Source organism: Notolepis coatsorum (assembly GCF_963971535.1).
Source record: "Notolepis coatsorum genome assembly, chromosome: 3".
Taxonomy (NCBI): domain Eukaryota; kingdom Metazoa; phylum Chordata; class Actinopteri; order Aulopiformes; family Paralepididae; genus Notolepis; species Notolepis coatsorum.
The window spans coordinates 199,270,937-199,343,025 of NC_140167.1; the positions used below are offsets into that span (position 1 = coordinate 199,270,937).

The 72,089-nt window shown below is 41.9% G+C and overlaps 1 protein-coding gene across 1 annotated transcript; it reads right to left on the reverse strand.

Moving 5' to 3' along the window:
* Positions 1-506: 506 nt before the first annotated feature.
* On the reverse strand, positions 507-43,315 carry tsn (translin). Its single transcript, XM_084311002.1, has 6 exons — positions 43,179-43,315; positions 38,427-38,520; positions 37,077-37,173; positions 22,126-22,241; positions 18,825-18,904; positions 507-4,248 (listed from the first exon to the last, which is right to left on the reverse strand). The coding sequence occupies exons 1-6, from the start codon at positions 43,242-43,244 to the stop codon at positions 4,009-4,011; spliced, it is 693 nt and encodes a 230-aa protein (XP_084167128.1). The 5' UTR covers positions 43,245-43,315; the 3' UTR covers positions 507-4,008.
* Positions 43,316-72,089: the final 28,774 nt, after the last annotated feature.

A 72,089-nucleotide genomic window follows, 5' to 3' on the forward strand; every position in this document is an offset into this window, starting at 1 on the left:
AGAGGCATCCAATAGTGAGGGAAGAGGGGGCTGAGTCTCTCTCAAACCCATTTAATTTAAAATATATTGATAGCTCAGCAGCTGTAACAGAATAATTGTATTATCTATGTTTCAAGTGTTTAAATTATAATGAATTAAAGAATTGTATAAAGAATTTTCCATGTTCTGTCATCTAATAATATATTCCATTACCTTTCCCATCTGTATCCAAGTCAAAATGTTGATATCGTGACAACACTACAACATACAAAAGCAGCTCGACAACCGATATCCTTTGCGTCTAGTAGGCAATGGACCAATGTGTGATTTTGGTGGTATGTGCTATTTGCACAGATGTTTGGCCCTTAGTATGCACACACACGCATGTAATAAATAGTTTGTTAATAAACTCTGTTACTTGAACATTTTTCACTGTGCTCCTAATTTCTTTTCATTTAGGAGCACATGTTAGAGCCCTGACCAGTACTTTGTTTCAGTTTCAAAAGTTTGTTTTGAAATTTGAAATGTACAATGTAGAAATATTTATTTGTTTGTAACATTTTAGAGCAACTGATCAAAAAAAAAAAAAAAAAACACAAAGTACATAAATCATATACACATAACGGCACATGTAAAAATCAGTTGGAATAATTATTTTAGCAGTTAACAAAACTTCCAGAACACTCATTTCAGGAAACAAAGAGCACAGGTTTGGCGAGCAAAAAGTACCGTATTTCTATCAAATACAATTCACCTACGTTGTACAAGCGGAAAAAGAGTTGCCATAGGAAATGTATCAAAATCAAATTCAAGACAGGATATTGGCTGGAGTGTAAAACTATGCTTTACTCTCTTTTGCCAAAGAGAAGAGGCCTAGAACATGCAGTGCGTGAAAGGGTTTGAAGGAGCGACTATTGCTAAATAATATACAATTCTGCCTTTAGACAGTGTCGCTCAAAAAATAGCACAACAGGCATTAGCTCTATCAACTAGCTGTGTATCTGTATACTGTATGTAGCTCTATCGACTAGGTGTGTATGTATATACTGTATGTAGCTCTATCGACTAGCTGTATATACTGTATGTAGCTCTCTCGACTAGCTGTGTATGTATATACTGTATGTAGCCCTATAGACTAGCTGCTACCTGAGGGTTGTATCGTGATTTCGAAGGGATCGACGGAAAGCTCCGAGTCGCTATGAAGGCTGCTGGGGTGGAAACACAAGCTGCTGCTGCTGAAATACAGCATCAAATTACCCCTTTCTCTCCGAAGTCTCCTTTCAAATCCTCCAGTGGACCAACGCTCGGTGCTGCCACCACTGGTCACCAATAAGATCAACACATTGACTTGTCAAGTTAAGTTAAAGTGCATCATGAAACGGCTAGCAGAATGCTATTCGACTCCACATAATGTATGCGTTTCCTGTAAAAAACAGGAAGCTAGGGAGGGACTTGATTGGCATTTATAGTAGACATTAGACAATAGTGCTTAATGTGCATTACGGTCGACCCATTAGCTAGCAAGCTAATGTTAGCAACATTAGTAACGTTAGCTAGCAAGCTAATGTTAGCAACATTAACATAGTAAGTAACAAGCTAAAATTGAACATTTGTTAAATTTAGTTAAAGGGGCAGAGTGCTAGCTCAGTTACAATGTGCTGTAAATGTCATTCTAGAAAGCATTTCATTGGATGCAAAATTAGTATATACGCTCCCGTGTGCTGGATGACTCAACATTATTTTTTAGTTTTCTAGGAAATTACAAACATCCATTTTGATAAAATATTTGTGTTCAAAGTTAGCGAGAAGTATTGGTATACTGGGCAAGACTAGATATATCCTGAATCAGAAAACTCTATACATTATATTGCACACTCATTGTACCATATCTATCATATTGTGTTGAAATCTGGGGAAACACTTATAAAAGCAACTTACAAAAGATATGCACACTGCAAAAAAGAGCCATACGGATAGTACATCATGGTAGATATTTTAGATCACACAAATAGTCTGTTTGTAAGGAGTCAAACATTAAAATTCATGGACTTAATAAAATTCAAATCTGCACAAATTATGTTTCTGGCAATAAAAAACAAATTACCAAGCAACATTCAAAATTTCACGGCTAAAGAGTTTTTAATTTTAGAGGGCCATTAGCTTCAAAGCAACCAACGGTACGTACAACTCTTAAAAGTATGTGCATTGCAGTTTGTGGGGTATCACTCTGGACTGGTCTGGAGGTGAATATAAAATTAAGCAAAAATATCAATACATTTAAAGGTAGCTATAAACAAGCACGTATGGACACATAAGAGAGAGGAGCTTGAGCAGTAATGTGACTGCCTATTCTTTTTTCTCATTTGGATATTTGATTATATAAAAAACTGTACTTTTATTTTATTTGTTATATATATTTTTTTTTAATTAAATTATAATGTCAAATATTGTAAGGAAGGGGCAGGGCTTGATAAGTTGTTTTACTTCCCCCTGTTCCTTCTCGAACACTTATTTTATGTTTCTATGTTCGAGACAAATAAAAATCAAATCAAATTTCACGCCTTCTGTGAAATCAAAATGGATGTTTGTAATTTCCTAGAAAACTATTACTGGTTTCAAAGGAGACTTCAAGAAAAGGGTAATTCTATAGAGTATTTCAGCAGCAGCTTGTGTTTTCATCGGACCGGCCTTTGTCGAGACAACGTTTTTCTGATCCCTTCGAAAACACAATGCAAACTTGCAATAATTAGTTAGGACTGCGGTGGTTCGTTATAGAGCTTTGTATGTAATGCATACACAGTTAGTCACTAGAGCTAAACAGGCACATGGATCGACACAGTGTTGTTTAAGGGTTAAAGCGGCTCTAAGTGGTATTTTTTGTGTTAAGTAGCTCTACATTCTGACAGCAATTATCACTGATAGTGTCTGGTCAGTAACATGGGTCTCCCAGTCCCTCCACTCTGCAGTAAACAGCCATCACTGATATAGTGTCTGGTCAGTAAGATGGTTCTCCCAGTCCCTCCACTCTGCAGTAAACAGCCATCAGTGATATAGTGTCTGGTCAGTAACATGGGTCTCCCAGTCCCTCCACTCTGCAGTAAACAGAATACATTTCCTGGTATCCCTTCCTACTTATCCAATCAGGAGAGAGAACCCAAGATATTTGTACTTATTTCAAGAAATCTTGCAAATTTGCTCACTGCACTGGTCAATTATTTTACTTGTTTTAAGCCCATATTTGCTTAAAACTAGTTTTTATTTCCCATTTTTGCAGTGAGAGTTCTCTCTCCTGATTGGATGAAGTAGGAAGGGATACCAGAAAATGTATTTCCTGTTTATATATCAGTGAAGGCTGTCGGAGTGTAGAGCTATTATTTTAACATACAAAAAAATACCACTAAAAGCACCTTTAATAACACCACACGTCAAGCAGTTTCATCCTATTAAGTGCACCAATGCTTCTTCTTTGGCTTTGCATCTCCCAGGCTCTCCGTTAGTACACATCTCAAGGTCTCCACCCTCGACGTTCAAAAACCTAAGAAATATCACCACCATCTTGCTTTTTATCCGACAGCTTAAAACACATTTTCACTATTTGTTGCCGCACGTTAAAACACAAGTAAACAGAATTACGCTAGACGCTTGGCTCTTTTCTTCAGCGCGGCCGCCGCCTCCCCTGGATGAAATAAACACAGATCTCAAAAGACGAGGTATCGGCCGTCGCAAAGTGAAATTGCAAAACGTAGTAAATGAAATGAGAACAGGTGAACTGGACGAGGCTGCTGGACTCAAACTAACATTTTCTAACCCCGACGTCAAAGTCAAAATCACTCCCATCTTACCCCTCAAATCAACCTCTTGGTTCTACCGATGACTTTAAACCCCCGTCCGTTAGAACCGTCTTCCACCTGAAAGCACCTCGCGTGGCACATGTGCAATCACACGACCACGCGGTCCGTCCCAGGCCGCTGGCACCTTGGGGAGGGGGAGGGGAGCCTTCCCTCTCCCGCAGCGCTCTCTGTCCCGGCTCTACTCTCCTCCCCCGGACGCCTCGGCGGCGGGCTCCTTGGCCAGGCCGCGGATGGACAGGTCGTACACCACCTCCTCGATCTTCTTCACGTCGTACTTGAGGCCATCGTAGCGCTTGCGCAGCGGGTCGTTCTTCAGGTTCAGCAGGCGGAAGCCGGAGTCCAGCTCGTTGATGAAGTTGGAGATGCGCAGGGGGCGTCCATAGTCCCCCGCCGTCACGCTGTTCACCGCTAGCCGCGACTGGGGGACACACACACACACACACACAGGGGGGTTCAAATGTCTGCTGCTTTATTGATCACCAAGAACCTCATTTGGACTAGGAATTGGTAACCCCCCCCCCACGTTAACATACACATTTTTACTTAATAGCAAACGTGAGATTCAGATTCCTTTAATAAGCTGTATGTGTGTAAACAGATTGGTAATTGTTTCGGCAATTACAGTTAGGGTTGGGCATCGTTTGGATTTGAACGATTCCGGTTCCGATTCTCCATTTTGATTCCGGTTCTAAACTATTCTCGAATCCGAATCCTATTAGAACCGGTTCTCGGTGCCCAACCCTAATTACAGTGTATGCATTTTTCCATAAATCTTTTGTTCCCTCACATAACAGCAACAACAGACACAGGACAAAGACAGTGCAGTGAAGGATTACTCATTTGAATAAATATATATATATAAAGTGAATAAAGCGTAAAGTAAAGTGCAGAGTTCCAGGTCAGTCCCAGTGCAGTATTTTTGCCAGTGTCACTTGGGGGGGGGGGGGGGGGGCCTGAGGCATTGATCAGATAATCAAATAAGCGAGCTAGCCGGCTGCTGTCATTGCTAACAGCTAGATATTTGCGAGTCGCAGCAGGCTAACATGATTTCCAATATCAAAGGATTCATTCTGAAAGTTACATTATTGATGCTTGAAATGTCTGAGCTTCCATGTTAACGTATGGTTGTTTTTACTTAACCCTTTCACTGCTGCATACTTTTTGCGATTTTTTTATCAAACGTTTTCAAGTATTAACATCACTAACATGTCACAAAAGCATGTAGAATGTATATTATCATCAATACGTTAGTTTAGCAATAGGTTAAAAGTGCCATTAGATAGTTTTAACTTCTCGATTTGCTGAAGTCTATTGCAAGACGGCGACCATTTTGGACATTTTTAATCATGGGAATTGTAGTTTTGTGGCCATTTTGTCGAGGGCATGCATAGCTGTGGATCAGCGTTAGAATTATTCCGAACTACACTTCCTGTCAGATTCTGGGGGGTTCAAAGTTCAGCGTTCTGAATGAATTATTTCAATAACTGTTCGGGATAATAAGCCACAAAAGGTAAAGTTTTTGACAAATATTGAAACGCAGTTAGTTTCTCCTCCCTATTGTTAGCATGTAGCAACAATTAGATCTGAAATTAGTTTCAAAATGGTTGCACTGTGGTGAGAATAAAAAGGTACAGTAAATTACAGTAGATATCATTATCTGTTCTTATGCACGCCTGGTGATACTAAATCCAAATTGAACTCGGGCATTTGAAAGATAATATATGTATATAAATGTGCGAATTGGCTATAATAAGGTAATTTATAAGCATCATATTCTATATTCTATAATAATATTTCAACTTGCATTGGTCCGGATGGGAGAATTCAGTACTGTATCTACAGAACCTTCGGTTTAATCATCTTCCCTTTATTAATTTCCTTCGATTTTTTCTTTTTTTTACACATGATCTCAAGATGGTACTGCACGAGATAAGTGGCAGTTTTTTAAGTTTGGTCATTATTATCATGGTGTTATTCACTGTCAAAGATGCAAAGAGAAATCATAATTCATATTCTCCTTTGTTTCATCACAATTTAAGCAAGCCTAGTAATAGACACAATTAGGGCTGTCTTAAATACTTCGAAGCTTCGTTCGATGGCACAAGCTTCAAACATTAAAAAAAAAATCGAAGTTTAAAAAAAAAGAAAAACTTCGGTGTGTGTGCGCGTGTGCATGGGGCCATTGGGTGGAGCCGGGGGACAAATACACTGGAGGAAAGGAACGCAGCTCAGCACTGCCCAAATTATATCATCACTATTGCCTGTTTGAAGGATATCATCCTAAAACACATATGTGACCAGGTATGGACTTCAGGGTCATGTTGAGGGATCTTCATTTTTTTTTTTTTTACATATTATGAAAGTACAGATTCATACCTTCAAAATAAGCCATCACTTGAACATTTTGGTGGGATACTTTGCAAGCTACTTCCTATGATTCATGGTGATTATCACAAAACGTATTCAGAGATAATAGCCTTCAAGAGACGAGCAGGCTATTCGGTGACAATAGTGAAACAACTACAACACTACCCAGAAGTCATTGTAATCCATGGCTCCCCTCTCTCTAGGGCAATTAACACCTGGCAGCTTTCCAGTCTGAGGCTCTTTGTTATTACAATGAGTCTGGTGACTGCAAACACAACACCCAGAGGAAAAAGGAAAAGACTCATGATAGTTTATTAAAAAATTAGTGTGGTAGTGAAAGGTTAACCTTCTGTAGTGTGGTAGTGAAAGGGTTAACCTTCTGTAGTGTGGTAGTGAAAGGTTAACCTTCTGTAGTGTGGTAGTGAAAGGCTTAACCTTCTGTAGTGTGGTAGTGAAAGGTTAACCTTCTGTAGTGTGGTAGTGAAAGGTTAACCTTCTGTAGTGTGGTAGTGAAAGGTTAACCTTCTGTAGTGTGGTAGTGAAAGGTTAACCTTCTGTGGTGTTGTAGTGAAAGGTTAACCTTCTGTAGTGTGGTAGTGAAATGGTTAACCTTCTGTAGTGTGGTAGTGAAAGTTTAACCTTCTGTAGTGTGGTAGTGAAAGGTTAACCTTCTGTAGTGTGGTAGTGAAAGGTTAACCTTCGGTAGTGTGGTAGTGAAAGGTTAACCTTCTGTAGTGTGGTAGTGAAAGGGTTAACCTTCTGTAGTGTGGTAGTGAAAGGTTAACCTTCTGTAGTGTGGTAGTGAAAGGGTTAACCTTCTGTAGTGTGGTAGTGAAAGGTTAACCTTCTGTAGTGTGGTAGTGAAAGGTTAACCTTCTGTAGTGTGGTAGTGAAAGGTTAACCTTCTGTAGTGTGGTAGTGAAAGGTTAACCTTCTGTAGTGTGGTAGTGAAAGGGTTAACCTTCTGTAGTGTGGTAGTGAAAGGTTAACCTTCTGTAGTGTGGTAGTGAAAGGTTAACCTTCTGTAGTGTGGTAGTGAAAGGTTAACCTTCGGTAGTGTGGTAGTGAAAGGTTAACCTTCTGTAGTGTGGTAGTGAAAGGGTTAACCTTCTGTAGTGTGGTAGTGAAAGGTTAACCTTCTGTAGTGTGGTAGTGAAAGGGTTAACCTTCTGTAGTGTGGTAGTGAAAGGTTAACCTTCTGTAGTGTGGTAGTGAAAGGTTAACCTTCTGTAGTGTGGTAGTGAAAGGTTAACCTTCTGTAGTGTGGTAGTGAAAGGTTAACCTTCTGTAGTGTGGTAGTGAAAGGGTTAACCTTCTGTAGTGTGGTAGTGAAAGGGACCCTGATAATAAACAAGAGACAAATCAAGTTTCAAGATTTTATTAGCATTTAAAATAACACGAGATAAAAATAGACATGCTAAAGTCAATGTTCAATGTTCTGATGGCCTCTCCAGATGATCACTGTGGTCTTTTTGAACCGCCGCTGGATATTTTGGCTGGTGGTGCTGGGCATGTTATGTCCTGGGCTTCCTCATCACAGAACTCTCTGATCTTGTGGAACAGATAGTGTTGTCTTGCAGAGTCCAGTCCCGGTGGTGACACCACCTACACGCCTATTCTCAGTCCTTGCCCCACAATGGTGGAATGAACTACCCACCCCAGTTAGGACAGCCGAATCCCGTCCAATCTTTCGCCGTCAAATAAAGACTCACTTCTTCAACCATTATCTGAAATAAAATTTAAAAAATAAAATAAAATAAATCTAACCCTAACTAACCTTACTGTCATGCACTTGTCCTAATAAACTAACCTACACTGTAACACGCAACACTTTGATGAATATTGTTACTCAGCTGATAGAGTTGTATCCTTCCTGATGACCTGTCGTACAGAACTTGTAAGTTGCTTTGGATAAAAGCGTCAGCTAAATGACTAAATGTAAATGTGAATGTAAATGCCTTGTAGAATTCCACACATAAGAAAGAAAGATACTGGGATGAATAAACAAAATAGGAAATAAAATTTAGAAATGCATGCAATACATAAATAAATATGAATCTCCATATATGAAATAGAACATTTAGATAAGGTGCTACTGAGATGTTTTGGTGAGTTCTTTGTTTTTTTGTGGAAGTAGCCCTTCTTAAAAATGCATGAACATTCACTGATAATTGGTCTGTAGTGGAGTCTACAAGGTCTACATTGCCGGACCATGTAGAATCCGGACCTTGTAGACTGACATAATTCTGTGCATAGTTTAGTCTACACAGGCCATATTTCAAATAATCAAAATCTTACTTCATTCATCTTAAACATTCTTGATTTGGGGGATTGGTAGTTCCCATGAAATCTGAAGTTGTTCAAACGAGAACAGCGATCCACCTTGAATTAAATCACACAGCCGTGTTGGCTGCGTACAGTCACGAAAGGGGCTACTTAATTCATTAATCCAATCCACTTTATTTATAGAGCACATTTAAAAACAACAAAGTTTACCAAAGTGCTGTACAAGTCCCACAACATAAGATAAAAAAAAAATTATAAAAAAATAATAAAAAAAAATAAAAAAATATTAATTAATTAAAAAAAAATTATTCGAAGCTTCGAATTAAAATTGAAGCTCGGCCCCGAAGCTTCGATTGCCAAAAAAAATTCGAAGGTCAGCCCTAGACACAATATTTCTGACACTGAATACATTCCCTGAGGTCCATAGATGTACCTAGATACCAAGAATATGCAAATAGACCTTGTAGAAGTGGAGCAATATTCCATTTACCTAGGTATATATTTTAGGCGAAAATATTCCACGGGTGGAACAGGTTAACCCTTTCACTGTGACAATACAGAAGGTTAGCCCTTTACTATCACACAACCGACGGCGATGCTCCATCATTAGCATCATTAGCTCCGCGGATGTGGAGCTAATGATGCTAATGATGGAGCATCGCCGTCGGTTGTGTGATAGTAAAGGGCTAACCTTCTAACCTTCTGTCGTGTGGCAGTGAAAGGGTTAATAGCGAACGGGAGAAAGTTAGCTAGCTGGCTGCTGTCGATGCTAACAGCTAACACTAGTGGACCAGGCTGCGTGAATATTAAAGGCAACCAACTTGTGTTCAGCGTTTCTCTGATTGGCCACACGGCCACGTGACCGCGCGGCAGAGAGTTGCGCCGCTTGTGGCAGCGGCCGTCTTCGCCGCGCGGCAGAGTTGCGCCGCCTGCGGCAGCGGCCGTCTTCCGTTGGCCGTCGCAATGACTTGTTTTGTTTACATCAGGGTGAACGCTGTTGTATTCGCAAATATGAGAGCCAGCAATACGTCATAAACGAACTACCAGCCTCCACACTGATGTACAGTGACTGACATTAAAAACGCGAAATAACATATAACGTTACAATGTACAGTTTCTAGTTACAGTAGTGACGCGTGAATCGAGATAGTCCTAACTGTTTATTAGTAAGAGTCAGATAGTCCTAACAGTGTTTATTATTAAGAGTCAGATAGTCCTAACAGTGTTTATTATTAAGAGTCAGATAGTCCTAACAGTGTTTATTAGTGTTTATTAGTAAGAGTCAGATAGTCCTAACAGTGTTTATTATTAAGAGTCAGATAGTCCTAACAGTGTTTATTATTAAGAGTCCTAACAGTGTTTATTATTAATTAACGTCATAAACGAACTACCAGATTTATTTTGCACCAGGGAACTTGAAGGTTCCTGGGGACGGGCTAGCGGCGGGGGTCGTGGCCAATCAGAGAAAAGCTGAACACAAGTTGGTTGCCTTTAATATTCACGCGACCAGGTCGCGTAGCGTGTTTCCGGGAATAAAAACATTAATTCTGAACGTTCACTGATGCTTGAAATGGGTGACTTAGGTTCCCACGCTTGCCTTGACATTTTTTTCCATACTACCTCCTGATTTTCCATGTACCATATTAAGTGATGATCTATAGGCCCCTGAAGTTTTCCGCCCCCATCCGCGCCCCCCTCCCCTCACACACACACACAACCCCCTAGGACACCTGACTACTTACTTGATTTAAAAGATGTGCCAGTCAAGTCTACATTGTAAATGCTTAGAGATTATGTCTTATTGATAATATCAATGCATAAAATAATGCAACAAGCTGTAGATGAACAACAATTTATTGAACTGGAACACATGAGCACTGGGATTGATATAATATATCATCACATATTATGTTCTCTCTTCCACTCCTCTCCTCTCATCCTGTCCTCTTCTCTCCACACCTCCCCTCGTGTCCGCTCCCGTCTTCTCTTCCTACTCTTCTCAACTCCTCTCCACTGTTCTCCCTTTTCCTCTGTCATCCTCCTCTTCCATCTTCGCGGCCTCTTCTCTTCCTCCTCCCTCTTTCCTTCTGTGGCCTCCCGGCTCCTGCCCCTCTCCACTCCTCTTACTCCTCCTCTCTACAGTCTGAATATCTGAAACAGAATGTTATTTTGAGTTAAAATTGGTCATCTCCATAACCTGAAATGGTGTTATAAATGTCTTTATGTGACCAATAAATATTACAATCTTTCATACATCCATAAAGGCTATTGCACATACCTCATTGCTTTAACTTATTGACAGACTCTTGCAGCTCTTTCAGGGCTTTGTCTAGAGCTGCCATCTCTTCCTTTTTATCAGCAACCCCTTTCCGATAGGCATTTGATTTTGACAGCAGTGTAAAATCGTGCTTCTTCTCTGCCATGTCTGCCATTTCATGTGCTTCTTTCTCCATTGTTTCAGCACTAGTCATTACTTTTTGCCGCTTTGTTTTCACCTTCTGGATTTCCTGGCAGAGCTCCTTTCTTTTCTTCTCTTCGGTGGTTTGCTCTCTCAACTTCTTCTGGTCTTCCAGATACATCTCATATCTTGTCCTTGCTCCTCTGCAGTGTTGCTTGAGGTCTTTTGGAAGAGCTTCATCTGTGTGCCCAGCCATTGCATCGTGGACCAAGCGCATTGCTATTAGCGTCTTCTCCTGTAGGTTTTCAACAAGCATATCCTTGTTAACAGAGTACCCCCTTTCTACTGCAGCTTGTCCATGAGACAGAGTGAAGAGACATTTCATGATGTTCCACAGTTCTGCATACTCGTCTTTGCCACTGAGATATCTTCCGAAGAATTCATCAAGTCTGCAGCTGTAAACAAATTCTTGGAACTCTGCTTTGTGGTTTGTGTTGACATCGAGTGAGAATGCTTTATACTGAGAAAGGACTTTGTCACACTCTGTGGCAGGGCACCATCCAGCATTGAGGAGAACCTGAAGGAGTTTCTCAAACATTGCTGTTGTACTTTCGGTTTCTGTCACAATCATCACAGGGTCAATGGACCTCATATGCCGCACAGCTGGATACATGAGAGGACTTCTCTCCATAATTTTCTTGCAGGTCATTGCGAGTAAGGAGACGCATTCTTTTTTGAACTCCACGATTTTCACTGGATTTTCCTGGAGCTTCTCAGATGCCTTCTGCAAAGCCTGCTTGGTTGAAAATCCTATGTCCAGGTGTTTGAGAGGGACATGGATTTGCTTCTCTTGGGGGTCCAGTTTAGTGAGCTGGAGAGGTGTCTTGATCTTTGCCAGCTCTTCTCTCTTGATAAAGCATGACAGCAGACCTGTCAGGGTGCTTTGGAGCTCCTTTGCCAAGAATGGCACCATTGGGGCATCTGTCTGAAATACCTCCAAAAAAGGCTTCAGCTGTCTTGCAACAAAAGCGAAAAACTCAAGTTTAGCCAGGAGAAGAGGGTCTTTGGTTGCCTTCTTGACTGTCAAGTAGGACGCAGATGTTGGCACTTTACTCTTCGGAAGTTTCTTGTGGCTGTGGATGTACGCCATCACAGCTGGCCACACTTCGATTGCCCGCTCAGCAACTTGCAAGTCTTCAACCCATCGAGTGGCACAGAACTTCAGAGGAAATCTTGCAGTTTTACTCAGCTGACTGAAATCCTCTCGCCTTGCTGGCGAGTCATGGAACACCTGCCAAAGCGCTCTCAGCACATCTTCGATTTTCCAACCTGTTTCCCTCTCTCCGGTCTGGAAACTTCCATGCTTTGGTGCATCTGGGTCCTCTTTGCTCTTGTCCTCTTGGAATATTCTTAAGAACTTCCAATTCACTGTAGGGCCGTCCATCGATATTTGCAGGAGCTTCTTGGGGTCCAGAGGTGACAGGGATCTGTTGATACCCTCCAAGAGCTTCTCTGCCTGAGTGTGTCCTAGGAACTCTGAAGTGAAGTAACGCACAGCTACTTTCCCTTCGCGTTCACTCCAGTAGCGCAGAATGATATCCATCTGTTCTGTTTGTGTCACTTTGTTAAGGCATTCGTCAAAAGACACTACATGACACTTTGCTTTTCTTACATCTTCGATCAGCTGCTCTTTAAAATGAGGATACAAGCCAAAACATATAAGGTAAGCCGATTTTGTTGCGCCACATGTAAATTGTTTGGCAATTTCGCTATCTGGGAACATCTGAGCAAAAGTGTTTGAAATGTCAGAGTTGGAGTTGAATGAGAAGTGTGACCTGACCATCTTCATGACCCAGCGAATCTCTGCTTCAAATACAGCTTGGCTTGAAAAAAAAAAATTCCCCTGAGCTCTAGAGCCTTTTTCCATAGGCTGTTCACTGCTGGTACTGGGCACCTGACTGTCACTTTCGATATCCTGGCTTGTTGGGCCGCTTCTTCCCTCTCCTGTTTTTGTAGCCAAGAAATCTGTCATTCTTCTTTCACTATTTAGCTGTCCAGCTAACTTGGTGTGGGTTTGTCCTTTTGAATGGCTCTTGAGGGAAGAGATCCCCATATTGCTGATGTCAAATGACTTGCGGCAAAACTTGCAATAAGCCTTGTGGACATCTCCTGGTACCTCTCTAATCCAGTCCTTGTATTGAGTCATATTTCCAATATGACTTGAAACTGCCGCGTGTCATTGTCACTCACTCCTGTAATGCATCACACATTTGAGATTATGAGTCTTATGTAGAAGGGGTAGTATGCCTACTCTTTAGGGGTGTAACGATGCATCGATTAATCAAAATGCATCGATTCTAATTGTGACAATTCAACAGGTGATAAACAGGTACTAAATACTACAATCAACAATATAGATTATACTCAATAGGCTAGATCAGGGGTGCCTAACCTTTTTTGAACCAAGATCTACTTTTTAATTTACCACTTAGCCGAGAGCTACCAGCCAAAATTGTATATTGTAAGCCGTCATTTGAGGCTTTATAAAAGCAGCATAATGAACACAAATCTGTCAGTGCCGAGTCCAACCTCATCTTAAATAACAAACAGCATTGCTTGTTGTAGTTAACAAGGAGAGGCAACGTTGATTTAGCAAACATTTTATTAATCAAGATCTACTTGAAATCAGCCCGCGATCTACCTGTCGATCTACCTGCAGAACAGCACCCCACTGTCTTAAGCATCCAGCTGCAAAACAGGGGAGCATGTCTGCATCAAATTCCAACATCCAATATACCATATAGGATGCCAAGAGCATGCTCTACAACATGGGATCATCCATTTCTATCTACAGTAAAAGCTGTTCACATGTAAAGGGTTTTTATAAACTCATGTTAATTCTGTGCTCAATAGTTAAATTTTATTACACATCATCCAATACAAATTTCCAGGACAACTGTTTCTATTTCCATGTAATTGGTCACTTTTGCTCAGTTTCCATGCCTTTCCATACCTGGAAAATGAATCCCATGTTTTCCAAGTCCGTGGGAACCTTACATGTCAAACGTACAAAACGTTGCTACCATGTAACATCTCCGGTCTCACTCTCTTCATCTTTCTTTTCTGTTCTCCCAGACTGTTGTGCTACCTGGCTGCGTCTATGCTTTTACCAAACGGTTCGTGTTTCCGCGTTCCTGTTTTGCGCTCCGATTGGCCACGCACGTTTCTGGTCATGTGACATGTGTGCCCAATCGCATGACGAGCAGTGTCTTAGCCCATTTCCGTGTCGAACAGCCTGCAAACGACCTAACGCCTAGTTTATCACTGGTTAAGCTTAGGCGACTCTTTCGCAGTTGGTTAAGGTTAGAGTTTGGAATCAGGGCAGGCATTCTATCGCCCTGCTCTAAGACAAACTCTAACATTAACCAACTTCGAAAGAGCGCCTAAGTTTAACCGTCCAAATATCTTGCCGTCACACGATTGGGCGTGACCAGAAACGTGCGTGGCCAATCAGAGCGCAAAACGGGAACGCGGAAACACGAACAGTTTGGTAAAAGCAATGAGGCTACCTGGCTAGCTAACAAGCTGTACCCAGCATGCCAATCAGCGGTGTAACAGTTAATAGGACTATTCGAAGAGCAATGCCACTTCCCTAGTTCCTTGGTTAAATGTTTTTTCCAAGTATCATCTTGCATCCAATCCATGGTTTTGCCCTAAAATGAACAGGACTAGCATAATGCGGCATGGCTGTAAAGATACCTTGAGGTGAAAGGTCAAGGGACCACTTTGCCACCATGCCTCAAAATCTTGCTTCAACTTTGGAGCAATATTTAGCCCCTTTACCGGCAAGCTGGTTACTTGATATTTAGCCCCATTACCGGCAAGCTGGTTACTTGATATTTAGCCCCTTTACAGGAAAGCTGGTTACTTGATATTTAGCCCCTTTACAGGAAAGCGGGTTACTTGATATTTAGCCCCATTGCCGGCAAGCTGGTTACTTGATATTTAGCCCCATTACCGGCAAGCTGGTTACTTGATATTTAGCCCGTTTACCGGAAAGCTGGTTACTTGATATTTAGCCCCATTACCGGCAAGCTGGTTACTTGATATTTAGCCCCATTACCGGCAAGCTGGTTACTTGATATTTAGCTCCTTTACCGGAAAGCTGGTTACTTGATATTTAGCCCCATTACCGGCAAGCTGGTTACTTGATATTTAGCCCCATTACCGGCAAGCTGGTTACTTGATATTTAGCCCGTTTACCGGAAAGCTGGTTACTTGATATTTAGCCCCATTACCGGCAAGCTGGTTACTTGATATTTAGCCCGTTTACCGGAAAGCTGGTTACTTGATATTTAGCCCCTTACCGGCAAGCTGGTTACTTGATATTTAGCCCCATTACCGGCAAGCTGGTTACTTGATATTTAGCCCCATTACCGGCAAGCTGGTTACTTGATATTTAGGCCGTTTACCGGAAAGCTGGTTACTTGATATTTAGCCCCATTACCGGCAAGCTGGTTACTTGATATTTAGCCCCTTTGCCGGCAAGCTGGTTACTTGATATTTAGCCCCTTTACCGGCAAGCTGGTTACTTGATATTTAGCCCCATTACCGGCAAGCTGGTTACTTGATATTTAGCCCCATTACCGGCAAGCTGGTTACTTGATATTTAGCCCCATTACCGGCAAGCTGGTTACTTGATATTTAGCCCCTTTACCGGAAAGCTGGTTACTTGATATTTAGCCCCATTACCGGCAAGCTGGTTACTTGATATTTAGCCCCATTACCGGCAAGCTGGTTACTTGATATTTAGCCTGTTTACCGGAAAGCTGGTTACTTGATATTTAGCCCCATTACCGGAAAGCTGGTTACTTGATATTTAGCCTCATTACCGGCAAGCTGGTTACTTGATATTAAGCCCCATTACCGGCAAGCTGGTTACTTGATATTTAGCCCCTTTACCGGAAAGCTGGTTACTTGATATTTAGCCCCATTACCGGCAAGCTGGTTACTTGATATTTAGCCCCATTACCGGCAAGCTGGTTACTTGATATTTAGCCCCATTACCGGCAAGCTGGTTACTTGATATTTAGCCTGTTTACCGGAAAGCTGGTTACTTGATATTTAGCCCCTTTACCGGAAAGCTGGTTACTTGATATTTAGCCCCATTACCGGCAAGCTGGTTACTTGATATTTAGCCCCATTACCGGCAAGCTGGTTACTTGATATTTAGCCTGTTTACCGGAAAGCTGGTTACTTGATATTTAGCCCCATTACCGGAAAGCTGGTTACTTGATATTTAGCCTCATTACCGGCAAGCTGGTTACTTGATATTTAGCCCCATTACCGGCAAGCTGGTTACTTGATATTTAGCCCCTTTACCGGAAAGCTGGTTACTTGATATTTAGCCCCATTACCGGCAAGCTGGTTACTTGATATTTAGCCCCATTACCGGCAAGCTGGTTACTTGATATTTAGCCCGTTTACCCAGGGGTGTACAGTGCGACATATATATCACACGTGCTACAGCAACAGCTGTCTGTGCGATGGATGGATTTACTTCAGTAGCACTGGTGCGATAGGGATTCGGTTCATATAGATACTCTTATTTTGAAAATCCTGTAGCGGGTCTCATTTCTGCCCACGCGCAGCTCCAGCTAGGCTCCGAAAGCTAGCAACGTTCAGGTGCATATGATACTCTTATTTTGAAAAAACTCTTGTGACAACTCGACGAGTCGTATCGGCCCTATGATATCCGTGCTTCTGCAAGGAGCAGCGCGTTGGTCGGTTGGTGCGCACTGCTGCGTTAACACAGCAGTGCGCCTACACGTCCCGAAATAAGTCCGTGGTGTTTTTTCTTTCTCGCAACGGGTCAAATGCATCTACATGCTTTGCACCGTCACCATTCCTTTATGCGCACATCGCCCGAAATTAACGTGTATGTACCATTACAATCACACTACAACGTTAGCAAGCTAATCCTGATCAGAGGCGCAGAGCCAGCAGACACAGTGTGGAAAGGGAAATGGGGGGGCACTCTCTCCCCTTCCCTGTGTGCGTGCGTGCGTTTGGAAAGACGATGAAGTCACTAGTCAGGACTCAGGACAGGAGTATATTATAGTAAACTGAGGATGGACAGATAATGATGATATTCAAATATAAACAAGTTTCGAGAGGAGTGGAAGTTTGAAGACAGACTAGACTACAATATGATGCGGGGGTGGTGAGTTGAAACAGTGTGTGTGAATGAAATGAAAACTTTATTTAACAGATTGCAGAATGGGTACAGTACGGCTCAATACACACAATTGTTAAGGGGATGCAGACCAGAGAAAGACGTTTGTCTTGTTTACATCAGGGTCCCCCATTGTGTGTGTGTGTGTGTCCCAACCGACCCCACTTCTATGTTTCAATAAATTATTTGCATTTAAAACTATTAACGCTGACTCATTCCTTCAGTCCACTCAAAATTATGCTAATATTCCTTATGTTGTTTATGATATTAATTGAAAATAGCATATGAGAGTATCATAGTAATAACAACACATGGCGATATACTAAATGACAGCCAAACATGGCACTGCAACTAAATAACACAAATACAATAGGCACATTTGTGACTGTTACAAATATAACACGTTTTATACTTGTGCTACAAGATTTTGGCCTGTGCTACAAAACTATCAACCTCTGTAGCACCAGTGCTATGTGCAAAAAAAGTTAACGTACAGCCCTGCGTTTACCGGAAAGCTGGTTACTTGATATTTAGCCCCATTACCGGAAAGCTGGTTACTTGATATTTAGCCCCATTACCGGCAAGCTGGTTACTTGATATTTAGCCCGTTTACCGGAAAGCTTAGCCCGTTTACCGGAAAGCTGGTTACTTGATATTTAGCCCCTTTACCGGCAAGCTGGTTACTTGATATTTAGCCCCATTACCGGCAAGCTGGTTACTTGATATTTAGCCCCATTACCGGCAAGCTGGTTACTTGATATTTAGCCCGTTTACCGGAAAGCTGGTTACTTGATATTTAGCCCCATTACCGGCAAGCTGGTTACTTGATATTTAGCCCCTTTACCGGCAAGCTGGTTACTTGATATTTAGCCCCATTACCGGCAAGCTGGTTACTTGATATTTAGCCCCTTTACCGGCAAGCTGGTTACTTGATATTTAGCCCCTTTACCGGCAAGCTGGTTACTTGATATTTAGCCCCTTTACAGGCAAGCTGGTTACTTGATATTTAGCCCCTTTACAGGCAAGCTGGTTACTTGATATTTAGCCCCATTACCGGCAAGCTGGTTACTTGCGGATTCCCTCAAGGTCGCTAACGGAACGTAGACCAATCTCAGTCACTCTTATTGTCTGGGACCAAATTCGGTCAGGCCCCATTCCCAGTAAAAAGTGGGAATCTCTAGAATGTGTTTTGAGCTACGGTGTTTACGGAAGTGCGAGGGTAGCCTCTCAAGTTGACGATACACAACACTTTCTGTTGTCAGTAGATGGCAGCATTGGTTTAAAATTAAAAGGTGAAAATGTTGAAAACCACAACATGAATACATTTCCCAAGACCTTTAGCACAGGTCACTGGGACGCGTCTATTCTTTGACGCAATCTGAACAGCGGTAAACTATTAATGCGACCTCAGTACAGGTAAACTAATTATCTTAACAAAAGTGCATCATTAGCATTATGTTTGTTGTCTAAAGGGAAACAAAATGGTACAATTTAAGATTTTAAATGTTATCCGCATATAAAGGACAAATAAAACATCGTTAATTTGTAAGAAACCTCAATGAAAACGGCGCAGGGTAAGTAATATTCGCTATTGTTATGAAAATGTGATAGAATCCTATAAAAATGTGGACGCATTTGGTCACCGTGACGTTAGTTTCATAGGGTCCCACTAGCATCACTCTGGAGCTGCGGCCTCTGAAAGACTTACCAGCTCACTGGCCATGATCAGCACTCCTGCCAGGTAATCCTCCACATCCAGGTGGAAGCCCTTCTCTCTGACCACTTCAACTGGAGAGAGGGGGGGGGGGGGGAAGAGAGAGAGAGAGAGAGAGAGAGAGAGAGAGAGAGAGAGAGAGAGAGCGAGAGAGCAGAGAGAGAGAGAGCGAGAGCAGAGAGAGAGCAGAGAGACAGCGAGAGCAGAGAGCGAGAGCAGAGAGAGAGCAGAGAGAGAGAGCAGAGAGAGCGAAAGAGAGCAGAGAGAGAGAGAGAGCAGAGAGAGAGCAGAGGGCGATAGCAGAGAGAGAGAGAGCGAGAGAGAGCAGAGAGAGAGAGCGAGAGAGAGCAGAGAAAGCGAGAGCAGAGAGAGCGAGAGCAGAGAGAGCGAGAGAGCAGAGAGAGCGAGCGAGAGCAGAGAGAGCAAGAGAGAGCAGAGAGAGCAAGAGAGAGCAGAGAGAGAGCAGAGAGAGCGAGAGAGAGAGATAGCAGAGCGAGAGCAGAGAGAGGGAGAGAGCAGAGAGAGCAGAGAGCACAGAGAGAGAGCAGAGAGAGAGAGCAGAGAGAGGAGAGAGGAGAGAGCAGAGAGAGCAGAGCAGAGAGAGAGAAGAGAAGGCGTGTGAGCAAACCATCCCGGTGTTTGGGGTCCAGCGTGTGTTATGTAAGCGGTACCTACTGGTTTGGGGTCCAGCGTGTGTTATGTAAGCGGTACCTACTGGTTTGGGGTCCAGCGTGTGTTATGTAAGCGGTACCTACTGGTTTGGGGTCCAGCGTGTGTTATGTAAGCGGTACCTACTGGTTTGGGGTCCAGCGTGTGTTATGTAAGCGGTACCTACTGGTTTGGGGTCCAGCGTGTGTTATGTAAGCGGTACCTACTGGTTTGGGGTCCAGCGTGTGTTATGTAAGCGGTACTTACTGGTTTGGGGTCCAGCGTGTGTTATGTAAGCGGTACTTACTGGTTTGGGGTCCAGCGTGTGTTATGTATAGGGATGGGTATCGTTAGGATTTTATCGATACTACTACTCTTATCGATACTGCTTAACGGTTCGGTACTTTATCGATACTCTTATCGGTTCTTTTTGATTTAGCAAAAAAATTATTAAGAACAGAATCGACATTGCTTTATTATTCTTTTATATAACTATATTACTGCACATGGCTACTTTTTTTATCAATTAATACAAGCAGTCAGATAAATTAACTATTTTGGGACTTTCTATTTTATTTAGTAGTAGTGGTCCTGAGTTAAGCTGGTCCACCCATCCGATGTAAAGGCTAACTTTGGCACATCTTTAAGCTCTGTGATAACATTGGCCTTTTCAACATTATACCAGGCAGGAATCAGTGTGTTACTGAGGACATTCCTGCAGGGAGGGGTATATTTGCAGTTGAGAGCATTGGTCATCTCCCTACAGTAAAGATTAGAAATGATTGAATTATTGTAAATTTGTGTGGAGTGGTGGGAATAGCTGCTTCAATAATAACTTATAACAACAACAACAACAACAACAACAACAACAACAACAACAGACAAGTTAGACAACTATGTATACAAAAAAAACGATATACACTGAATGATTAGTTGTTACCTAAAGCCCTTGGACTCCACTGTAGAGAAGGGGTGCAGGCCTTTGACAACAAACTGGGTCACAGCCCTGTGACACTCGTTCACCCTATCCTCTGTCATCCTTCCTAGCTGCTAGGGAGAAGGGACTTTGGGTGGTGGAGGGAGGATGTGTGGTGGCCCTGGGCTCACTGGCCTGGGACACATTGGTGGCTGACGCCTCAGCTTGACGATCTATAAAAAGTTTTTAGATTGTAGTATTTGTAGCTAAACAATTATTTTGTTTATTAGCCTATTTGTAATAATTCGTTATTAGCCTAGGAAACTCCGTATATTGGCTTATCGGCTGCAGTGGACGTGGATGCAGATGGAACAGTGCGCGCAGTCAAATACGGCGCATTTCTGCACACTAATATCTTGTTTTGCCAACATGTTTTGATAGATTGCTCGTATTGCCACCCTTACTGGCAAATGTTTTGTTGCACTTGTGGCAACGTGCGTTGTATTATATATCCATACTTTAGAACGCTTCGCAGTTCGCTCTATCCGCCATCACGACTGAGTGCATGCAGAGGCAAAGCTGTCTGTGTGCAGCGCGCTTCAGCACGGGCGTCGGGGACAGCCAATACTATCCACCTGCAGAACCCCAGATCCCCGCAGGCTGAGGATCCTCAGCCTGCGGATCCTCAGCCTGCGGGGATCTGGGGTTCTGCAGGTGGAAGCATCTCGGGACAGCACTAAGGAGGAACACTAAGGAATACCCGTATGTGTAGCGACTCGCGAGGAGTGTGTGTAATAATGATGACTCGCTGCGGCTCGCTTCTCGTGCAGAGACAGAGAAAGGAGAGATCGTTGGCAACTTTTAAATAATAATAATAATTTCTCTAGAGTATCGATAGCAGTACCGATGACGTCGGAGCTTATAAATACTCCGGTATTTTCTAATATAGTACCGGTTCCCGTTTAAAACCGGGGTCCGGGGGTCATCCCTAGTTATGTAAGCGGTACTTACTGGTTTGGGGTCCAGCGTGTGTTATGTAAGCGGTACCTACTGGTTTGGGGTCCAGCGCGTGTTATGTAAGCGGTACCTACTGGTTTGGGGTCCAGCGTGTGTTATGTAAGCGGTACCTACTGGTTTGGGGTCCAGCGTGTGTTATGTAAGCGGTACCTACTGGTTTGGGGTCCAGCGTGTGTTATGTAAGCGGTACCTACTGGTTTGGGGTCCAGCGTGTGTTATGTAAGCGGTACCTACTGGTTTGGGGTCCAGCGTGTGTTATGTAAGCGGTACCTACTGGTTTGGGGTCCAGCGTGTGTTATGTAAGCGGTACCTACTGGTTTGGGGTCCAGCGTGTGTTATGTAAGCGGTACCTACTGGTTTGGGGTCCAGCGTGTGTTATGTAAGCGGTACCTACTGGTTTGGGGTCCAGCGTGTGTTATGTAAGCGGTACCTACTGGTTTGGGGTCCAGCGTGTGTTATGTAACCGGTACCTACTGGTTTGGGGTCCAGCGTGTGTTATGTAAACGGTACCTACTGGTTTGGGGTCCAGCGTGTGTTATGTAAGCGGTACCTACTGTTTTGGGGTCCAGCGTGTGTTATGTAAGCGGTACCTACTGGTTTGGGGTCCAGCGTGTGTTATGTAAGCGGTACCTACTGGTTTGGGGTCCAGCGTGTGTTATGTAAGCGGTACCTACTGGTTTGGGGTCCAGCGTGTGTTATGTAAGCGGTACTTACTGCCCAGTATCGTTGCCACCTCATCCCTCGTCACCAGAGCCTCGCTCTCCAGGAAGAACACGAAGGTCGCCAGGAAGGTCAGACGCTGCAGGACGAACCGCCAGTGCAGGAGAGAGAACACCAGGAGAGAGAACACCAGGAGAGAGAACATCAGGAGAGAGAACATCAGGAGAGAGAACATCAGTACACATTCATACATAGTCGTACATACTACATCCATACAACTTTATAAATATACATTTACATATAGTCGTACATACTACATCCATACAACTTTATAAATATACATTCATACATATAGTCGTACATACTACATCCATACAACTTTATAAATATACATTCATACATATAGTCGTACATACTACATCCATACAACTTTATAAATATACATTCATACATATAGTCGTACATACTACATCCATACAACTTTATAAATATACATTCATACATATAGTCGTACATACTACATCTATACAACTTTATAAATATACATTCATACATATAGTCGTACATACTACATCCATACAACTTTATAAATATACATTCATACATATAGTCGTACATACTACATCCATACAACTTTATAAATATACATTCATACATATAGTCGTACATACTACATCCATACAACTTTATAAATATACATTCATACATACTACCATACAACTTTATAAATATACATTCATACATATAGTCGTACATACTACATCCATACAACTTTATAAATATACATTCATACATATAGTCGTACATACTACATCCATACAACTTTATAAATATACATTCATACATATAGTCGTACATACTACATCCATACAACTTTATAAATATACATTCATACATATAGTCGTACATACTACATCCATACAACTTTATAAATATACATTCATACATAGTCGTACATACTACATCTATACAACTTTATAAATATACATTCATACATATAGTCGTACATACTACATCCATACAACTTTATAAATATACATAGTCGTACATAGTTGTACATACTACATCCATACAACTTTATAAATATACATTCATACATATAGTCGTACATACTACATCCATACAACTTTATAAATATACATTCATACATATAGTCATACATACTACATCCATACAACTTTATAAATATACATTCATACATATAGTCGTACATACTACATCCATACAACTTTATAAATACATTCATACATACTACATCCATACAACTTTATAAATATACATTCATACATATAGTCGTACATACTACATCCATACAAATTTATAAATATACATTCACACATATAGTCGTACATACTACATCCATACAACTTTATAAATATACATTCATACATATAGTCGTACATACTACATCCATACAACTTTATAAATATACATTCATACATATAGTCGTACATACTACATCCATACAACTTTATAAATATACATTCATACATATAGTCGTACATACTACATCCATACAACTTTATAAATATACATTCATACATAGTCGTACATACTACATCTATACAACTTTATAAATATACATTCATACATATAGTCGTACATACTACATCCATACAACTTTATAAATATACATAGTCGTACATAGTCGTACATACTACATCCATACAACTTTATAAATATACATTCATACATATAGTCGTACATACTACATCCATACAACTTTATAAATATACATTCATACATATAGTCATACATACTACATCCATACAACTTTATAAATATACATTCATACATATAGTCGTACATACTACATCCATACAACTTTATAAATACATTCATACATACTACATCCATACAACTTTATAAATATACATTCATACATATAGTCGTACATACTACATCCATACAAATGTATAAATATACATTCACACATATAGTCGTACATACTACATCCATACAACTTTATAAATATACATTCATACATATAGTCGTACATACTACATCCATACAACTTTATAAATATACATTCATACATATAGTCGTACATACTACATCCATACAAATTTATAAATATACATTCATACATATAGTCCAGTGGAGGTTTCTCTATGACAACACGTGAAACACAAATTCACTCATAATTCATAATTATTATTAATTTACATATACCTATATATTAAAAAAAAAATATATATATATATATATATATATATATATATTTTTTTTTAATTATTATTATTATTTTTTCTTATTATAAATGTTTTCCTCTGTAAAAAGAATGCCAGTGAATTTTTTTTTCTTCAAAAATGGCCAAAATTGACAGCTCTGAGCAGGCCTGCACTGCAGTATTGCCTGCAGTAATTATTCGTGAAGAAAACTTCACAGGTGTAACCCATTGTTAAATAAATAATAAATAACAGCGAATCAAAATAGGCTATTAACTTCATCTAAGAACGGTCTGTGCAGTTAAACTCTTGCCATTGAATGGAGGATTGATTGATTGACAGCCCTTGACATCCAATACACGGAGGTTGAATATGATTGGCAGCCTTGCAAATCCAATCAGAGATTTCTGCATTGCAAAGTCAAAATGGGTCCAGCTGCATGTGAGGAGGATAGGTTTAGCTCGGGCCAATCTCAAGTTTCTCAAGTTTCTTTATTAGTTGTCATACAGAAGTACAGAATACTTTTATACAAAATGTAACATAAAGAAGCATTTTGTATAAAAGTATTCTGTACTTCTGTATGACAACTAATAAAGAAACTTGAGAAACTTGAGATTGGCCCGAGCTAAACCTATCCTCCTCACATGCAGCTGGACCCATTTTGACTATGTGAAAGTTGAGACTATGAGAAAGTTGTTGTTTAGTAGTTAGTAAGCTGTACAGCTATAACAAGTCAGGCTAAATTAAACTTTGCACCAACATTAGGACCGAAGTATAAACCAGCAACTGAGCAACATGAAGAAGTGGATTTATGCATCTGGATCAGAAAAAACGTTGTGGATGAAAAAGTAAGTAGGCTACAGTGCTTGTATGCTAACAGTAGCTAGGCAGCTTAGCCTACATCACAATGATAATCACCAAGCTAACTTACTGTACACACTGTAGGGCTGGGCAATTAATCGAAACAGAATCGCAATATCGATTCATAGACCTATGCAATCTAATTTCTAAGTTATGACTATTTTCTTTTATTAAAAAAAACGTTTTTTTTTTTTTTTTTTTTATATTATTATTATTTTATCTGGGTTGAACATGATTTGTGGAACTCCCTCTGGTGTTGTGGTCGTGGTATTCACTGACCTTTGGGAAGTATTTCGACATGCACATGGGTATCTTAGTGGTGTAGTGTATCTTGTAGACCAGGCCCATTGCAAGTTGCTGTACTCTGTCGTCTACTCTAAGCTATCCTAGGTTGTCAAAGTGGACAGGGGTGAGGTGGGTTTTAGGAGTAAGGTCAAGCAGTAGTCTGACCAGTTTGTTTTGTGATGTTTGTAATCTTGTTTTTAGTGCCTTTGAGGTGCTTTGGTACCATGAGGTGCAAGCATAGTCGTAGTACCCTTGAATGAGTGCTCCTGTTAGAGTCTTCAAGGTATTCTTGTTTATCAGAGAGGAGATCCGGTACAGGAACCTAGTTCGTTGGTTGACTTAGTTTTATTACATTGGATCCCATTGTGTCACAGGAAAGATTTGCCTCTATAGGATGGAACCCAGGTAGGTAATTTCATCTTTCCTTTTAAGATAAGATAAGATATTCCTTTATTGATCCCCTTGGGGAAATTCAGGCATCATAGCAGCATGGGGGAAGGGGGGGTACAGGTAGTGAAAACAACACAAGCAGTGTAAACAAATAGGTCAATATAATTTACTATCTAACTAACTGAAATATACATTATTCATTATTCACAGTATCACAGTATCCACATAAGGTGCAGTATGCATAAGGTAGTGTTATTGTCCTACTTGGGTTCCTATTAGTTCTAGGTCGATGTCTGGCAGCAGTCGCTGCCCACTGTTGTGGAGCCTGATGGCCACTGGTATGAAGGACTGTCCGAGGCGGTTAGTTGAGTGTCGGGGGGGTATGAGTCTGTGGCTTCCTTGTCACCTTCACCTAATATGTTTTGATCTGGTCAGGTGCGCTGTCACCTAAAATGTTTTGATCTGATCAGGTGCGCTGTCACCTAATATGATTTCATCTGGTCAGGTGCGCTGTCACCTAATATGTTTTCATCTGGTCAGGTCCGCTGTCACCTAATGTTAATAGTTTTCATCTGTGTCCACTGACCACTGACACACAGTGGGGGATGTTTTAAAAATATTATTTAATATATAATATAATATAATAATTTGTGCTTCACCTAAAAATTTGGTCAGCAGCCTCCACTGATATAGTCGTACATACTACATCCATACAACTTTATAAATATACATTCATACATATAGCAGGGCTGTACACTGCGACGAGATGATCGCGAATTGCCCCTTTAATTGGCCGTTGCGATTAGTAAATATTATCTGGGGGCGGGCTTGCGAGTAGTGTTTTCAAGCCTTGCATTCGCATTTCACTCCTAAATTATAGGGATGCACCGAGAATGGGAAATTCTTGGCCGAAACCGATACCGAAAATAGGAAACAGTTGGCTGAAAACCGAATGCAGAAAAAGATTCATATAAATATATATATGTTTTTTTTTTTTTTTTTAGCTACCTGATTATGGCAAAAGACATGATTATGGCTAAACTTAACTTAAATAATATTAATAATCACTATTATGGGCCCATAAAACATTTATTCAGCACTTTTGAATGCATACATTAATTCCAGACTGTTAACACTGAGCGCCACGCCGGGTTTTCCTTTTTACCGGCTGAATGCCACCATCGGCGCCAATGTTAACGTTAATATCGCCTAATCTATGTTTTAAATTATGGCTATGTGTCTAATCTGCCCATCGCATTATCAAAGACTATTTTCCAGTCAGTGCTGTCAAGGCAAATTGTTTTTTTATCGCGGCATTTCCGTTTCAGAGCATTTAGAAAAGCACCCGTTTTCAGATAAAAAACAGACCATTCTGGAGCATTCTATGAAAATCGCCTTTTACTGGAATATTCCACAACGTTGATATTCGTCTGCCTTTTTATGAATCGTTTTCAAATAAACGCTAGATGATCAATATTATACGTGCACGCAAGCACATTCGAGCCGCGCACGGATAATCGCCCCGTTGATTTCCTCTCTGACTTTTACAGTGAAACCGAAAGAAGACATTTCACAAAACAGCTTATAACTTCATCAAACTTACTCTGATTATCCCAACACTGATAACATAGAGTCCTTACCTGACATCAGATGGTATCCAACTGGTATATTCCAATTCCTGATCACCATTTGAAAAAATCGATAAGTGTATGGATCCAACGCGATACAGTAGAACTCCATGATCCGCGGGGATCTGAGGATCCAGAATGAACTCTGATAACCCCGGCTGCATCAGTGGACTGGAAAATGTGGAGTACCGGATTTTTTCCCCCATTCATTTTCATTGAGCCCATTCCAAAATCCCTTATGTCATCTGGGAGACGACAGGGGGCGCTTTTTTCCACAATGATCGCCGGCGCAGCTCGGCTATACTCGGGTAGGCTCGGGTGATGCAATATGATTTCAGATCGCAAAAAAAAAAAAAAAAATAATAATTCCACGAAATCTCGTGAGTGGCTTTCAACCACCTATAAATAAACCCGAGATATCTCGTGTGTGGCACGGTAAGTGTTAAGACTAAAAGACTACAACGATTGATGACGACTTCCTGTCCTCGCATTTCCATTTCCGGTTTAACGATACATTTTCAACAACAGATTGCTGCTAATTAAGCACTTCATTTAAACGGAGTAACGTTAACGTTATGTCGAGTTCATACGTGTAGTGTAGTATGAACTCGTCATAACGTTAACATTACTCAGTGTCCACTGTTGCTGCCACCGTTGCGTCGCAGATGGATGGTACACTGTTAGCTCCGTAGCTAATCCGCTCCTAGACTACTGATAGCAGTACCGTTAACGTCGGAGCTGATCAATACTCCGTTTTTTTCTAATTTAGTTTAGAACCGGGTTTCGGGGGGCATCCCTACTCCCAAGAGGAGTTAGTTATCACAGGCTGTAGAATGCAGGAAGAGCTGCCAAGCTGCTCACGTTACATGTTGCGCATGCTACCGGTATGTCTGTAGTCGCGTTTTGATGACGTCATCACAACAACACGTTATTTGACTTTCGGTCATATATTTTCGGTGCTAAAACCCTTTCGGCCGAAAGCCGAAAGAGCCTTTTTAACCATTTTCGGCCGATAATTTTCGGTGCATCCCTACTAAATTATCCAAGGCGTGTGATGACGTCACTCACGCGAGCTGAGCAGTGAGCACTCAGCAGGTATAATCAGCGGGAACAATCGACTGAGCACTCACTCTGATAGACTGGCGGACTGTCTGATTTAGCTATGAAGAAAAGTAAAGTTAGTATTGCTTCATATTTTCGACGCGTTCAACCTCCTATAGTGAGCCGAACTGAACTGAACTCAGACACACGGAGAGAGCTGCGGCGTCTGCTGCTCCTCCTCCCTCCCGCACCCGTGGCTGTTGTAAACACCCGTCTCTAGTGGTACACTGGGACATCGGTGAGCCTGCCAGCCGGCTAGCTACTGATAAACAAATGCTCCAGCAAGTCTAGTAGTGCATGATAGCTCGCGTTAGCTTACTGTTCAAAACTAAACGTCCCATTAAACTAAATAGTTCAGATAGCTCCTGATATCAATGTCTTATAACACTGAGTCGATGCGTATTCGAGCTGAGGGCACGCTGAATATAGTCAATAGGGTCCAGCTGCAGCGCCGGTGAATCCTGGCCGTAGCTGGAGGCTACAGTATAGGGTCCAGCTGCAGCTCCGGAGAATCCTGGCCGTAGCTGGAGGCTACTCGAGTACACACAGACAGTGGAGCTGGTTGCATATAGCGGCATTTTGACTTGTTGCGTGGTGGCGATGTCTCGCAGATAATACAACTACAAGTATGATGATTATATAATATATATATTTTATTAAAAAAAAATTATATAAAATTATTTTTTTTTTTTTATCAAAAACAATCGATATAAATAATGGTAAAAGTTATTTAAAAATGTGCCCCTAAAAAATATTTTTTGCCCCTAAATCTCTCATTTAGGGGCAAGTGTGCCCCTAGTGAAAAAGCTTAGCGTACAGCCCTGTATAGTTGTACATACTACATCCATACAACTTTATAAATATACATTCATACATATAGTCGTACATACTACATCCATACAACTTTATAAATATACATTCATACATATAGTCGTACATATTACATCCATACAACTTTATAAATATACATTCATACATATAGTCGTACATACTACATCCATACAACTTTATAAATATACATTCATACATATAGTCGTACATACTACATCCATACAACTTTATAAATATACATTCATACATATAGTCGTACATATTACATCCATACAACTTTATAAATATACATTCATACATATAGTCGTACATACTACATCCATACAACTTTATAAATATACATTCATACATATAGTCGTACATACTACATCCATACAACTTTATAAATATACATTCATACATACTACATCCATACAACTTTATAAATATACATTCATACATAGTCGTACATACTACATCCATACAACTTTATAAATATACATTCATACATATAGTCGTACATACTACATCCATACAACTTTATAAATATACATTCATACATAGTCGTACATACTACATCCATACAACTTTATAAATATACATTCATACATATACCGTAATTCCTCTAATAGTAACCCCGGCTTGTATTTGTTTCAACTGTAGCGGGTACCAGGCTTGTATTAGGAGGAGGCCTGTATAAGAGGGAGGCCTATATTTCAAATTTTCAAACGGATCATAATGAATAAATCAACATTTTGTGTCAGTTTGAACCCAGTAAAATGTACTGGGTTCATTTATTGAAACCAAGTACTGTATGAAATAGTAAACAGTGCAATTACAGGTGGTCACTGGTCATTTCAACGTTACAGTGAAATCAAGTAACTAGCTCAGTATGCAGCTCAGTATATTAGTAACCCGGCTTGTATTAGGAGGTCGGCTTATAATTGCTTAGCTCAAGAGCGCACCCGGCCATTAATAGAGACCCGGCTTGTATTTGAATACCGGTTACTATTAGAGGAATTACGGTAGTCATACATACTACATCCATACAACTTTATAAATATACATTCATACATATAGTCGTACATATTACATCCATACAACTTTATAAATATACATTCATACATATAGTCGTACATACTACATCCATACAACTTTATAAATATACATTCATACATATAGTCGTACATACTACATCCATACAACTTTATAAATATACATTCATACATATAGTCGTACATATTACATCCATACAACTTTATAAATATACATTCATACATAGTCGTACATACTACATCCATACAACTTTATAAATATACATTCATACATACTACATCCATACAACTTTATAAATATACATTCATACATATAGTCGTACATACTACATCCATACAACTTTATAAATATACATTCATACATATAGTCGTACATACTACATCCATACAACTTTATAAATATACATTCATACATACTACATCCATACAACTTTATAAATATACATTCATACATAGTCGTACATACTACATCCATACAACTTTATAAATATACATTCATACATATAGTCGTACATACTACATCCATACAACTTTATAAATATACATTCATACATAGTCGTACATACTACATCCATACAACTTTATAAATATTAGGGGTGGGAATCACCAGTTTCATCATGATACGATATGATATCGATTCTTTGGACAATGATACGATATTTGCCGATATCACAAAGTCTCTCACGATACAATACGATACGATTAGATTCAGGTGCCTGCGATCGATATGAGATGATATCATATGCCCATTTAACACAATCGGTAACATTTAGATCAACAAAAAAAAGGTAATGAAAATATCATTTGACATTTGTATTTTTGAGCTCTTCCAGACATTTAAAGGAAAATCAATCTATTGTTTTTAATACAAATAGACCTCCTGTTCACTGTAAAGTGCCACGTTTTTATATATTGAGCTTTAAACTTTAAGCTACATTTTTTGGAACTCAAAACTCACAACCTCCCTCTCCCAAACCGTTCCTACAACAATTTGTTGATGTTGCATGATCATGTATAGGCCTACATTTATTATGTATTATATTGTTTATGTTTAAATAACATTTAAACATCAAACTCCTCTGACCTCATCTTGTCTTTCCAAAGACGCGCGCACACACACACACACACAGAAAGGGAGAATGCTATGCTGTAACATCTACACACACGGAGCTACTGCTGTTGTTCTTGGGCAGATATGAGACTCGCCACAGGATTTTCAAAATAAGAGTATCGATATGAATCGATCTTATTACATCGCATCGATCCGATTCGATTGTTGATAATTACATCGATGTATCGATCTGGATCGATGTATCGTCCCACCCCTAATAAATATACATTCATACATATACCGTAATTCCTCTAATAGTAACCCCGGCTTGTATTTGTTTCAACTGTAGCGGGTACCAGGCTTGTATTAGGAGGAGGCCTGTATAAGAGGGAGGCCTATATTTCAAATTTTCAAACGGATCATAATGAATAAATCAACATTTTGTGTCAGTTTGAACCCAGTAAAATGTACTGGGTTCATTTATTGAAACCAAGTACTGTATGAAATAGTAAACAGTGCAATTACAGGTGGTCACTGGTCATTTCAACGTTACAGTGAAATCAAGTAACTAGCTCAGTATGCAGCTCAGTATATTAGTAACCCGGCTTGTATTAGGAGGTCGGCTTATAATTGCTTAGCTCAAGAGCGCACCCGGCCATTAATAGAGACCCGGCTTGTATTTGAATACCGGTTACTATTAGAGGAATTACGGTAGTCATACATACTACATCCATACAACTTTATAAATATACATTCATACATATAGTCGTACATATTACATCCATACAACTTTATAAATATACATTCATACATATAGTCGTACATACTACATCCATACAACTTTATAAATATACATTCATACATATAGTCGTACATACTACATCCATACAACTTTATAAATATACATTCATACATATAGTCGTACATATTACATCCATACAACTTTATAAATATACATTCATACATATAGTCGTACATACTACATCCATACAACTTTATAAATATACATTCATACATACTACATCCATACAACTTTATAAATATACATTCATACATAGTCGTACATACTACATCCATACAACTTTATAAATATACATTCATACATATAGTCGTACATACTACATCCATACAACTTTATACATACTACATCCATACAAATTTATAAATATACATTCACACATATAGTCGTACATGCTACATCCATACAACTTTATAAATATACATTCATACATATACATTTACATTTAGTCATTTAGCTGACGCTTTTATACAAAGCGACTTACAAGTTCTGTGCGACAAGACAGCAAGAAGGGTATAACTCTATCAGCTGAGTAACAATGTTCATCAAAGTGTTGCGTGTTACAGTGTAGGTTAGTTTATTAGGACAAGTATAGTCTAGTCTAGTATACTACATCCATCCATACAACTTTATAAATATACATTCATACATATAGTCGTACATACTACATCCATACAACTTTATAAATATAGATTCATACATATAGTCGTACATACTACATCCATACAACTTTATAAATATACATTCATACATACTACATCCATACAACTTTATAAATATACATTCATACATATTAGGGATGCACCGATATGAAAATTTGCCACCGATACCGATTGTTCAACTAACACAATCGGCCGATACCGATACCGATATTTGTGGCAAAATATTTTTTTTAAATATTTTTTAAATGTACATTTTTTTTGTAATATTTTTTTTTGTAATATTTTATTTTATTTTATGAAACTACTGTATATTTGTCTTACAAATTGTGCTCACCGATATGAACATAGGCCTCTTTACTTACTTAAAAAAAGGAAACATCAAGAAATAGCACTATCTCTCTCCCAGTATGTTCTGCAGGGCTGCAGCTAGATACTAGTTCTCCCAGCATGGTCTACCTGCTGGGCTGCAGCGAGATACTATTGTCTCAACCAATGACATTTTGATTGACAGTCGATTCTGCCAATTACGTCACACACCGCTTGCACCCGCCTCTGCTGTTACCACCAATCGGCAAGCGTGTTGCATTTTTTACTCCTGCTTTTGTCCGACATTGATTTTGACAAGAGGTTTTCTAGAACAACAACACGGCGCGGCCGACGTTTAGCTTTTAGCTCCGCAGGATGACTTAAATGAGGCATAATGATTTTACTGCAACTAATGTTATAATAAAACAAAGCCTTTCTATACATGTGTCTGATTGAAAACGTTATTAACAGATTGCAGAATGGGTAAAACTCAGGGCTCTGTGAGCAACGGAAGGAACTGAGCTAGTATGAACGCTTGCTACGTTCGGGTAAATAATATGCTGATGTTATGAACGTGTAACACTAACTATATAATGTTAATGCCACAAAACGAATCCCTTGTTAATAAGTAGTAACTTTGATGCAGTAGCTTGTGTGTGTGTGGGCCGGGGGCGGCGTTGTGCAGGTAGGTCGCGAGTGAACTTTTTTTTGTCTTGACGCTACACAAATTGATGGATATTTATCGGCTACTGCCATGTTATAATCAAACAAAGCCTTTCTATACATGTGTCTGATTGAAAACGTTATTAACAGATTGCAGAATGGGTAAAACTCAGGGCTCTGTGAGCAACGGAAGGAACTGAGCTAGTATGAACGCTTGCTACGTTCGGGTAAATAATATGCTGATGTTATGAACTTGTAACACTAACTATATAATGTTAATGCCACAAAACGAATGCCTTGTTAATCATAAGTAGTAACTTTGATGCAGTAGCTTGTGTGTGTGCGTGTGTGCGTGTGTGCGTGTGTGTGTGTGTGTGTGTGTGTGTGTGTGTGTGGGGGCCGGGGGCGGCATTGTGCAGGTAGGTCGCGAGTAGGGGTGGGAATCATCAGTTTCATCACGATACGATACGATATCGATTCTTTGGACAACGATACGATATTTGCCGATATCACAAAGTCTGCCACGATACGATACGATACGATTCAATTCAGGTGTCTGCGATCGATATGAGGCGATATTATGTGCCCATTTAACACAATCAGTCACATTTAGATCAACTAAAAAAAGGCTACGGAAATATCAATTGATGTATTTATTTTTGAGCTCTTCCAGACATTTAAATGAAAAACAATCTATTGTTTTTAATACAAATAGACCTCCTGTTCACTTTTGTTTTTATATATTGAGCTTTAACACACACACAGACACACACAGACACACACACACACACACACACACACACAGAGTCCCCCACAGCCCCCACCCCTCCTCCTTCCAAGTCCCCTTTCCACTCTCCTGTTCTCTCTCACGGTTAGCTGCTTAGCTTTTAGCAGCCAACGCGACGTTCATTTAGATATTTAACGCGACGTTGGCATAAAGGAATGGCGACGATGCAACGCCTGTTATATGCATTTGACCCGTTGCAGGGAAAAAACTGCACAGACTTATATCGGCTCGCAAAATAGACGCTCTGTAGTGCTTTACAGCAGACGCAAACACTGCTGTAATTTCTACACGGAGTTTCACAATACTGGGCGCCGGCGGATATGACTCGCGGGGATTTTCAAAATAAGAGTATCGCAATATGAATCGATCTTTTTACGTTGCGTCGATCCTATTTGATTATTGATAATAGATCGATATATCGATCTGGATCGATGTATTGTCCCACCCCTAGTATGTACGACTATATGTATGAATGTATATTTATAAAGTTGTATGGATGTAGTATGTACGACTATATGTATGAATGTATATTTATAAAGTTGTATGGATGTAGTATGTATGAATGTATTTATAAAGTTGTATGGATGTAGTATGTACGACTATATGTATGAATGTATATTTATAAAGTTGTATGGATGTAGTATGTATGACTATATGTATGAATGTATATTTATAAAGTTGTATGGATGTAGTATGTACGACTATATGTATGAATGTATATTTATAAAGTTGTATGGATGTAGTATGTATGAATGTATATTTATAAAGTTGTATGGATGTAGTATGTACGACTATATGTATGAATGTATATTTATAAAGTTGTATGGATGTAGTATGTACAACTATATGTATGAATGTATATTTATAAAGTTGTATGGATGTAGTATGTACGACTATATGTATGAATGTATATTTATTAGGGGTGGGAATCACCAGTTTCATCATGATACGATACGATATCGATTCTTTGGACAACGATACGATATTTGCCGATATCACAAAGTCTCTCACGATACAATACGATACGATTAGATTCAGGTGCCTGCGATCGATATGAGATGATATCATATGCCCATTTAACACAATCAGTAACATTTAGATCAACAAAAAAAAGGTAATGAAAATATCATTTGACATTTGTATTTTTGAGCTCTTCCAGACATTTAAAGGAAAATCAATCTATTGTTTTTAATACAAATAGACCTCCTGTTCACTGTAAAGTGCCACGTTTTTATATATTGAGCTTTAAACTTTAAGCTACATTTTTTGGAACTCAAAACTCACAACCTCCCTCTCCCAAACCGTTCCTACAACAATTTGTTGATGTTGCATGATCATGTATAGGCCTACATTTATTATGTATTATATTGTTTATGTTTAAATAACATTTAAACATCAAACTCCTCTGACCTCATCTGGTCTTTCCAAAGACGCGCGCACACACACACACACAGAAAGGGAGAATGCTATGCTGTAACATCTACACACACGGAGCTACTGCTGTTGTTCTTGGGCGGATATGAGACTCGCCACAGGATTTTCAAAATAAGAGTATCGATATGAATCGATCTTATTACATCGCATCGATCCGATTCGATTGTTGATAATTACATCGATGTATCGATCTGGATCGATGTATCGTCCCACCCCTAGTCGCGAGTGAACTTTTTTTTGTCTTGACGCTACACAAATTGATGGATATTTATCGGCTACTGCCATCGGCACATTCGAGCTTATCGGCCGATAGGCCGATTGCAGTCAACAAGGCACTTATCGGCCGATACCGATACCCGACCGATACATCGGTGCACCCCTAATACATATAGTCGTACATACTACATCCATACAGCTTCATACATTATAGTGCATCTAATGGAGATCATTTTTCATGCTAAGAGTAAGAACCTACCAGTTTGTATTCAATGTCTCTTTCAACCAAGAGAAGGAAAGTATCATTTAAGAGGGTTGTGTATTCTTAAAACATGTAAAAAGGTAAGAACTAATGTAAAAGTTAGCCTAGATGCGTTTCAATTTTGAGAGTTAAATTGTGGAATAGCCTTAGTGACGGGTTGAAGTTGTGTACTTCTCAGGGGGGATTTAAAAAGGCCCTGAAGGATAAAATAATTCAGGAGTACAGTTTTGAGTAAAAGTTAAAACATTTCTTTAAATAAAGGAATTATATCTTGCAGCATATTTTAAGTTTGTCTTTCTTATATCTTTTTTCCAGCACCCGTACGAACATTTACTAATGAAATTTGGTGTCTCCACATTTTTCAATACTTGATTGTATTGAATCAATTCAACGGATAACCATAAAAGTATAGGATTTCTATACCGTGCCCTACTTGAAACCTCACAAAAAAAAGAATTATAAGCTCCCATATCAAACAGTTATGGGAATTAATATAATGCATGGTGGCTTTCTGAAGAGCAGAGTACCTGTAATACTGTTCCATTGGGAATTTGGTTTTGAGGTCTGCAACGTGAGTCCTGACCGTGCAGAACAGCTGGCGCGCCCTGGCACACTTACTGGGAACTGTGGAGACAGAAGAGGAGGTTTTTAGTTCACTCATTGTTCAGGGAAACACATTGTTAATGACATTGACGGATTGTGAATTTTGTGATTGACAAATTGAAATAAATGTAGTCACTTTATTTGAAGAGTCAAAACTGTTCTCTTGGCTTTGTTTTGTTCATAGTAGTAACGCTCATGTCATGATAAATCTGGTTCGGTCAAAACTACAGGAATATACATAAAAAATTATTATAATACAATAAATATATATATATCGGTTATCGGTATCGACCTTGAGGAGCAGAAAGTTATCGATATCGGGGTCAAAAAATCAATATCGTGCACCCATAGTAGTGAAGCAGCTGAACCGGTTCCCGACTAGAGCATCTTGCAAACAGTGACTGAAAGAACAACGAGGTTAACGGTTAATACATGGACCCGCTAGACTCATGTGTCAAACCCATAGTCACCAACCCGGGGGTGAAAATAGACAATGATTTTAAAATGGACAAACAAATTAACTCTGTGGTTAGGTCCAGCTTCTTCCAGCTGAAGCAACGCTCCAAGGTCAAGCCTATTCTCTTTTTTAAGGACTTTGAGAGTGATGTCTTTGTGACAACACGGCTGGAATACTGTAACGCGCTCTACGTTGGCCAGGCCTCGCTGTCGCGTCTCCAGCTGGTCCAAAACGCTGCTGCTCGGCTGTCGACAGGGACACGCAAACGGGAGCACATCACTCCTGTCCTCACCTCCCTTCATTGGCTGCCTGTGCAGTTTAGGGTACATTTTAAGATCCTGCTGTTTGCTTATAAAGCAATGAATGGTCTAGTCTGGCCCCACCCTACCTCACCGAGATCCTACAGCCCATCACAGTCTCTGAGGTCTGCTGACCAGTCCCTCCTTGTTGTCCCCAAATCCAGGCTAAAAAACAGGGGGGACCGTGCGTTTGTGGTTGTAGCCCCCAAACTGTGGAACAAGTTGCACCCCCACATTAGGCTGTGGCCCCAACGCTCACAGTGTTTAAGTCCCATCTTAAAACAAATTTGTTCTCCCTAGCTTTTATAAAAAATTTAATAAAAAATGAAGTAAAAAAATAAAAAAGTAGTCTGCTGCCGTAATTTTGTTTGTAGTTCTGTGTATTGTGTTTATGTGTTGTTGTTTTTTTTTTACTATATTATGGTTTTTACTGTGAAGCACTTTGGTCAACCATGTTGTTTTTAAACGTGCTATACAAATAAAGTTGGATTGGAATACCGAAGTTATTTTACACTCACTTTCTTTGAAGCCAGATGGCTGGTGGACACTTTGGAGCAGCGTGAGGATCTCCCTGGCCGTCTGCTCCAACACCTGGACCACCTTACGAATGTCCTGCAAGAAAAGATGATGCACAAATGTATATACTCTCTTTTTTAGACTCTTTTTGTATCACAAACAGTACTGTATTTGCAAATCTGGTATGTCATAAATGTATAGATGTAGCAGTAGCTACTGTCTATCTGTATGTCATATCAGGGTTCCCACGCTTGCCTTGAATTTTTTTTCCATACTACCTCCTGATTTTCCAGGTACCATATTAAGTGATGATCTATAGGCCCCTGAAGTTTTCCGCCCCCATCCGCGCCCCCCCTCCCCTCACACACACAACCCCCTAGGACACCTGACTACTTACTTGATTTAAAAGATGTACCAGTCAAGTCTACATTGTAAATGCTTAGAGATTATGTCTTATTGATAATATCAATGCATGAAATAATGCAACAAGCTGTAGATGAACAACAATTTATTGAACTGGAACACATGAGCACTGGGATTGATATATGTTCTCTCTTCCACTCCTCTCCTATCTCATCCTGTCCTCCTCTCCACACCTCCCCTCGTGTCCGCTCCCGTCTTCTTTTCCTACTCTTCTCAACTCCTCGTAATCATAATCGAAATTAATCGTTGTGAGGTTGCATCGTTTCACCCCTACTACTCTTACTCTGTAAAAGCGTTTGTAAAAGCTTTTGTAAATCAAACTGGTTATCGTTATGAGAGCTAACCAGGGGCGGATTTAGGATTATAGGAGATCCGGGGCTTAGCCCAGATAGGTGCCCGCCTTTTTATTTTTTTTTATTTTCAAATTTTTTATTTTTTTTTGCAGGCAAGCGGCAGATTTTTTTTGAATTTAATTAACCTGTACGTGCAATTTCCTGCAATATAGAGCCTTCAATCTTGACCAATAAAGCTGCTCTTTTCACTATAAAACTCAGTTAACCATAACATAGTTATGGTTAGATTTATATATTGGGGGGGGGGGGTATATCATATTTTTCATATGATCAAAAAGTGGTGGAGCAAGAGCATACCTTTGCTCCCCCAAGTTCAATAGTGGGAGAGCAGAGATGCTCCGAATGCTCTTATGGCCAGGCGTCTATGATTCACTGATACAAAGTAAAATAGTGCAGTGCAATAAAATAGTTAGTAAAATAGAATAAAATAATGCAATAGTGCATTGCAATAAAATAGTTACAGTAGTCGAGTTGGCTTGAAATAAAGGCATGGATCTGGTTTTCAGCGTCCTTTTGATTTATAAATGCTATGTTTCTAAGGTGGAAGGATTAAGTTTGTCAACTTGTTGATTGTGATTTAAAGCTTAGGTCTGAGTCTACCATGACACCAAGACTTAACTCACTCAAATACAGTTAGCAGCTGGATAGACCACAGATGGAAATTAGCTTCTGCTAAATCTGGTGCAAACATATTTTCATGTAACAATGATGAATTGTCAGAAAAAAAAAAAAAAAATGTTTTATTTTTTTTTAAATAGATTAGGGGCTTTTCAGAAAACATTCGGGGCTTGAGCCCAAGTAGCCACCCCCTAGCCCCGCCCCTGGAGCTAACGTTGGCTAGCTACTGTACCTGGTGCTGGCTAACTGGCTCGTTATGAGAGCTAACGTTGGCTAGCTACTGTACCTGGCGCTGGCTAACTGGCTCGTTATGAGAGCTAACGTTGGCTAGCTACTGTACCTGGAGCTGGCTAACTGCCTCGTTATGAGAGCTAACGTGGTAGCTACTGTACCTGGCGCTGGCTAACTGGCTCGTTATGAGAGCTAACATTGGCTAGCTACTGTACCTGGCGCTGGCTAACTGGCTCGTTATGAGAGCTAACGTTGGCTAGCTACTGTACCTGGCGCTGGCTAACTGGCTCGTTATGAGAGCTAACGTTGGCTAGCTAGTTAGCAAGATTGCACTGCTTACTAACTAACGTTGATAAACCCAGGTTTACCACACAGTTAAAACACAGCTACTTACATTTGAGGATAAACTTGCATAAGAAGTTTCACTCAAGTTTCACTGTAGATGCCAAGGCTCCATTGGCTCACCAAGCTGCCTGCATCAAATTCCAACATCCAATATACCATATTCTCGAAGTCAACTTCCTGCCTGTTGTTGCTAGGCAACTGCAGCGTGGGGGGTAACTGCCCCGCCTCGTACATTGTGTACGGTTCATTTAGTGCAGATACGGATCGTTAAAGCGTCAAATTAAAGACTATCAAGCGGAATTTTCTTCAGTCCTTCACAATGCCAAAGAGCTGCTGTGTTACGCGTTGTACTAATGACAAAAACAGAAATCCAAATCGCAAGTTTTATACCATTACGGAGGAAAAAGTGGCTGGTGGCTAACGTTCGGCTAACTCGCTCTGCTGTTGTGGTTGTGGTAGCTACATGCTAAGCTAACGTTAATCACATCATATCGAACCGATAGGAGCTTATCTTATCTAATCTTACGTGGATGTTTGACCGGGTAGTGGCACACGTGGTACCACCACGTAAGATTAGATAAGATAAACTCCTATCGGTTCGATATGATGTGATTAACGTTAGCTTAGCATGTAGCTACCACGACCACAACACCAGAGCTAGTTAGCCGAACGTTAGCCGCCAGCCACTTTTAACTCCGTGATGGTATAAAACTTGCGATTTGGATTTCTGTGTTTGTTTTGTTATTAGTACAAAACGTAACATAGCAGCTTCAATTTGGGTATTCGAGAGTTGGCCATGTCTGTATGTGTTTTGTATGGACATTATGTCAAGTCAATCAGGGGGAGCTTCTTTGAATCATATCTCGCCTTAGAATCACCAGAAAGGCTTTCGAAATAGTGAAATGCCATGTTGGCCTCAATATTTTCAAAACAAATCGTATGAAAATGTTATGAAATGAACAAGAATGTGATAAAACATGTAATAAAAACGGACCTAAACACATGCATTTGATACTAGAAATCCGTATGGACCCCCTATACCAAGATGGCGGCGGTCTCGTGACATCAGAGTGTCTTCGAGAATAGGATGCCAAGAGCTAGCCCCTTTCGTGACTTTCGGTTTGCAAGCCTGTGGCTTTTGTGACCGGAGTCACTTGCCCACCCGCCCCGATCACCCAGTAGAGAAACGACCAAGCGTCGTCAAGGGGCTCGCGGTGTGTCAAGAATACATCAGATCTGAATTTCAAAGATACCCAGCGTACAATATGGGTCTAACACAGCTTCACGATGGGGTCTGGAAGCTCGGAGTTGCTAATAAACAGTTTAAAACATTGTTACTCGACGAGTGGTATTTACAGACCGAACGTCCATCTCCGCCGTTGGTGTCACAGCGCATGCGCACCATGCCGCGTTCACGTTACTGGGAAGAAGCGGAAGAACCAGAGGACATCTCGTTGCTACAACTAGGAAGCCTTCACGCTTTGACTCTATATATATATCTATGGATGAAACGCCCACATCCATACTTCCGCAATTCGTGACGCGAAGTGGGAGATATGGGGTCTATAAAAGAATCCCATATGTCCTAGTAGGAATTACCACTAGGAGGCTGACGTGAATGGTTTTTCCCAGTCGGAAACTGGTTCTTCCGCTTCTTCCCAGTAACGTGAACGCGGCATGGTGCGCATGCGCTGTGACACCAACGGCGGAGATGGACGTTCGGTCTGTAAATACCACTCGTCGAGTAACAATGTTTTAAACTGTTTATTAGCAACTCCGAGCTTCCAGACCCCATCGTGAAGCTGTGTTAGACCCATATTGTACGCTGGGTATCTTTGAAATTCAGATCTGATGTATTCTTGACACACCGCGAGCCCCTTGACGACGCTTGGTCGTTTCTCTACTGGGTGATCGGGGCGGGTGGGCAAGTGACTCCGGTCACAAAAGCCACAGGCTTGCAAACCGAAAGTCACGAAAGGGGCTAGCCAAGAGCATGCTCTACAACATGGGATCATCCATTTCTATCTACAGTAAAAGCTGTTCACGTGTAAAGGGTTTTTATAAACTCATGTTAATTCTGTGCTCAATAGTTAAATTTTATTACACATCATCCAATAAAATTTTCCAGGACAACTGTTTCTATTTCCATGTAATTGGTCACTTTTGCTCAGTTTCCATGCCTTTCCATACCTGGAAAATGAATCCCATGAATCCCATGTTTTCCAGGTCCGTGGGAACCCTGCATATATGTCCTCATGAATTGAAAATGGGGGACCCTGATGTAAACAAGCCGAGAGTCTTTCTCTGGTCTGCATCCCCTTAACAATTGTGTGTATTGAGCTGTACTGTACCCATTCTGCAATCTGTTAAATAACGTTTTCAATCAATCAATCAATGAGGAGCTAAGATTCTGCTGCTAACTTGTGAATTTGCTCTGGTCGGTTCAATAAAAGATAGTTTTACAGATAACAGCTCAACCCTAGAATCACTATTAACCCTTTCACTGCCACACAACACAGAGGGTTAACCCTTTCACTGCGACAATACACAGAGGGTTAACCCTTTCACTGCCACACAACACAGAGGGTTAACCCTTTCACTGCGACAATACACAGAGGGTTAATAAATAAACGATTCTTGCATTCATTGTTAAATTCAGCAACTAATCAACAGCCAGCAGCTTGATCATGTTAGCCAGCCTACTAGCCAGCTAACGTTATTATGTGGTTACTTAGCAAGCTGGCTAGTAGTATTATCTGTTAGTAAGGAGTTAATAATTCCTACCTCTCTTATATCTTGATCTGCGCTCAGGGAACCCTGAATACAGCTGAACATCTCGGTCACAGACATGATGTTTTATTAATATTCTTCTTTATGTCGCTAACAGAGAAAACACACCAACGTGCTGCTCGACGAGTCGCGTGGAGGTGACGTCAATACCTGGGTACATAAGTCGCGTGGCGGTGACGTCTTCGTCACTCTTAAAGGAAAGTGGCAACAAGTGGCGCCACCTGCTGGTCACGTTCATATTACAACATTAATGAATCACCATTCATTTTCCCATAGGGCGGTTTTTCATGATGGATTATTAAAAAACTCTGAAATCTTTACCTTCATATATATGTATATATATATATAATATGTGTATGTTTTTTAAATGTACATACATATGTGTACATATATATATAATAATGTAATGTAAATGTAAAATGTAATGTATATATATAGTTGACATCATGTATTTGTTTGCTTAGTTGACTCAAATGCTTAAAGTGGAAATGAAGCAGTGCGATAAATACATATTCATAGCATCACATTAGTATTTAGATAAGCCACAGAAGAAATCACGTTATAAAAATAAGCAGTTTCTAAGAAAAAACGATTTGTTGTGTGCATTTCTGAAGCATTTAGCATTATGGGCGCGGCCATTTTGTTGCTGACGTCATGGAGCTTGTTTGGTGTATACACTGCTGGTTAGTTGCCTATAGTGAATGGGTCAGTCGGTAAATAAAATGTTGCCTACAAAACAACGGGACCGCGGTGGTTCTGTTTGTATTGCTCCTGGCTGTTCAAACTAATTTTACCATGTGAGAGAGAGGAAAGTTGGTTAATTTCCACAAACTACCAGTGAAAAAAAACAGTGTTGTTGGCATGTTGGCTCAGGCTGGCTGCACTCAGGCGGCGTGATCAGCCTGTTGGACAGGGAATGAAGATCCCCAGAGAACACTTCATTGCCTCGGATTATGTTGTTGGGGGTGGAAGGTTTGTCCAGAAGACCACTAATCAGCTGAAGCCTGATGCGGTTCCCTCGGTCTTCGACAGACAGACCGGCGTTAGCTCTCGGGAGCGATCGCTAGCTAGTTGGCACCAGCCGGGGACCGGCGTTAGCTACCGGGAGCGTCGCGGAGCATTCAGCCTGCTGGCTACACAGCTTGTCGGTGTGCTAATAGCCTCTGCAAGCTAACGGTAGCTGGCTACACAGCTTGTCGGTGTGCTGGAGCCTCTGCAAGCTAACGGTAGCTGGCTCCAGGCTATTAGCACATCGACAAGCTGCTGGAGCTCCCGACGCTCGGCTGGTTGAAGTGGATCTAGGTAGCCAGCAGGCTGAATGCTCCGCGACGCTCCCGGTTGCTAACGCCGGTCCCCGGCTGGTGCTAACTAGCTAGCGATCGCTCCCGAGAGCTAACGCCGGTCCCCGGCTGGTGCCAACTAGCTAGCGATCGCTCCCGAGAGCTAACGCCGGTCTGTCTGTCGAAGACCGAGGGAACCGCATCAGGCTTCAGCTGATTAGTGGTCTTCTGGACAAACCTTCCACCCCCAACAACATAATCCGAGGCAATGAAGTGTTCTCTGGGGATCTTCATTCCCTGTCCAACAGGCTGATCACGCCGCCTGAGTGCAGCCAGCCTGAGCCAACATGCCAACAACACTGTTTTTTTCACTGGTAGTTTGTGGAAATTAACCAACTTTCCTCTCTCTCACATGGTAAAATTAGTTTGAACAGCCAGGAGCAATACAAACAGAACCACCGCGGTCCCGTTGTTTTGTAGGCAACATTTTATTTACCGACTGACCCATTCACTATAGGCAACTAACCATACACCAAACAAGCTCCATGACGTCAGCCATGACGTCAGCAACAAAATGGCGGCGCCCATGTTGAAAACAGTGATATTATATTTGATTTTTCAGACAAATAAGATAGATTTCACATTTGATTATAGAACCCTGTCTTACACAAGGTACACAACAAACAAACTAGGATCACATTGCTCACTGCTTCATTTCCACTTCTCTGCATTGTCCTTAAATCCTTGGACTCTGTCTGTCACTCTGCCCTCAGATGCATCACTAATGATAGATATGCCACTCATCATTGATTGATTGATTGATTGATTGATTGATTGATTGATTGATTGATTGATTGATTGATTGATTGATTGATTAATTGATTGAAAACGTTATTAACAGATTGCAGAATGGGTACAATACAGTACGGCTCAATACAAACAACTGCTAAGAGTGTGTCACTGTGTCCTTTATGAGAAGGTTGGTTGGTCCTCTCTGGTGGAGAGGTGCAACAAACACTGGTATTTTTAAGGCCCTTATTGTTAAGCTACCTCCTTATACTACATCATTATTGGTAAGCTACCTCTTTATACTACATCATTATTGGTAAGCTACCTCCTTATACTACATCATTATTGGGAAGCTACCTCCTTATTACTACATCATTATCGGTAAGCTACCTCCTTATACTACATCATTATTGGTAAGCTGCCTCCTTATACTACATTTTTATTGGTAAGCTACCTCCTTATACTACATCATTATTGATAAGCTACCTCCTTATACTACATCATTATTGGTAAGCTACCTCCTTATACTACATCAGTATTGGTAAGCTACCTCCTTATACTACATCATTATTGGTAAGCTACCTCCTTATACTACATCATTATTGGAAAGGTTCCCCAAGTTTGCTTGGAACAAACTTTGCTTGGAAGAAATCTGCCTTTTGCTACAGTACGATGCCCCTCTAGCTCATGGAATGAACTCCAACAGTCCTTAAAGCTTGAGATTATCTCCTCTGTTTCAGAGTTTAAAACCTTGATCTCCAACCTTTGTCAATCAAGTTGTACGTGTTTTAATTAATTTCTTGTCCTTGCTTTTTGCCCTGACTTGTTGTTTTATTGTTATGATTTTATATGCTTTTTTAAAGCAAATGTACTGTACATACCCTGCATGACTGTAAATGAGGGAAACCTCAGTTGCCTTTTGAGTTTAAATAAAGGTTTGAAATTAAATTAAATTGAGTGAATGATTCACATTGTTTTGATTTTATTTTATTCAGATATCTTCTAGCCCTGTTGGATTCTTCTTCCACACAATGAAAACAACAACAGAAGATCAGAAACAGTTACAATATACAAGAGATACAAAATAATGCATTCTACACATTCTACACATTCACACATTCTACACATGCTGATCACAACACAACCTATGTGGATTATTATAATACAGTATATTAGATTATATTAGATTCAAATGTATTGTCATTTTTTGTATATCTGTCTATCTGTATGTCATGTATGTCATATTATGTTACGATGAATTGAAAATGGGGGACCCTGATGTAAACAAGACGAAAGTCTTTCTCTGGTCTGCATCCCCTTAACAATTGTGTGTATTGCTGGCCAGCAGTATAACTAGTAAAAGTAGGGTTAGGGATATCTACAGATATAGATGGATATGTAACAATTATTATATGCAGACAATGTTTTGTTTGATAGCGGCATGGTCATGCTGGACCTACAAAAGGCCTTCGACACTGTCAATCACTCCATTCTAATGGACAAGCTAAAAGCAATTGGTTTTGATAGCTTATCAGTGAGCTGGATGCAATCCTACCTGGAGGGGAGAGAACAGATGGTAGAGGTAAACGGTACTCTATCCCCCCCCCTCACAGTGAGCTGTGGTGTTCCACAAGGAAGCATACTAGGACCGCTACTCTTCCTAATTTATGCAAATGACATGTCGTCAGCCTGTGACTGCAACTTGCTCCTGTTTGCGGACGACTCAGCCCTGCTGGTCTCTGACAAGAACAAGTTGCAGGTTGAAAAAACCCTCAGCTCGGAACTAGGCAAAATCTGCATATGGCTCGCTGATAACAAACTATCATTACACATGGGCAAAACAGAGTCCATTCTCTTCGGTTCAAATAACAAACTCAACAAGACCGACGGCTTCTCAGTTACAGTGGGTGACAATATTGTCACAAGGAAAGACGAAATTACCTACCTGGGTTCCATCCTAGAGGCAAATCTTTCCTGTGACAAAATGGCATCCAATGTAATAAAAAAAGTCAACCAACAAACTAGATTCCTGTACCGGATCTCCTCTCTGGTAAACAAGAATACCACTGCATGATATTCCATTATATCTCTGTCAGTGGGTTCCTGAATGTTGTCTGTTCCTTTACATAAATAAAGACATTTCCACCATAAATCGATGCAGAAAAGTGTTTGATGCTCAAAGCACTACACTCACACTACAGTCACACTACACTCACACTACACCCACACTACACTCACACTACCCTCACACTACACTCACACTACAGTCACACTACACTCACACTACACCCACACTACACTCACACTACCCTCACACTACACTCACACTACACCCACACTACACTCACACTACACTCACACTACACTCACACTACACTCACACTACATTCACACTACACTCACACTACCCTCACACTACCCTCACACTACACTCACACTACACTCACACTACACCCACACTACACTCATACTACCCTCACACTACACTCACACTACACTCACACTACACCCACACTACACTCATACTACACTCACACTACACTCACACTACACTCACACTACACCCACACTACACTCACACTACCCTCACACTACACTCACACTACACCCACACTACACTCACACTACACTCACACTACACTCACACTACACTCACTCTACACTCACACTACACCCACACTACCCTCACACTACACTCACACTACACTCACACTACACTCACACTACACTACACTCACACTACACCCACACTACACCCACACTACATTCACACTACACTCACACTACACTCACACTACACTCACACTACACTCACACTACACCCACACTACCCTCACACTACACTCACACTACACTCACACTACACTCACACTACACCCACACTACACTCACACTACACTCACACTACACTCACACTACACTCACACTACACTCACACAACACTCACACTACACCCACACTACACTCACACTACACCCACACTACACTCACACTACACTCACACTACACTCACACTACACTCACACTACACTCACACTACACTCACACTACACCCACACTACACCCACACTACACGCACACTACACTCACACTACACTCACACTACACTCACACTACACTCACACTACACTCACACTACACCCACACTACACTACCCTCACACTACACTCACACTACACTCACACTACCCTCACACTACACTCACACTACACTCACACTACACCCACACTACACTCACACTACACTCACACTACACTCACACTACACCCACACTACACTACACTCACACTACACTCACACTACACCCACACTACACTCACACTACACCCACACTACACTCACACTACACTCACACTACACTCACACTACACTCACACTACACCCACACTACACTACACTCACACTACACTCACACTACACCCACACTACACTCACACTACACTCACACTACACTCACACTACACCCACACTACACCCACACTACACTCACACTACACTCACACTACACTACACTCACACTACACCCACACTACACTCACACTACACTCACACTACACTCACACTACACTCACACTACACCCACACTACACTACACTCACACTACACTCACACTACACTACACTCACACTACACTCACACTACACCCATACTACACTACACTCACACTACACTCACACTACACTCACACTACACCCACACTACACTACACTCACACTACACTCACACTACACTCACACTACACCCACACTACACCCACACTACACTCACACTACACTCACACTACACTACACCCACACTACACCCACACTACACTCACACTACACTCACACTACACCCACACTACACCCACACTACACTCACACTACACTCACACTACACTACACTCACACTACACCCACACTACACTCACACTACACTCACACTACACTCACACTACACTCACACTACAGTCACACTACACTCACACTACACTACACCCACATTACACTCACACTACACTCACACTACACTCACACTACACTCACACTACCCTCACACTTCACTCACACTACACTCACACTACACTCACACTACACTCACACTACACTCACACTACACTCACACTACACCCACACTACACTCACACTTCACTCACACTACACTCACACTACCCTCACACTACACCCACACTTCACTCACACTACACTCACACTACACCCACACTACCCTCACACTAGCCTCACACTACACTACCCTCACACTACACTCACACTACACTCACACTACACTCACACTACACTCACACTACACTCACACTACCCTCACACTACACCCACACTACACTCACACTACACTCACACTACACCCACACTACACTCACACTACACCCACACTACACTCACACTACACTCACACTACACTCACACTACACCCACACTACACTCACACTACACTCACACATAAATGTATTTGTTCACGTTGTTACCCCCTCCTGGACTACATGGTCCCTCCCAAGCACCCCCTCCTGGACTACATGGCCCCTCCCAAGCACCCCCTCCTGGACTACATGGTCCATCCCAAGCACCCCCTCCTGGACTACATGGTCCCTCCCAATCACCCTCAACATGATGACTAGAATCCCACCTCTGACTAATCTGATGAGAGAGAGAGGAGGGGCCACTTGGCCGTCCGACGAAGCCCCACACGCTTGGGAGGCTGTTTCTATTGTCCCCCCATAATTGGATTTGGTCTCGGAGAAGGGAGCCTCATTTCACCGGTGAACCAACGTGCCAGGGAGGTGGTTCGACGTTGAAAGGCTCAGACCGTTAGGTGTGAATGGGGAACAGTGGTTACTATATTCTCGATGTTGTCGGTCAGACTGGATGGCACAAAAATAGGATGTGTGTCAGTTGATCAGGGTTTATTCTGTCGTACGCTGATGATATAAGATATACAATTTTTACATTTTTTACACATAATGTTGGATACACATAGATGCAGGTCATGTATGATGTGCGCACGCACACACACACACAAAGTGAGACACACACACACACACACACAAAGTGAGACACACACACAAACACTCACACACTCTGGACCAGTGATGCCGGTAACGCGTTACTAAGTAACGCGTTATTGTAATCTGATTACTTTCCCCCGAAAATAGTAATCTAACGCGTTAATCTTTAAAAGCCAGTAATCTGATTGCAGTTACTTGTCCAAGTGGCTGTGCATTACTATTTCGTTACTATCTCATCATAAATTCATAATGCAGGCGGAATGCAGTATTTTATTTCGTTTTCGACAGTCAAAAATACATTTTGAGCTGTTTTTCTTTTGGGAGTGACGTAGTGTGGCAGTGAAAGGGTTACACAAGAATGTGTCCCCGCGGCGTGACTGGACACTCTGTCTGTGAGTTAGAGAATATCTAGACAGCGCCTCTATAACAGACGGTCCTGCACAGTAGCGCAGCGACCGGAACAGGAAGTTGAGACGCTACTTGTAAATACACCTGCAGTCGTCCGAGACTTATTTGTATATTGTTTTCTTCTTTATTAAACTGGATGGAACAAATGGAATATCGTTCTTATTTATATACAAATAACTGGATGTAGTCCAACGGATATGATCAGTGGACTGTGGATCAGAGGAGGACGACGAGGTGCGCAAACAGACCGGAGAAAGTCGGATAGTCGACGGAGCCGTCGGCAAACAACACGGCACCTTGTCGACTTAAAGGACCAGGACACTGTTAACGTCGACAATTGGTATGGATTTTTTTTTGCTTTCATTGGATTATAGTGGACTTTTATTATTAGTTCCAACGGAAGATGCCAAAAGGGATTATTTTTTTGGAGCTACAGCTGTAGTCTGAAGTAATTTTTATACATTGGAAGCAAGCTATTAATTATTCATCCAAATAACTGACAATGGTGCTTATAAATGCAGAGTGCCCTATTGAGGATTGTGACTATGTAGCTGAGCATGTAGCGGCGGCCGTGGTGGCGGCCATGTTAAGTGTACACGCCACTATACATGTCGCAGGCGCAGCCCCCTGGGCGCCGGGCGCAAATGCTAAAATGGAGAAGCTAAAGCGTCCCTCCATAGCACTGGCCGGAACGGGCGAGGCCTGGTCATACTTCGTAACCCGCTGGGGTGAGTATAAAACAGGCACCAAGCTGGTCGGGCCCGACATAGTTTCACAGCTTCTGGAGTGCTGCGAGGAGGATCTGAGGAAGGACCTCACACGCGCGGCAGGCAGGAGCCTAGCGGGCAACGACGAGGAGGACGTCCTCGCTGCCATGAAGGCACTCGCCGTTCGCGCAGAGAACACCATGGTAGCTCGGGCAGCCCTGTCTAACATGCGGCAGGGTTATGAAGAGCCCATCCGGTCGTTCCACGCCCGCATCAAGGGGCAGGTGGACACGTGCAAGTACCAGATGAAATGCACTAGGACAGGGTGCGACCAAGTCAACGACTTCACGGAAGAGATCCTACGAGACGTGATTGCCCGTGGCATTGCAGATTCGGAAATACAGCTCGACCTGCTCGGTGAGAAGAACCAGAACATGCCACTAAAGGACATGATCGAGTATATCGAGGCTAAGGAGTCTGGAAAACGCTCGGCATCGCGCCTGCTTGACCCTCAGAGCGCGGACACGGTCAGCAGTTCGTACAGGCGGGTGAGACAACAGGACACCCGCGCCAGAGGAGGAGCCAGGCTAGAGAAACCAAAGGCCAAGCCCGAAGGGGTATGCATCCACTGCGGCGAGGTGGGCCACGGCAAAACACCCCAGTGGCACGCCAGACGTGCCGAGTGCCCAGCATACGGTAAAAAGTGTCGGAAGTGTGGCCGCCAGAATCACCTCGAGAGGGCCTGCCTGGGTGGCCGATCGACTAGGCCCCCACCCAGAGAGACAGACTGGACGTGTGACGAGCAGACAGCAGCATTCGTTGAGCTATGCACAATCAGCACAGATGGCGAGTTACGCACGCTTCCCCTCGCTCACCACCTGTACGATGATATGTGCGACAAGTGGATGAAGCGTGCGTCCAGCCCGCAGCCATACGTCAACCTCACTCTCACCACCGAGCACGAGGATTACAAGGCTCTGGGTTTTGACCTCCTAAAACGCACCCGTGCAGTATCCCTGCCTGCTATGGCCGATACAGGATGCCAAAGCTGCCTGATCGGCATTAAAGTCGCTCAACAAATGGGCCTAAGCACAGAGGACCTCATCCCCGTATCCATGACCATGAAAGCTGCGAACAATAAGGGAATTCGGATCCTCGGAGCTGCGGTAGTCAGATTCGCCGGCAACAGTGGTGACGCTCGAAGGTTGGAGACACGCCAAATCGCGTATGTGACGGACACCTCAGACCGCATATTTCTCTCCCGCGCAGCCTGCGTGGACCTGGGAATGATCTCCGCCCAGTTCCCAACACTCGGGGAGGTGAATCTGGCGACATCAGAAGTATGTGACTGCCCGCGGCGTGCGGAGCCGCCGACCAGGCCAACCACACTCCCCATGTTGGCGATCGAGGCTAACAGGAAGGCGTTACGGGGACACTTGTTAGAACTGTACGCTCAGAGCACATTTAACACATGCCCCCACCAGACATTACCGAAAATGACCGGCCCACCACTCCGCCTCATGCTTAATGAGGATGCGACACCGGTTGCCTGTCACACCCCCATCCCCGTGGCCCTACACTGGCAAGAGGAGGTAAAGGCAGGCCTCGACCAGGACGTCCGCCTCGGCGTGTTGGAGGAAGTACCAATCGGTACACCGGTGACGTGGTGTCATCGCATGGTGATCTGCGCGAAGAAGACAGGCAAACCGCGACGCACTGTCGACTTCCAGGCCCTGAACAAGTATGCACTCCGCGAGACCCACCACACCCAATCTCCATTCCACCAAGCGAGATGTGTGCCTAACGGGAAACTCAAGACTGTGTTCGATGCCTGGAATGGTTACCACAGCGTCCCATTACATAAGGACGATCGCCACAAGACGACGTTCATAACCCCATGGGGCCGCTACCGTTACCTGTCGGCCCCGCAGGGGTACATGGCATCGGGGGACGGTTACTCGCGACGGTATGACGAGGTTGTCGCGGACATAGGCAACAAAACTAAGTGCATAGACGACACGCTACTATGGTCAGATACGATTGAGGAGAGCTACTTCCAGGCGGTCCAGTGGCTGGACATATGCGGCCGGAATGGAATAGTCCTCAACCCGGAGAAGTTCATTTTTAGCGCACCCACGGTGGACTTCGCTGGCTTTACAATCACCATGACTGATGTGCGACCGTGCAGTCGCTACCTGGAGGCGATACACGACTTCCCACAACCACGTAATGTCACGGACATCAGGTCGTGGTTCGGGCTGGTCAACCAGGTGGCCTACGCCTTCAGTATGGCCAAGCGTATGCAGCCATTCCGGAAGCTCCTGAAGAGTGGAGAACGCTTCGAGTGGTCCGCGGAGTTGGAAGACATATTCCGTGAGTCAAAGGATGTGATCGTCGAAGAAATTGAGCGTGGTGTCCGCATTTTTGACAAAACCAGGCCAACATGTATCGCCACGGACTGGTCAAAGGAGGGCATTGGATTCTGGTTATTCCAGAAACATTGCCGATGTATGCCAGTCAGACCCTTCTGCTGCACTGATGGGTGGAAGATAACCCTGGTTGGCAGCAGATTCACGCATGCGGCGGAGTCCAGGTACGCGCCCATAGAGGGCGAGGCTCTTGCGGTCGCGGACGCATTGGACAAGGCACGCTACTTTGTGTTGGGATGCGAGGACTTGATTGTAGCTGTAGACCATAAGCCGCTGCTGAGACTCCTTGCAGACAGGGCGCTCGATGACATACCAAACCCACGCCTACGGAACCTCAAGGAGAAGACCTTGCGTTATCGTTTCCGCATTGTGCATGTCCCGGGCATGAGGAACAAGGCGGCGGACGCCATGTCACGTAGGCCGGTTGGCACCACACGGCCATCACTTATGGACCTTCCAGATGACAACGCCCACCTCCCACCCAGTACGCACACTGATGTACTGTCCTTCCTACGCCAGACCGAGCCAGGGAATGACGACGACACTGAGGAGGATGACCTGGCATGGTGTGCTGCGGGCCTTGAATCATTGCGGTCAGTGACATGGGATCGTGTCAGGGAGGCCACCAGCAGCGATGGTGAGATGCGCACCCTGGAGGAAATGGCGACGGACGGCATCCCCGACTCAAAATTCGAGATGCCGACGACGATCCGTGACTTCCACCAGTACCGTGAGAACATCACATCAACTGATGGGGTGGTCTTGTACAAGGACAGGGTGATTATACCACTCTCTCTCCGCAGAGCAGTGCTGAGCGCCCTACACGCTGCCCACCAGGGCGTATCGATGATGACCGCCCGCGCAGAATCCTCTGTGTTCTGGCCAGGCATGTCGGCTGACATCAGCGCCACTCGGAGGAACTGCGAGCACTGCCACCGGATGGCACCTTCACAGCCTGGAGCGCCGCCAACCCCACCGGTACTCACGTTGGCGAGCCAACCCCGGCGCGGGACGCCGCCTGCTTCGCACACGGTCCTTCAGGCGTCACCACCGGCCCCTTTGGACCCGGGAGCCGATCCCCCACCGGGGCCCAATGTGTTGTCTCCTGCACCTAGGGCGGACTTACGCCGATCCACCAGGGCGACCAGAGTGCCTGCCTGGCACAGGGACTATTCCATGGGCTAGTCACATAATGGACACATGATTTATAGTCACATAGCCTGGGTGTGGGTTACACAGGTATTTGTCCACGTTTTTGTGTGTTTGTTTATTATTATTTCTCAGCCTTTACACAGTATGTTAAAGACTCTGGGGGAGATAGAGAATATCTAGACAGCGCCTCTATAACAGACGGTCCTGCACAGTAGCGCAGCGACCGGAACAGGAAGTTGAGACGCTACTTGTAAATACACCTGCAGTCGTCCGAGACTTATTTGTATATTGTTTTCTTCTTTATTAAACTGGATGGAACAAATGGAATATCGTTCTTATTTATGAGTGACATCTGCTTTGGTACAATCACATTCCCCATCCACAGTCTGCGAATCAGAGGCAGAGTAGGGCGGGTCTTCACAGCACGTCATGTGACATATGCGCCAATCGTGTGACAGCAGGGCTCCGTCGTCGGAGAATTCCACCCCAAAACGCTTGGCAAAATTAAAAGTTAGTTTCTGTTCAGACTTCCATCCCAAAACGCTCGTATAGCCTCAGTCACTACTTCACGTTCATATGCGGAGGAAACAAAATACTGTCTACCGCTAAAAACAGCACATCCAATTGCATTGAAAGCATCTGGAATCACAACACTGGGGGACCCTGATGTAAACAAGACAAAAGTCTTTCTCTGGTCTGCATCCCCTTAACAATTGTATGTATTGAGCTGTACTGTACTGTACCCATTCTGCAATCTGTTAATAAAGTTTTCATTCATTCATTCATTCATTCACTAGCCGACGCTTCGACTAGGTACAGGAGGACTCGGAGGCCAGCCAAACAGCAAAAGAGAGAGATTGTTTCTTTCCCTTTTGATTAATGTATATTTGATGGTGGCAGAGCAAAAGCTCTTATTTGCCAGATTTACAGTTAATTTACATGTTAAAGAGAGACTGATTGTATGTTTATAGAGAGACATTTATAAAAACAATTTAATAGTTCCAGTTGATATAATTGAATAGTTCAGCCTGCATTTGTTAGATGTGAATGGATATACACTGGTTTTGTAAAACCACTGGCTGGCTGCTCTAATGCTGTGAGCATCATAGACTGTTGCTTTACCATACTTGATGGTACAGAAGCTGAAGCACTAGTTTAACAATTTACGTTATGTGCAGAGAAACAAGTTAAAAACAATTTATGCACTTTCAATAAAGCGTTTAAAAAAAAACGGTTGGGGGAACGACGACGACTTCGTAACCTAGTTACTTTCAAAGTAACTAAGTTACTCTGATAATCAAGTAATCAGTAAAGTAACTTGGATTACTTTTTAAAGGAGTAATCAATAATCAGTAATCGGATTACTTTTACAAGTAATCTGTGGCATCACTGCTCTGGACCCATGTTTACTTCCCATTGCAGTGTTTGCTAATATCAGTAACTGACAGGAAATAAACCCACACTCTCTATACACCTGTACATTATTATTATTATTATTATTATATTATTGTTATTATTATTATTATTATTATTATTATTATTATTATTATTATTATTATTATTATTATACACACCTCTCTACAGCTCGGAACTAGGCAAAATCTGCACCTGGCTCGCTGATAACAAACTATCATTACACCTGGGTAAAACAGAGTCCATTCTCTTCGGTTCAAATAACAAACTCAGCAAGACCGACGGCTTCTCAGTTACAGTGGGTGACAATATTGTCACAAGGAAAGATGAAATTACATACCTAGGTTCCATCCTAGAGGCAAATCTTTCCTGTGACAAAATGGCATCCAATGTAATAAAAAAAAGTCAACCAACGAACTAGATTCTTGTACCGGATCTCCTCTCTGGTAAACAAGAATACCCTGAAGACTCTAACAGGAGCACTGTGGAAGTGTGGGGTAACATGTATGAAAGCAACATAAAGCCATTATTTATATTACAGAAGAGAGCAGTAAGAATAGTTCACAATGTAGATTCAAGAGAACATACCAACAAATTATTTATTAAATCCAGACTATTGAAACTTAAAGAGTTAGCTGAAATACAGACTTTATTAGTTTTGTTTAGAGCAAAATGCAGAGTATTACCAGCAAATATACAGAGGTTGTTCGTTCCCTGTCCAGATGACAGCAGAAGGAAATAAAATTTTAAACACCAATTTGCACGAACAACCTTAAAACAAAGGTGCACCTCAGTTATAGGTATCAAACTTTGGAACTCTTTGCAGAACGATGAAAAGAGTTCCACTAATATATTTCACTTCAAAAGGTTGTGCAAAGAAAAGATACATAGACAGTATAGCACAGTTTAGTATAATATTGCAGTTTAGCGTGTCAGGATGACGTAGCATAGAGTTGCAGTGTAGGCCAGTATGAGTATAGTAATATAGTATATAGCAGCGTAACATAGAATAATAATATATTAAAATATTGTATAATACTGTACCAATATGGTGTAGAATAAATAGTATGATTTAGTTATATTATAATAAAATAGAAATTAGATAGTATATAGAAGTATAATACATTATATAAGTGTGTGTGTGTGTGTGTGTGTGTGTGTGTGTGTGTGTGTGTGTGTGTGTGTGTGTGTGTGTGTGTGTGTGTGTGTGTGTGTGTGTGTGTGTGTGTGTGTGTGTGTGTGTGTGTGTGTGTGTGTGTGTGTGTGTGTGTGTGTGTGTGTGTGTGTGTGTGTGTGTGTGTGTGTGTGTGTGTGTGTGTGTGTGTGTGTGTGTGTGTGTGTGTGTGTGTGTGTGTGTAAATGAATGTACCTAAATATGTAGTTTGACTGATAGATAGACAAAATGGGTTTATTTATGTTGATTTAATTTGGTTGTGTTGATGTTTACATTTTTTTGCAAAATGGGTATATTCTGTTTGGTTTTACACAATATGTCTATCGGTGTGTTGTGTGTGTGTAGGGGCAGGTATATATAAGATTTTTTCTTCTTCCTGTTCCTTTCGGCCATGGTATTTTTGGTGAATTATATGAATATGTACTGTTGGACTGTGGTAATTCCATGTACGAATAAATAAATGATGATGATGAAATGCTTGCACCTCATGGTACCAAAGCACCTCAAAGGCGCTAAAAACAAAATTACAAACATCACAAAACAAACTGGTCAGACTACTGCTTGACCTTACTCCTAGAACCCACCTCACCCCTGCCCACTTTGACAACCTAGGATGGCTTAGAGTAGACGACAGAGTACAGCAACTTGCAATGGGCCTGGTCTACAAGATACACTACACCACTAAGGTACCCATGTACATGTCAAAATACTTCCCAAAGGTCAGTGAATACCACGACCACAACACCAGAGGGAGCTCCACAAATCATGTTAAACCCAGATTCGGATCAAACAAGGGACTAAACACGTTTAGCAATTATGCCACATCAATGTGGAACGCCCTACCCACAGCCGTAAAGGAATGTGAATCACTACCCACTTTCAAAACCACTCTCAAAGAGCACCTACGAGAGGCTGCAATTCTAAACTGGCCCCTGTAAATGTCCAAACCCCACCCCACCCAACCCCCTCCAATGTACAATCTGGTACTGTATCTGTAGATCTGGTATGTCATAAATGTCTAGATGTAGCAGTACTGTCTATCTGTATGTCATGTATGTCATATGTTATGATGAATTGAAAATGTGGGACCCTGATGTAAACAAGACAAACGTGTTTCTCTGGTCTGCATCCCCTTAACAATTGTGTGTATTGAGCTGTACTGTATTGTACCCATTCTGCAATCTGTTAATAACATTTTCAATCAATCATAGTGGTCTCTCCTCTTGGTTCTAGTTAATAGCCTAGCTGCAGAGTAGCTAACACTGGACTGATGTGGTCTCTCCTCTTGGTTCTAGGGAATAGCCTAGCTGCAGAGTAGCTAACACTGGACTGATGTGGTCTCTCCACTTGGTTCTAGTTAGTAGCCTAGCTGCAGAGTAGCTAACACTGGACTGATGTGGTCTCTCCTCTTGGTTCTAGTTAGTAGCCTAGCTGCAGAGTAGCTAACACTGGACTGATGTGGTCTCTCCTCTTGGTTCTAGTTAGTAGCCTAGCTGCAGAGTAGCTAACACTGGACTGATGTGGTCTCACCTCTTGGTTCTAGTGAATAGCCTACACACTAAAAACAGATGGGTCAATTCTATAACCCAATTTCTTGGTTAATCGTGTTGGGTTAAAATTATGGGTTAATTCTCTGAGCATAACCATTATTTGGGTTATTGAGATTTAATTTTGACCCAATTTTGACCCAATTTGTGAGTTATAATAATTATGGGTCAATTTTCTGAGACATAACCCATGTGTTGGGTCAGAGAGCTGGGTGTTTCCGCCGGGATCTGCAAAGCTACACCCCTCCCCCACTGGGAACTATATGTTCCAGTCAGTCAGACGGTCATGTTCACAGTCAACACGGTCCCACGTTCACAGTCAACACGATCCAACAAACCCTCTTCACGATCACGGAAAAGACTTCACTGACTCAAGGTAAGATCTCGTTTCGTTAGCACAGTATTTATATCTCAACCCATCCATTGTACATATTGCGTCATGTTAACCATGCACTGTGAACGTTGTGGAACTAAATTAGCTAGCTCTTCACAGCTATCTGTCGCGTCATCAGCTAGCTAGCTATCCACCGCAAGTTGCAACTTAGCTACTCATTTCTATAATCGGTTCATCTCTAACCTTGTAAAAATATGTGGTAACCTCTATTAATAAATAAGCCACACGACACGACACGACACATAAATCATTACCGTTCAAGCATGCTACCGAAAGTGACCAAGTCTATGAGTATTACAAAGGTTCTGGCTAGTAGCTAGGCCTAGTTAACCAGTACTAGTAACGTTACTGTTATTGCAAATTTTACCGTGTTTTGGGTTGTAATGATACCAGATTAACTGGAGATTATCTATAGCTGTGTAACGTTATATGATTGATATCTTTATTAACCATATGTGTGTAATAAAGCTGTTGTCCTCTCAATGCGGTGACATAGCTGGTTGGCTAGCTAGCTACATATTGTGATTTAGAGCCATTTTGCGCCATTTTGAGGTCTACATTTTCCATCATCTCTCTAATGTCCCGCGATTCGGGCATCAATTTACAACATCCTATACTAAATTAAGCAGTAGACTGCAGAAGCCAGACATGTGGTGAGGCTTTTTACACCTGAATTCAGTGCTAAATATTCTAGGCTGCTATGTCAGCTAGTACTTGGCCTATCGTTCACACGTGGCTGAGTACTTGGGCATGAGGCATTAATTAATTGCAGATGTGTTGTTCATTTCCACATTGCTTTCTTTTGTTTCAGGCCAGTCTTGATGGACACCTTTGTCACAGAAAAATTAATTGAGTGGCAATTGCCAGAGCTCACAGACAGTTTTAAAGGTGAGCATTTTTACTTTCTTGACCATGAAAATGTTTCCATGACTAAGCAGTATAGGGTTTCAACACACATGCACACACATTATTCTGTTCTTCATCTTGGTTCTCATCCTGTTCTTGTTCTGGTCTCTGGTCCTGTGTTGGAGTTTGCTGCCTGGACTGTAAACGTCTTTCTTTGTTTTCTGTCTTTTGTCTTTCAGATAAAGATATTGATGAGGAGGCGTTTCAACTTTTAGATGACGAAACAATCCGGAACCTCATCCCCAAAATAGGCCCCCGGCTCAAGTTCTCAAAACTTTACAGAGAATTTGTAAGTGATCACTAAGTTAAGAGTTCTAACATATCAAGGCAGATGGCGTTTACATGCTTTAAATGCAAAAGGCTAATTCCTGGTGATGCCAAGTCTCTCTTTTCACATTTACGAGTAGCACACAATATAAACGCTTCATCCACTTATATCCAATGTTGTGAGGGAGTTTGTAGCAGAACATTTTCTTTCATTCGGTCTTACAGAAAGCACTTGCAAGGAGAACATAACGACAACCAGGCCCTGGCCCAGCCACCTAATGTACCAAATCAGGCTGCTAATATTTTCAATGCTGAAGAGCTAGTACTTTCTTGACCATGAAAATGTTTCCATGACTAAGCAGTATTGTTCAGTAGGGTTTCAACACACATGCATGCACACACAAATTATTCTGTTCTTCATCTTGGTTATCATCCTGTTCTTGTCCTGGTCTCTGGTCCTGCCAGCCTGGTCCTGTGTTGGAGTTTGCTGCATTGGATGGCACTGAAATTACTGTAAAAGTCTTTCTTTGTTTTCTGTCTTTGTCTTTCAGATCGAGATATCGATGAGGAGGCACCACCAGTACCCCCCTCACCAGAACCAGCAGTACCTCCCCTCACCAGAACCAGCAGTACCTCCCCTCACCAGAACCAGCACCTCCCTTCACCAGAACCAGCAGTACCTCCCCTCACCAGAACCAGCAGTACCTCCCCTCACCAGAACCAGCAGTACCTCCCCTCACCAGAACCACCAGTACCTCCCCTCACACGAACCACCAGTACCTCCCCTCACCAGAACCAGCAGTACCGCTTTTGGAGTTCGCAAAAGAGGGGTGGAGTTCTAGAGGAAGCAAGGTAAGCAAAAAAAGCCATATAATGCGCATTTGCAAGGGGTCTGCTGCTTCAGAGAGCCTATCTGCTGCTTCAGAGAGCCTATCTGCTGCTTCAGAGAGCCTATCTGCTTCAGAGAGCCTATCTGCTGCTTCAGAGAGCCTATCTGCCGCTTCAGAGAGCCTATCTGCTGCTTCAGAGAGCCTAACTGCTGCTTCAGAGAGCCTATCTGCTGCTTCAGAGAGCCTATCTGCTTCAGAGAGCCTAACTGCTGCTTCAGAGAGCCTATCTGCTGCTTCAGAGAGCCTAACTGCTGCTTCAGAGAGCCTATGTGCTGCTTCAGAGAGCCTATCTGCTTCAGAGAGCCTAACTGCTGCTTCAGAGAGCCTAACTGCTGCTTCAGAGAGCCTATCTGCTGCTTCAGAGAGCCTATCTGCCGCTTCAGAGAGCCTATCTGCTGCTTCAGAGAGCCTATCTGCTGCTTCAGAGAGCCTATCTGCTTCAGAGAGCCTAACTGCTGCTTCAGAGAGCCTAACTGCTGCTTCAGAGAGCCTATCTGCTGCTTCAGAGAGCCTATCTGCCGCTTCAGAGAGCCTATCTGCTGCTTCAGAGAGCCTATCTGCTGCTTCAGAGAGCCTATCTGCTTCAGAGAGCCTAACTGCTGCTTCAGAGAGCCTAACTGCTGCTTCAGAGAGCCTATCTGCTGCTTCAGAGAGCCTATCTGCTGCTTCAGAGAGCCTATCTGCTTCAGAGAGCCTATCTGCTGCTTCAGAGAGCCTATCTGCTCCAGAGAGCTTATCTGCTGCTTCAGAGAGCCTAACTGCTGCTTCAGAGAGCCTATCTGCTGCTTCAGAGAGCCTATCTGCTGCTTCAGAGAGCCTATCTGCTGCTTCAGAGAGCCTATCTGCTGCTTCAGAGAGCCTCTCTGCTGTAGAGAGCCTAACTGCTGCTTCAGAGAGCCTATCTGCTGCTTCAGAGAGCCTATCTGCTGCTTCAGAGAGCCTAACTGCTGCTTCAGAGAGCCTAACTGCTTCAGAGAGACTATCTGCTGCTTCAGAAAGCCTATCTGCTGCTTCAGAGAGCCTATCTGCTGCTTCAGAGAGCCTATCCGCTGCTTCAGAGAGCCTATCTGCTGCTTCAGAGAGCTTATCTGCTCCAGAGAGCCTATCTGCTGCTTCAGAGTGCCTAACTGCTGCTTCAGAGAGCCTATCTGCTGCTTCAGAGAGCCTAACTGCTGCTTCAGAGAGCCTATCTGCTTCAGAGAGCCTAACTGCTGCTTCAGAGAGCCTATCTGCTCATTCGTTCTACCTCGCACATCCTGAGAGGTCGCCATTTCGCAGCAGCAACAGGTTCCCAGCACTTTTGCAAACATTTGCTTGTTTCTATCGCATAAAACCATTTTGAGAGAAATTAAACATCTTACTATCAGACTGGATTTGTTAGTGGATGAAACTATCAACGATTTGGAAGCGTTTATTGACGTGTTTTATGATAATATGTCGGCCAAAAAGGCAGCTGGACGGGAAAGAAAACGCAGTAGGACTCAGCTGGGCTCTAGCGATACGGAGTTTTCACTTCTTGCAGAACTAAAAGTAATGCGTGAGTCTATGTCAATTATGCAAAAACAGCTGGAGAAGTTGGATCTTTTGAAGAAGCTAAGTGACGACGTGGAAGAGTTAAAGCAATCAGTGGAATTCAACAACTCCCTAATCGAAGTCCTACAGAAGGACAACGCTTCTCTCAGGGCTGACGTTATAAGACTAAAGAAAGTCACAATCGAGCTCCAAGAAGACAACTACAAAACGGCGAATGATGTGCTGGATCTACAGAACCGAAGCATGAGAGATAATATAATTATACATGGGCTTCCTAAACAAAGTGGTGAAGAAAGGGGAGGTAAGGGAGCTTACATAAAGTCGGAGCAGATCGTTCGGTCTTTCTTGGTGGAAAGTCTCAAGATGATAAAGCCAGACGCAGACGCAATCCGCTTCTGCAGAGTGCACCGTCTTGGGCAATCCAAGCCTGGGGTCCAGAAGTCTCGTCCCATAGTGGCGAGGGTCACCGAGTCCAAAATGAAGCACGCCATCATGGAGAGAGGCAAAGAGTTGAAAGGCTCTGCCTTCGCGATCACTGATCAATATCCATCGGAGATCATGAGGAGACGACGTCTACTCCATCCAATTATGACAGACGCCAGGAACAGCAACAAAAAGACCTGTCTGTTCATCGATAAACTCTTCATTGATGGACAGTTGTATCGCAACTCCGATATTACATATTGGCTGACGGGCGGTGATGAAAAAGCACAGGCTGGACGCTAACGTGTTTCTACTGCAGTAAACAATGGCGCAGGCTTGTGACGATACACGCGACTATGGTTGCTATGGTAACTATCCTCACTGAAAGTAACATCCCGTTCCAAGTGATGTCTGATGACCATTTATGTGTGTCCTGGGTTGTTGTGGTGTTTCTAACGTATTTTTATAACATATGTGTGGTATTTTCTACATCATGTATATGGGCAATTTACCAAAAGGCTTAATCTTTGCCCACATTAATATATGTAGTCTTAGGAATAAGACACATGAGCTGGCTCTCTTCTTACAGGCTAATAAGATACATATTCTTGCTGTGTCAGAAATGCATTTGGATGACTCTATCTGTAACTCTAGTATGGCTATAGCTGGTTTTACTTTGTATAGAAAGGACAGGAACAGATTTGGGGGAAGAGTGGGATTCTATATATATGATCTATTTCCGGTAAAACTACGAAATTACATTGACATCAGTGATATTGAGGCCATCTGGTTGCAGGTACAGCTGCCACACCTAGCTGAGATATCAGAGATTTTACTATTAGACCATTTACATATCTTAGCTATAACACACCTTTTGCTATGACTAAATTTCCAACAAAAGGCCTAATAATGGTTCATCTAAATGTATGCAGTCTTAGAAATAAAATTCACGAGGTAGAACGCCTGACTTGTCAGCATAATATCCATATTTTTACTGTATCAGAAACCCACCTTGAACCCTCATTTGGTAATGAAGAGGTGTCAATACAGGGCTACAATATATTCAGAAAAGACAGAAATAGATATGGTGGTGGTGTGGCAATATATATTCAAAGTCATATCCCTGCTGAACCTATGAATGATCTAACTATAGATGATATAGAGGCACTATGGGTCCTGGTACATCTACCACATACTAAGCCATTTCTTATAGGATGTTGTTATAGACCCCCTAATGCTGGCATGAATTATCTGTCAGATGTATGCAGCATGGTTGATAAAGCCTCTGATGGAAACAGAGAAGTATACTTTTTAGGTGACATGAATATTGATTGGCTTTCTGATAAGTGTAATATGAAAAGCAAGTTATTATCTATGGCTCAAACATGCAATATGACACAAATGGTATCGCAGCCAACACAAATTTTTACCAATAAGCACGGTAGAACTTCTTCTACATGTTTGGACCTTGTATTTACCAACTTTCCAGAACGCTGTTCTAAAGTAGTCTCTATAGCCGTGGGATTTAGTGATCATAATTTGGTTGCATTATCTAGGAGTACTAAAATCCCAAAAGGAGGTAATAAAATTATCAACAAAAGATCCTACAAACACTTCAATAAGGAAGTATTTGTTGGTGAGGTAGACAAGGTAGACTGGTCTATAGTGTGCAAAGAGAACAACCCCGAAATAGCAGTTAATGTATTTATGAATCTGCTCATGGAAATTGTGAACAGGCATGCACCATTCAGAAAATTTACTGTTCGGTCGAAAGGTGCTTCATGGCTGGATAAAGAAATCCTTGACCTAATGACTCTGAGGGATAATGCAAAGAAAACAGCACATCAACTAGGCTTGAAGTCAGATAGACAAATCTACTGTCAATTAAGGAACAGAGTGACGAGGCTAAATAAAACTAAAAAGAAAGAGTATTATAAACATAGGATTAGTGAAACAAAAAATGATGGGAAAAAACTATGGTCAACACTGAATGAGATAATGGGCAGGAAATCAAATACATCAATCTCCTTCATACAATCTGAAGGTAAATTCATAACAAAACCTCATGACATGGCAAACTACTTCAATGATTTCTTTAAAAATAAAGTTGATAAATTAAGAGGATGTCTACAAAGTAGTGATGGTTCACTATCTCATTCACTAATAAAGAAAGAAATAATGAAAGGCAAAAACTGTCTCTTTAGCTTTAATGAGATTGATAGAGCAACAGTTTTGAAATTAATTATGTCTCAAGCTGATTCCACTTCCTCCGGTATAGACAACTTAGACAGCAAAATACTTAAACTTGTGGTTAACTCTGTAGCTACTCCTATATGTCATATATTCAACCAGTGCTTAATCAGTGGGGTTCATCCTACAGCATGGAAGGAAGCTAAAATCATCCCACTTCCGAAAGACAAAAATAAAACATTTAACGGTCCAAATAGCCGTCCGATCAGTATTTTACCATTGCTAAGCAAAATAATAGAAAAAATAGTATTCAAACAGGTCATGGATTACTTTTTCAATCACAATCTGCTCTCAGCCTTTCAGCATGCATACAGGGAAGGTCATTCTACGAGCACTGCACTCTTGCAAATGAGTGATGACTGGTTATCAAGTATGGATGACAAGAAATTAGTAGGTGCCGTTATGTTGGATTTCAGTGCAGCATTTGATGTAATTGATCATACCTTGCTTGTAGATAAGCTAAAGTGTTACGGTTTCACCTCCAATGCACTATCATGGTTTATTAATTATCTCTCAGGGAGACAACAGAGAGTCTTCTTTAATGGCAGCTTTTCAAAATGGAATCCCATTAACTGTGGGGTTCCACAAGGAAGCTGCCTAGGGCCTTTGTTATACTCCATCTTTACCAATGATTTACCGTTGGCTGTAAAAAATGTTAAAACAATTATGTATGCTGATGACACAACATTATACAGTGCAGCTACAGCTGAGCAAGATGTAACTGACACCTTAAACAGGGCCTTAACAGACATTTATGAATGGATTGAGTGCAACAAGTTGGTGATAAATATCTCTAAGACAAAGGCCATTGTGCTTGGATCTAGACACATGTTGGGCATGCATCCTCAATTAAAACTGTCAATTGGCACCACACAAATTGAACAAGTGAACACAATAAAACTTCTCAGAGTTACTATTGATAGCTCCTTATCTTGGTCTAAACATATAAATAATATTGTCATTAAAATGGGTAGAGGAATTTTTATGACTAGGAAATGTTCTGCTTTTATCACTCCCTCCATAATGAAATCTGTTATTCATTCTTTGGTTTTGTCTCATTTAGAATACTGCCCTGTTATCTGGTCGTCAGCTACAAAATCGAATTTAAAAAAGTTGCAGGTTGCTCAGAATAAAGCGGCTCGCCTGGTACTAGGCTGTTCATACAGGACAAGTATTGGTTTTATGCATGAACATCTGGCATGGCTGATGGTTGAAGATAAAGTATCGATGAGTCTTCTAATGCTGCTGCAGAACATTATTAGCACTGGTAAGCCATCTAGCTTGGCTCAGCAGTTAGAAATGACTTCTGAGCATGGTTACAACACTAGAGGAGCCGCTTCTGGTAACATCAGAACAAAATCAGCACCAAAATCAAATTTTCTCAAACTCACTGGCATATATAGGTCAATAGCACTCTGGAATGCTCTGCCGAAAAACATCTCATCCACAATACATAATAAAATTACTTTCAAAACAAATATTAAGAGATATCTTGCAAACATGTCAAGTATGTAACTGTTATCTGTGTATTATATATATATTTTTTTGTTTGACAGGAATGTTAGATTTTATAATGTGAATTTGTATATTTGTATTAATTTTTAATTTGTGTTTTGTTTAAATTTTTATTCGTATTATTTGTTGTACATTTGTAATGTATTTTTTTTTTGTCTAGGACCCCAGGAAGACTAGAGGCTCTTTCATGGGTCTCTAATGGGGATCCTTTAATAAACAAACAAACTAACTGCTGCTTCAGAGAGCCTATCTGCTGCTTCAGAGAGCCTATCTGCTTCAGAGAGCCTAACTGCTGCTTCAGAGAGCCTATCTGCTGCTTCAGAGAGCCTAACTGCTGCTTCAGAGAGCCTATCTGCTGCTTCAGAGAGCCTATCTGCTTCAGAGAGCCTAACTGCTGCTTCAGAGAGCCTAACTGCTGCTTCAGAGAGCCTATCTGCTGCTTCAGAGAGCCTATCTGCCGCTTCAGAGAGCCTATCTGCTGCTTCAGAGAGCCTATCTGCTGCTTCAGAGAGCCTATCTGCTTCAGAGAGCCTAACTGCTGCTTCAGAGAGCCTAACTGCTGCTTCAGAGAGCCTATCTGCTGCTTCAGAGAGCCTATCTGCTGCTTCAGAGAGCCTATCTGCTCCAGAGAGCTTATCTGCTGCTTCAGAGAGCCTAACTGCTGCTTCAGAGAGCCTATCTGCTGCTTCAGAGAGCCTATCTGCTGCTTCAGAGAGCCTCTCTGCTGTAGAGAGCCTAACTGCTGCTTCAGAGAGCCTATCTGCTGCTTCAGAGAGCCTATCTGCTGCTTCAGAGAGCCTAACTGCTGCTTCAGAGAGCCTAACTGCTTCAGAGAGACTATCTGCTGCTTCAGAGAGCCTATCTGCTGCTTCAGAGAGCCTATCTGCTGCTTCAGAGAGCCTATCCGCTGCTTCAGAGAGCCTATCTGCTGCTTCAGAGAGCTTATCTGCTCCAGAGAGCCTATCTGCTGCTTCAGAGAGCCTAACTGCTGCTTCAGAGAGCCTATCTGCTGCTTCAGAGAGCCTATCTGCTGCTTCAGAGAGCCTATCTGCTGCTTCAGAGAGCCTATCTGCTGCTTCAGAGAGCCTAACTGCTGCTTCAGAGAGCCTAACTGCTGCTTCAGAGAGCCTATCTGCTTCAGAGAGCCTAACTGCTGCTTCAGAGAGCCTATCTGCTGCTTCAGAGAGCCTATCTGCTGCTTCAGAGAGCATATCTGCTGCTTGAGCCTATCTGCTGCTTCAGAGAGCCTAACTGCTGCTTCAGAGAGCCTAACTGCTTCAGAGAGCATATCTGCTGCTTCAGGGAGCCTATCTGCTGCTTCAGAGAGCCTATCTGCTGCTTCAGAGAGCCTATAGGTTGCACCCACAGAGTTTGGTTGCACCACCAAGCCAAGGTCTGACAACCAAAGTCCCCCAGGCCCCCATAACCTCTATTTAAACTCGAAAAGGCATTGAGGTTTCCCTCATTTACAAAGACGAGTTAAAACCACTGTTTTGAGCACTCCAAAATGTCATTGCACATTCCATTGGCATGAGAAAAAAAAACTTGATTTAATTTAGCTCCCTTGTATAGTTGGTATAAACCTGTTATCTTGCTTATGATTTGCTGTCAACCCAAGATTCACCTGTATTTAACATTCTTTCTTTGCGTATGTGCTTGTTTTAGGTTGGGACAAATATGGTGGAGTACCTCCAGCAGGCAAGACCCTCTCCCTCGGTTTTGGTGCTGGGAGAACCACACACATGTTGTGCTCAGGCATTCGTGATCTATGCAGGTCGGGCACACCCTGAAAGCACAATGCTCGGGGCAGTTGATACGTGTTTTAAAGCATTTTATGTATTTGACATAAAGTACCCCAGGCAGTGTGTTCATGCATGGGAGTTTCTCCAGCACGTTATATATAATATTGAGGGACCAGAGTCCAAGCATGTAGCATTCTTAAGGACAGCCGTACGTAACGCAAAACTTACAAATGAGGAGGAGGTAGAATAGGTGAAGTAGCAGGAGGGAAGGTGGAGGAGAGGAGGAGGAGGAGTATAAGGAGAGGAGGTGGCGTAGTGAGGAGGTGAAGTAGGAAGAGGGAAGGTGGGGGAAGAGATGGAGGAGGAGGGAGATGGGTAGACGCTAAGTCCCGTATTTCTATATGTATATATTAGTGCTGTCAATCGATTAAAATATTTAACACGATTAATCGCATGATTGTCCATAGTTAACTTTTTTTCTACCTTTTTTCTACGGATCTTTTTCAAGTTCCAAGTTTTAATACTCTTATCAACATGCGAGTCAACAAATGCTTTCGTTATGCAGCCATTTAACACAAAAGGATGACCCTCATGCATTGCAAATTTGCATCAAATTCAAAACAGAGTGATGCACAAAATAACTTAAAAGAAAGAAAATTCATTAAAACAATGAATAAAGTGTACATGAAATAATAGGGGAAATAAAACGTTAGGAACTTGTTACATTCACCCACACAAGGGCTGAGTAATCACACACACCCCCCCTCTCTCTCTCACACACACTCTCCCAGCTCTCTTTCTCTCTTGCCCCTTCCCTTCTCTCTCACCCCCCTCTCTCTCTATATATCTCTCACACACACACACACACACACACTTCAGAAACAAACATAGTATCAATGAGAGCATCAATAATACACCTGAGTATAGTCTAGTAAAAAAAAATCTTAAAAGTTAATTGTGAGTTAAAAAAAATAGTGGTGTTAATAGAATCGGGCGATAACGTGTTAATACCGCGTTAACTTTGACAGCCTTAGTATATATGTGTTTTGATCTATCAATATCTGGGGGAGTGTTCCAACAGGGCAGTAAAGCAGTACAAAACCATACCGATATGTATTATTTATTATTTAAACAGGAAATCAGTTTGACATGATGTGTTTCATGGGCACTATAGCAGCACAAGCACTTTTTGATGTCCACACGCTGTGACATGTATGCAACAAGTGTAATACATTTTGAAGTTAAATGTATTCTACGCCTTGGTCTGTTCTTTTCATTGATTTCAGCACATTTAGACTGTTATACATTTCAATCAAGCATCTGTGCCAACCTAATGTAGTGTACTAACTATAGCAGTTGTGTTAATAGGCCCTTTTCACAGCAGCCATCTTGACACAGCAGGGTAAACCTACATCCTGTGAACCAGACTGACACATGTGTAACTAATCATGTTGCTGTGTCCATCTGTTGGTCAATCGTTGTCAATCTGGCTCACAAGATGGCTGCTGTGAATAGGGTCTATTTGACCCTTTTGATGTAACCCAAGATTCAGTCAAAGCAACTATTTTGACCCTTAAAATGGGTCGTTTGTATAACCCAATACGGGGTCAAATCAACTAGAAGGTTGGGTTATTTTGACCCTTAAAATGGGTCGTTTGTATAACCCAATATGGGGTCAAATCAACTTAGAAGTTGGGTTATTTTTACCCTTAAAATGGGTTGTTGGTATAACCCAATATGGGGTCAAATCAACTTGGAAGTTGGGTTATTTTGACCCTTAAAATGGGTCGTTGGTATAACCCAATATGGGGTCAAATCAACTTGGAGGTTGGGTTATTTTGACCCTTAAAATGGAAAAGTAAAAGTAAAAGTAAAAGTATCAAAAGTATTCGTTTATTTGACCCATGTTATGGGTCAAATTAAATAACCAATAATAATGGGTCAAATTAACCCACACACTGGTCGGGCCCTTTTTGACCAGTGAATTGGGTAAAAAATTACCCAAATTGGGTCAAATTTGACCAATCTGTTTTTAGTGTGTAGCTGCAGTATTTTGATGCCACCCATCCATTTTCCATGGATCAAATCAAATCAAATGTATTTGTAAGGCCCGACAACACACGTTAATGTCCCCATGGGCCGGACACATCTTCTTTAAACAAGTCAAAAAGAAACATCACAATAAGTCAAGAAACAAAACAAGAACACCATAAGGTGCAACAAATTTAAAATAAATGCAAAATAAATTAATGCAATGTGAACACTCCCAGACATACCCCACGCGAAGGTAATGAAAAACTCACTAAAACCTAGCAATAGGAAAAAATGCACCACGGGCAATGTGGAGGAGAGAAACCTTAGAAGGGCCAATTCAAGGGGAGATCTCCCTTCTTAGATGTCGGTGATAGTAGTGTTGCAGACGGACAGTTGGTAAGCATGCACTCATGTGGATATATATCTCATTTATTTTCGTATAGAGTTAAGGAAGCTACTGCTGTGCTTTCCATTGTGTGTGTGTTCTATCTCTGAGACAGAACACATTGCAATTACAGGACACACACACACACACACACAGGGTTGTTGGTTGTTTCCATGGGGAACAAACAGGCACTCTGCTGTGTATTGTGTGTATATTGTGTATGTATTGTGTGGAGACGGGACCAGGCTGAGCACCATGGGAGATAGATGAAAGCACTGGCATCCTTAAACCCAATCATAATTTACTTATCTCCGGATGAGGTATAATCAATACAGATGGAAATGGGTAAGACAGGGGAGAGAGAGAGGGGGGGGGGGGTACTGAAGTGCATGGGTCAGGGGTAAGACAGGAGGAGGGGGGGGGGGGCTGTTAGATGGAAAATGAGTGGGACTCGTCATGGCCAGAAACTGTATTATCCACTTTTTCTCCTTCTTTTTCATTTTTTTTTCCCATCTCAATTTAGTTGTGCCAATTCCCCCCTCCCCTGTCTTGATCGTTGCTCGCATGTGCCCCCCACTGGTCGGTCGTAGGGAGAGTTGAAGAATCTATCGCATGTCCCCTCCGATACATGCAGAGTCAGCCAGCCACTTCTTTTAACCTGCCAG

Excerpts from the sequence above, each read along its gene's own strand:
- tsn (XM_084311002.1), bottom strand. The coding sequence starts at position 43,244 with ATGTCTGTGACCGAGATGTTCAGCTGTATTCAGGGTTCCCTGAGCGCA. Across the intron at positions 37,174-38,426 it reads GCCATCTGGCTTCAAAGAAA|TTCCCAGTAAGTGTGCCAGG; the intron begins GTGAGTGTAAAA and ends CTGTCTCCACAG. Across the intron at positions 22,242-37,076 it reads CCAATGGAACAGTATTACAG|CTCTCTCCTGCACTGGCGGT; the intron begins GTACTCTGCTCT and ends TCTCCTGGTGTT.